Source organism: Eschrichtius robustus, chromosome 6 (assembly GCF_028021215.1).
Source record: "Eschrichtius robustus isolate mEscRob2 chromosome 6, mEscRob2.pri, whole genome shotgun sequence".
Classification (NCBI taxonomy): Eukaryota; Metazoa; Chordata; class Mammalia; order Artiodactyla; family Eschrichtiidae; genus Eschrichtius; species Eschrichtius robustus.
This window is the reverse complement of record NC_090829.1, coordinates 100560025-100632113: the sequence shown is the minus strand read 5'-3', so window position 1 is coordinate 100632113 and position 72089 is coordinate 100560025. Positions and strand designations below refer to the sequence as shown.

At 37.8% G+C, this 72089-nt stretch overlaps 5 pseudogenes; 4 read left to right on the top strand and 1 right to left on the bottom strand.

Moving 5' to 3' along the window:
• Positions 1 to 6396: 6396 nt before the first annotated feature.
• Positions 6397 to 7345, top strand: LOC137765796 (olfactory receptor 5H2-like; annotated as a pseudogene).
• Positions 7346 to 13785: 6440 nt separating this feature from the next.
• On the top strand, positions 13786 to 22198 carry LOC137765941 (olfactory receptor 5H8-like; annotated as a pseudogene).
• A 3502-nt stretch (positions 22199 to 25700) lies between these two features.
• LOC137765795 (olfactory receptor 5K1-like) lies at positions 25701 to 26625 on the top strand (annotated as a pseudogene).
• A 6203-nt stretch (positions 26626 to 32828) lies between these two features.
• On the top strand, positions 32829 to 33900 carry LOC137765940 (olfactory receptor 5H2-like; annotated as a pseudogene).
• Positions 33901 to 51442: 17542 nt separating this feature from the next.
• Positions 51443 to 53311, bottom strand: LOC137765939 (EF-hand calcium-binding domain-containing protein 4A-like; annotated as a pseudogene).
• Between the last annotated feature and the right edge of the window lie 18778 nt (positions 53312 to 72089).

The following is a 72089-nucleotide window of genomic DNA, read 5'->3' as shown; positions in this document are numbered from 1 at the left end:
GAGGGACAATATAGGGGTAGAGGACTAAGAGGTACAAACTACTATGAATAAAATAAATAAGGTACAATGATATATTGTAAAGGATAGTCTTTTCAACAAATAATGCTGCAACATCTGGATACCTATATGAAGAAAAATGAACTATAATCCAGATCATATACAAAAATTAACTCAAGATGGATCATAAACCTAAATGAACAACCAAGAAATATGACAACAAAAGCACAACCTATAAAAGAAAAAATATTGATAAATTAACTTCATTAAATAAAGAATTAAATTAAATATATTGCTGTTTAAAATTGCTAAAATGAAATGACAAACCATAGAATTTCAGGAAATATGTTTAAATCATATATCTGATAAAACACTCATACGTAGGATATGTGAAGAACTCTCAAAGCTCAAAAATTAGAAAACAAATTTTAACTACTGAAACAGCTAAAAATGGGCAAAAACATTTGAAGAGACACTTCACTAAAGATGGCCTACAGATGTCAAATAAGGGCAGAAAAATACTTAATCATCATTAGCCATCAGAGAAATGCAAATTAAAACCTCCAGGAGATACCACAACCCACCTATTAAAATAACTGAAATTGAAAGGACAATCCATTCCAGAAGCAGCAATACAGACCTTTGTACTCATAGAAAGGCAACACGAATTAGAAGATAATTACACAAAATTGAAGGGGGCAGTAAATTTATGTCAAATTTCCGTTATGTTGAAAGTTCCCTTGGCACATTCTAGTTATCTCTGCACATCCTACTGCTTACTCAGCCCTTCTGCAGAGTTTTCGCAGTGAATCCTCTTTAATCTATGTTATTTTTTCTCCACTTTTTTGCCTTTCATTAGCAAAATTCTAAGGAAGCAGGAAAAGGATTAATGCATCTATCAAACAATATGCCCTTTTCCCCCAGTATGTTGCCAGACAAGTTTCAATTGGAAGTTATTTTTTAAAAACTTTTTAGATATAAAATCAAAATGTCACAAGTAAGTAAATTAAGGTTTATTTTATGAATGTTCATGGATAATTTTCTCTGTTAATGCACAAAAAGCAAATCTGAACACATTACCACCATGTTCAAAATCATGTTAATAATTTTCCTTTAAGTTGGGGTAAAGAGCAAAGTCCCTGACCTGGCCTCCAAAGCCCTGTGTTACCTAAATGTGCTGGCCTCTCCGACGCCATCAGGCTCCTCCCTGCTTCTCTTTTTGCAAGCCACATTTACCATGCTGTGCTTCTCCAATTACCTAGGTTCTCTGATAATCTGATAGTCCCTCCAATGATGAAGGCCCTGTGGATGGGACCTGTCCACAGGCAACAATCACTTTGTAATAGTTGAAGACCCCTGGGCCCCACACAGACCTACTGAAACAAAATCTGCATTTTAACAAGATTTCCAGGAGATTCACAGGCAATAAAGTTTGAGGAGCACTGATCTAGATCACCTCTCACTGTGAGCTTTTGTTTTGTTTTTCCTTTGCTCCTCCCCAGATCTTTGCTTAGTAAGATTTCTCATCAGATTTCAACTTAAAGTTGGGAGTTAGGTGTGAGTCTGGAATGTGAGCTACAGTTTGCAAGAGGAGGACAACTTTACTTGGGATTCGCTTCTGAAGGGAATCTAGAACTTTGACCTCATTAAAATCATGTATGATTAGCTCAGACAATAGGATACTAAGCAGAGCATCAAAATTTATAGATAAATTGAAGTTGTCATAAACATATGAGATGTGTCATCTGTGGTGAAAAGTAATGGCATAAAGTGTGGTTTCTACTGTTAAAACTGGAACTATCTACAATGACTGATGTTTATAATTTTAGAGCCTATGATGCCCCATGGGACAACCTGCCTTTCTCATACATGTCCAAGTCCACAGTGCCCAGTAAATGCTTAGCTTTGCCCTAAAGGGAATCCTTGGCAGGGGGTATCAAGGAATTTTAGTTCTTCATTCCTCCTTCTTCTGGCAAAAGCACACAGTTGTATAATTGGTTGACTCTTCTGTTCAAAGCAAATTAATATAAACTATAATTTCCTGAGCTTGGGAAGTCTCCAAAATGAATCAGTGTGCAAAGAATTGCTACCTATGTTATTGTCATTTCCGTGCTGTTGTAGAGAAAGCCTAATGTATTGACAGGATATCCACAATTTCTCATAAGATATGGGTAAGAGAGAAATGATTTGTATAATATTCATTATTCTTTATATAAAAATTAAAATACTGTTTATAATAATTTTAGATTGGGTTCATAAGATGTCAAAATACCCACGTAGAGATGAGAAAAAGTGAATTAATTTTGTATTTTATTTTTGTGATTAAAATTTAGACATGTAAAATAGCTGTAAGACAGAATTGTTCCCTTTAATTTAATGATGTTTTATTATTTTGTTAACTTAACTGTAAAGATTTATAAGATAAATTCTGGTGAACCAGAAAGTTAAATAATTTAAAATTGGGTTTAATGTTTCAGGTCATATGATTCTTATATAAGAAATCATTTAGAGCTTTCTGACAAAAAGACCCACTCTGATTAGTTAACTGATTAAAACTTTTAAGGTAAATCACTTAAATATTAATTCCTCTATTCCTTCACATACTTATGAGAATAATTTTATTGAATATTTTGTACATATAGCATAGAAATATATACATGTATTAGAATACAAATAAAAAAGTATATAAATCATATATATATGTTAGGAAATATATAGACAATGTTTCTCCACTATGTTTTCCAGCATTTATGAATTAATAAGTACCCACACACAAATTAGAGAACTTTCAATTACTTAGTGATTGGGATTGAAGAGAAGGAAGGAAATTTCATATAAAAATCACTTAACAACTGAAATTATTGATGTTCATTATTTATATCGCCTATATTCAAGATCCAGTTTGGGCTCAGTTTTTGATTCCCCCCCCAAAACTAAAAAGCCCACAATTGGTGGAGAGTAAAGTGTTCTCGAGTTAAATGAGCAGGATTTCTAGATAAGGTGAGTTCTCATTACTCTAATAACAAAGAGAAAGTATTTTTAAATATGGAAAGAACTTTCTCTCAGTGCCAATATATTTATTAACAACACACAATTTGTAAGATACAATTTAAAATAGAAGTCTCTTTTTCATACACAAATTCTAGAGGAAAATAAACTTTGCATAAAAAAAAAGATTCAGGACAGACAACCTTAGGGAACACCAGAGTTAAAACAAACACTCACCCCCAAGTCTCTGAGCCTTTCCCTTTATAGGTTTCCTCTGCTCTCTGAAAGTAGAACATTCCTATGAAACCTTTTAAAAGCTAAAATGGCATAAAGAGAAGAAGCTATTACCTTAAGACACATCTTCCTAACAGACGGACAAAATAAATCAAGATAAAGCACAGATACAGACACAGTTCAAAGATATGATGGCTTGATGCTGATAATGATAAATGTAGTTCCCAGGGAAGGAGCTTGGTGGGGCCATTCTGGCTGCTGGGGGTGTGTGTTGTCTCTATAACTGCTTGCTGCAAAAGAAATGCTGAACACTGTTTTTGCCTTCTATTGGTAATAGCAAAAATCCTTTTCGGATCTCTTTCGGTTAGTGAAAACAGTTATTAACATAGTTCTTTCATAAAAGAGAAGTGGTGGTAAAGCAAACTTTTGAAAAGTGGGGCATACCTATATTTCCTCTTCAGCTTTTCTTGGATACTTCCTCTCTCAGATACTTCCTTCTCAGCTACTTTGGCTTGTCTTTCCTATACTTATCCATCTATGTCTCTGATATTTTCCGTCTGTTACCTCCCCACTGTTTTCTTTTCACCAACACATATTATCTTCCCACTTTTCCTGTTCCCTTTCTCCTCTCAACTCCTTACTCTCCTCTCTTTTGAAAACTTTCATTAAAATGTTCTAGAGGAAAAAAAACCCCATATGTGTCTAGGAGAAGTAGAAAAATGCCAATGGTTCTCCACCTTTTGTGGAGTACTCCAAATCCTTCCACCCACTTGTTTCCCTTTCACTTCTCATTATTCTCTGGCCTCAACTCAATCCAAAATGCAAACTGCTCTCACTAAAGCCACTAAAATTCCCTTAATTTCCACACTCAGTGAAATCTGATCACCCTTTGTCCTACAAGACCATTTATTTTGGCATTTGACATGTCATTCTCTTCGTTCATTTTGAATATCTTTTCTCTAAGTTCACAACACTCAGCTTTCCAGTCTCCCTCCTGCTTCTCTGCTCAGTATCCTTTTCTGGTCTCTCCCTAGTCTTTCTCTGTTGTGAACCAGGCCTCTTGGTTGCCACAGGAAATGAGTTAATTGAATGGAAATGGCTCTAACATAGAAATGCAAGAGACAACGGAGAAATCAGGTGAAAAAATGATCAGGAAGAGAAGGAAGCAAAGGAGCTAATCAACAGCCCAAATCATGTCCCAACACCAGCTCAATGAGACCTGCTGCCACTGCTGTTGAAGTTGGAATGCCACCTCACACTCACAGTGCCATGGTTGTGGATGCAGGATGCATTTGCTGGAGTCTTGATATTGCTGTCTTTGCAACTAATATTCTCTTTTGTCCCGGTACCTTTCTTTCCTCTCTCTCTTCATATTCTAAATGTAGGTTTTGTGGATTTGATTTGCCAAATCTAGGTCAAGTTCCCTCACTCTATGTGCAAGGGGAATGGGAAAGTCAGTGTCTAGTTCTTTGGTTTCTTTTTTTTTTTTAATTAATTTTTTATTGGAGTATAGTTGGTTTACAATGTTGTGTTAGTTTCTGCTGCACAGAAAAGTGAATCAGTTATACATATACATATATCCATTCTTTTTAGATTCTATTCCCATATAGGTCATTATGGCTATCATCTTTTGGCTTCTTGAATGGGTGATAACCTCTACCAGCCACCACGACTATGTGGGAGAAAAGGGGATCAGATGTTGGCTATCTAATATATGCTGTGTATCCACTGTGTAACCTCTTTAATATAAGTTCCTCAAGTTTCTTTCTGTGCCCTTCTTCTTTTTATGCATACTCTTCAATGGATAGGTTATCAATAAATATGCCTTCAGCTACCTCCAAAACTCCTAAGACATTATTTCTATTAAGCAATTTGTAGACTCATATTACTAAGTATATCTCATCTTGATGTTCAGAGGATGCTCTCTCCACAAACTGGCCACTGCAGCTGAGATCTTGATCTCAACTTTTGATGTCCATCTAGCCAGTCACCAAGTGACTCTTCTCTCCTTCACTGACCACCCCTTTCACATCTAATGTCACAAGGTCCTAGTGACTCTGCATTTTGAATTCTTTTGCATTTATCTCTCTGTCCTCCTCATGACAACTGAAGTTATATCACCAACGGACTAGGCACTACACATGCATTTGTGGAGCATTTTTTAAAGTACAGATTCCTAGAACTCAATCTTGACCCACTGAATTAATTTCTATAGTAATGTCTCACAATGTATATTCTGCATAAAAAGCTCCACGATCAATTCTGATGTGTAATCTGGTTAGAAAACCACTGGACAATAAATAGCAATATCTCCTGAATAGTATCCCTGACTCCGGCTTTCCCTCCATGACACCTATTTTCTGCGCTGATAAAAAATTAATTTAAAATATTTTCTGAGGCCTCTCCCTGTCTTGAAAATTTTCAGTACATACATATTACCTGAGGCAAAGAGTTCATGATCCTTCACGTGGCATTCAATTCATTTTATAATCCAGATCCCTTAAACATCTATTCCCTTGACTAATAATCCATGTCCCAGACTCAGAATTTCCCTACCACACTCTATCAGGTCCCCACAAATTTAGCAAATGGTTAGAATGTCTCTTTTATATAAATCTATTAATTTCTGCACATTATTTGAACTGAAATTATCGTATTGATTGGCATTTCTTCAAATCCCCCAAACAGTTTATATAGTAATATTTTATGAAATTAAAAGGGCATTCTGGGCTTCCCTGGTGGCGCAGTGGTTAAGAATCCACCTGCCGATGCAGGGGACATAGGTTTGAGCCCTGGTACCGGAAGATCCCACATGCTGCGGACCAACTAAGCCCGTGTGCCACAACTACTGAGCCTGCGCTCTAGAGCCCTCGAGCCACAACTACTGAGCCCACGTGCCACAACTATTGAAGTCCGCACACTTAGAGCCCGTGCTCCGCAACAAGAGAAGCCACCGCAATGAGAAGCCTGCGCACCGCAACGAAGAGTAGCTCCCGCTCACCGCAACTCAGAGAAAGCCCACGCTCAGCAATGAAGACCCAATGCAGCCAAAAATTAATAAAAAATTTAGAAAAAAAAAGGGCATTCTGATAGGAGTATGATTTCGACTCCACTTTACAAGTTTTCAATTCATAAATCCATAGTGAATGTTATTTTTATATTTATTGCATTTTATTTCAGGGGACATCCAGTGAAGATATGGAAAAGGAAAATGCAACATTGCTGACAGAGTTTGTTCTCTCAGGATTTTCGTATCAATAGGAGTGGCAAATCCCCTTGTTCCTGGTATTCCTGGTATATACCTCATCACCATTGTGGGAAACCTTGGTCTTATTGCTCTCATCTGGAATGACTCTCAACTTCACACCCACATGTACTTATTCCTTGGGAGTTTGGCTTTTGTGGATACTTCAGTATCATCCATAGTGACCCCCAAGATGCTGGTCAACTTCTTCACCAAGAGTAAGATGATATTTCTCTCTGAATGCATGGTACAATTTTTTCCCTTTACAGTCAGTGCAACCACGGAATGTTTTCTCTTGGCAAGTATGGCATATGATCGCTATGTGGCCATATGCAACCCTTTATTTATCCAGTGATTATGACCAATAGACTATGTATGTGACTGTTAGTCTCATCATTTGTAGGTGGTGTCCTACATGCCTTTATTCATATAGGTTTTTTATTCAGATTAACCTTCTGTAATTACAACATGATATATAACTTTTACTGTGACATCATGCCATTGTTTAAAATTTCTTGTACTGACCCTTCTATTAATATTCTGATGGTTTTTATTTTCTCTGGTTCAATTCAGGTGTTTACCATTCTGATGGTTCTTATTTCTTATACACTAGTTCTCTTTACAATTTTAAAAAAGAAGTCTGTCCAAGGCATAAGGAAGGCCTTCTCCACCTGTGGGGCCCACCTCCTATCTGTTTCTTTATACTATGGACCTCTTCTCTTCATGTATATTCGTCCTGGATCCACACAAGCAGATGATCAAGATATGATGGACTCTCTATTTTATACTGTCATAATCCCTTTGTTAAATCCAATTATCTACAGCCTGAGAAATATGAAAGTCATAGATTCACTGACAAAAATGATAAAGATAAATGTTTAGATCTCATAGTAATGTCTGTTCTCTTTCCATTAAAACAGTCATAAAATTGTGCAGATTAGATATTGCTATGTGTTGACTAGTGTTCAAAGTTTTTTGTATTTATAACTGCCCTATTATTTTGAGTTAAAATGTTAGTTTCTAATAAATTCCTTAAAATATGTGTATATATTTTTCAAAAACACAAAGGAATTTTAATCAAGTGTTCATATCATACTAAAATAACTAAAGCAGAAAATAAATGAAAACATTTTACATGCTTGTATATTCTTCAGTATGGCTTTATATGTGAATTTATTAAGCATTTATTAAGCACTAAAATAGTGTTGTACTTCTGAAAATTACTTGAGTGTGATGTCTTTGGCAGTAATATAGCTGTATTGCTTGGAGACATATATCACATTTAACTCCACAGTGGACGTGGGTTTGTGTTTGAGTGAACAGAGGCAAATCCCAGGAATTCTGCGTGCCATCAAAGGTCTTTTATTCCACTTTATTTGCAATATGTTGAATCTCACTTCTTGTGGGGACTCAACTCTCATGTCACACAGAGAAAGAAATGCAATGGTAAAGCAATGAGGAAAAACATGAAAAGGGAGTTAAGAGAGCGAAGGTCAGGCCAAACCATAAGAGGATGCTCTTAATTCAGTGTGCTTCTATGAGGAACTAGAAGGAGTGAGTTACCACCCACATTCTATGATGTTTTCTAAGACCCTTTCTACCTGTTTATTTGTTGTTGGGTAATCTAAAAAGTTTCACTAAGAGTTCAGATTGAATAACTAAACTGGGATGGGTGTGGGAAGAAGAGAAGTGGCAGAATAGGAAAGAAATGGTCTCAATGTTCCTAAAATTAAAAAAAGAAAGAAGTTTGTAAGACAAAAAAATCAGTAGTATGTAAAAGTTATTCAAATGTGTTGTTGACAACAAGGGGCTTTAAATGCATATTATCAAAGCTCAAATAATGTTAAGATGATATGATGCCATAGTTCCCAGTGGGTAGCTGAAAAATACTTGAAAATGAGCAAGAATTTGGCTGTTTCATGCTCTAAAAGTCCTTGAAAGGTTGCTCTCCTCACATGCCATACAATTTAAGTATAATAGCGATCGATTTTCAGAGCCATTTTGCCTTTCCTCTCCCGACACTTAAATTCCATACACATTCCATATCACTCAGGTCCTAACCCTCAAAACTACCGACCTCTGTTATTTACCCCTTTCATCCTGCTGATATTCTTTTCCTTTCCAAACATACCTGCAGGATTAACCTTCATAAACAGGACTCTGATTACATGATATCTTTCTTCTATAACTTTTAATAGATTGTCATTGCTACCAGATTTTTCACATATATGGGAAATGTATCTAGAGCTGTATACGTATGTATGCATTATGATTATTTCTTCATTTATATGTTAAGATTATATGGTATATAAATACAAGTACATATATATGCATATATATCTATATATACAGACTTCTTCCTTCCTTCCTTCTTTCCTCCCTCCCTCCTTTCTTTCTTTCTTTCTCTCTCTCCTTCCCTCCCTCCCTTCCTCCTTCCTTCCTCCCTCCCTCCTCCCTCCTTCCTCCTTCCTTCCTTCCTTCCTTCTTTCCTTTCTTCCTTCCTTTCTTTCTTTTCTTTCTTTCTTTCCTTCCTTCCTTCTTTTTTCTTTCTTTCCTTCCTTCCATCCTTCCTTCTTTCTTCTATCTTTCTTTCTTTCTCCTTTCTTTCTTTCCTTCTTCTTTCTTTTCTTTCTTTTCTTTCTTTCTTTCTGTCTGTCTGTCTGTCTGTCTTTCTTTCTTTCTTTTTCTTCCTTCCCTCCTTCATTCCTTCCTTTCTCCCTTTCTTTCTTTCTTTCTTCCTTCCTTTCTTTCTTTCTTTTTCTTTTCTTTCTTTCTTTTTTTCTTTCTTTCTTTCTCTCTCTCTCCCTCTCTCTCTCTCTCTCTCCCTCTCTCTCTCTCTCTCTCTCTCTTTTCTTCATATTTAACCCTGCATTTGTTCATCCCTCTTGCTTTAACTCTGAAGGCTCTTCCTCCACAATTCTCCTGTGGACTCTACATTATACCCAAACTGAGTTACTGAAAGCTTTCTGGACAAACCTCTCTCTCTCAGGTTCATGCTTTTGCTCACACAGGTCTCTCCACAGAGAATCCTCCCCACCCAACTTCTCTATCTTCATTTAAAATTGAAAAGGTATCATTTCCTCAAGGTCTTTCTCAAATTTTACAAATTCTGATATGCTTTTCCAGTGTACCTCAAAGGTAATAGGAATGCTCACTCATCTCAAATGTTTAGCAGTTTATTTATTCTTCTTGGTCACACTTGGCCTCATATAATAATATTTTTGGCCTACAAACTCTTTTAAATTACAATTTAGAAATCCTTCTGTCTTTTGTAGTAGATAGCACAGTGGCTTACTCACATGAGCTCCTAAATAAGTATTCACAAAATATTTATAAACTTAAAATGATCTGACAGCACACATACATGGAATACAGTAAGAGTGCATCAGTCTTTTTCAACCCGGTAATGAGCCCAGGTAAATGACTGGGCCTGGCATGGCTGCTGCATGTCAGCTCACCTTCTTAAATTTCTTTCATGACAATTGAAAATATTATCAGTAGGATTGGTTCCTGGGATAGAGTATGACAAAATATCAGGGAGAAGCCCTTAATTAGAGGTTTGGTTTAAAGATACAAGACATATAATTATTTAAAACAACAATCATTACTCTATATTCCTGGAGGTGCAAGTCACAAGATTAGACCAGGTCATCTGCCTTCTTTTTACGCCTCTGAGACATCCCCCTATGTCCCAAAAAGGGAATGCATTCATCACATTCCAGTTGCTTTTACTGTTTCTCCCTAAAGAGTCTTTTTTTTTTTTTTAAGGAAACTCCATACCGTTCTCCATAGTGGTTGTATCAATTTACATTCCCACCAACATTGCAGGAAGGTTCATTTTTTTCCACACCCTCTCCAGCATTTATTATTTGTAGACATTTTGATGATGGCCATTCTGACTGGTGTGAGGTGATACCTCGTTGTAGTTTTGATTTGCATTTCTCTAATAATTGGCTATGCTGAGCATCTTTTCATGTGCCTTTTGGTTATCTGTATATCTTCTTTGGAGAAATGTCTATTTAGGTCTGATGCCCACTTTTTGATTGTGTTGTTTGTTTGTTTGATATTTTGCTATATGAGCTGTTTGTATATTTTGGAGATTAATCCCTTGCCAGTCTCATTGTTTGCAAATATTTTCTCCCATACTGTAGGTTGTCTTTTTGGTTTGTTTATAGTTTCCTTTGCTGTGCAAAAGCTTTTAAGTTTAATTAGGTCCCATTTGTTTATTTTTTATTTCAATTTCTCTAGGAGGTGGATCCAAAAAAATATTGCTGTGATTTATGTCAAATAGTGTTCTGCCTATGTTTTCCTTTAAAACTACTGTTTTCCTTTCCTTTAAAGGTAATAGGTAATTCCTATTACCTTTGAGGTACACTGGAAAAGCATATCAGAGTTTTATAGTAACTGGTTTTACATTTAGGTCTTTAATCTATTTTGAGTCTATTTTTGTGTATGGTGTTAGAGAATGTTCTAATTTAATTGTTTTACATGTAGCTGACCAGTTTTCCCTGCACCACTTATTGAAGAGACTGTCTTTTCTCCATTGTATATTATTGCCTCCTTTGTCATAGATTAATTGACCATAGGTGTGTGGATTTATTTCTGGTCTTTTTATCCTGTTCCATAAAAATAGAGCTACCATACGATCCTGCAATCCCACTCCTGGGCATATATCTGGAGAAAACCATGACTCAAAATGATACATGCACCCCAATGTTCATTGCAGTAATAGCCAAGACATGGAAGCAACTTAAATGTCCATCAATGGATGAATGGATAAAGAAGATGTGGTATAATATATGCAGTGGAATATTACTCAGCCATACAAAAGAATGAAATAATGCCATTTGCAGAACATGAATGAACCTAGAGATTACCATACGAAGTGAAGTAAGCCAGACAGAGAAAAACAAATATCATATGATATCGCTTATATGTGGAATCTTTTAAAAAACGATACAAATGAACTTATATACAAAACAGAAATAGGCCCAAAGACATAGAGAATGAACTTATGGTTACCAAAGGGGAAGGTGGTGGAGGGATAAATTAGGAGTTTGGGATCAACATATACACACTACTATGTATAACATAGATAACCAACAGGGACCTACTGTATAGCACAGAGAACTTTACTTAATATTTTGTAATAGCATATAGGGGAAAAGAATCTGAAAAAGAATAGATACATATATATGTATAACTGAATCACTTTGCTGTACATCTGAAACTAACATGACATTGTAAATCACCTATGCTTCAATGTAAAAAAATAAAAATAATAAAAATGAATCATTGTTATTGCATATGTACATAGTTCAATGATTTTTATTACTGTATAAGCTTTCCATTGTTTAGATGGATTCCTTCAATTATTTAGATTTTTGCTTCTTCATACATTGTAATAACCCAAAGGCTAACTGAAAGTATAGGCAGCGGTATGTATTTCTTCTGCCATCATTAGCACTGTTTCCTAACGAATTTTTCTTTGAATGAGAAGTCTGGTGTCAAGCTATGAGTATATGAGTGGGTGTATAACCCATCGCATCTTAATTTAGGTTGCTGGGTACAGAACAGACAGTTGGAGCCCTCTCAGAAATGCAGACTTCCTTGAAGCCTTCTCTTGTAGACATCTAGTCTACAGATTCCTCTGCTCTGTATTGATCTTCAGTACAATCTCAACTACTTTATGCCTTCCAGAAATTACCAAAATCCCTACTCAAATGATGTGATCCCATTCACTTCTGTTATAGATTTATTCATTTGTACATTTTTTTGTCATTTCAATTGTATGTTGGTAAAGAGGTAAAAGATACACCTGTGAAAAATCCACATTTTTGGGCAAGATATTCTGCTGATTCCTTTAAAAAGGAACTATGAAATGAAATCTGTATTGTTTAATGGTTATTTAGATTTAAAGGATGATATAATTTTGCTAAGTTCATCCAGTTGTCTGGACACTGCTGATGCTAGATTAGATCATTTGTTGGAAATACAAATAATATACTTGAGATATTCTTTATTATGAAGTTGTATTCATTTTCTTAACCTGGAGATTGAAAAGAATACATAATAAATTATCTCTCTTTATGTATATGTGCATATGTTTTTTTCTCTTTGCCTTCCAATACCTTCTACTAAGTAAGACTTCTACTGTTCAGGAGATTGTTAATAATTTTATCCTAGACTGTGTTCAAAGAAATAACTAGGATTTGGCAAAAACAAACAAATATAAATCAAAATTAGAACTGTATAACTAAAGTCTGTTTTGTTGACTAATTATGGCATGTAGTCTTAGTACATGTAGTATTAGGAAAGTGTCAAAACCTCTCTGGTACAGGCTTTCATTTTAGCTCTTTTTGTTGGTCTTTTAAAACAAAGGTTTGAAAAATTTAGTGGGCATCAGAATGACCTGGAGAGCTTATGAAAACACAGACTGATGGGCATTATCATTAGAGTTTCTAATTCAGTCATGCTAATGCTGTTGTTTTGGGACTATACATAGCAAACTACTGTTGTGGACTGAGTGTTGATTTCCCCCCAAATTCATACATTGAAGCACTAATCCTCTAATGTGGTGGTATTTGGAATGAGGACTTTAGGAGGTAATTAGGGTAGGAATAGATCGTAAGGGTCAGGTTTTCATGATGGTATTAGTGCCCTTATAAGAAGAGAAAGAGGCAAGAGAACTAACTCCTCCCCACCACCCCCAGGAATACTCAACCTGCAAAGGCCAAGTGAGAAAGCTGCTGCCTACTAGGCCATGAAGCAATCTCTCACCATGTACAATAAATATCTGCTGGCCCCTTGTTCTTGAACATCCCATCTTCCAGAATGTAAGAAATAAATGTTGGTGGTATAAGAAACACAGTCTATGATATTCTGTTACAGTAGCCTGAGCTAAGGTAATCACTGTTTTAAAATAATCAGTGAAGCAAAATTGTTATAGTATTAGGATATTTAGATATCAGATGAAATGGAGTTTCCATATACTCTATTCCCTACTTAAACAGCACTCTGAAAATATTTTGACAGTTTGCACCCTCTATTTATACTTTCCTTTCAGTTTTGGACAGAAAGATGCAAATAGGGCATCTATTTCAAAGGATGAAGTATTGTGGATTCTTTAAATAATTTTTTCTCGGGAACCATGATTGATAGTGATGATAGCCAATAAAAACCACACTGTCTAATTTCAGTATGGTTAATGGGAGGGTTCTCTGTCCCTTTTGAAAAATTAATTACCAAGCCAGATCAGCATTTAGATCACCCCTTTCAAGTACAACTTCATATACACAATATTCCTTATGCTGTAGTACGTGATGTTTACCTCTTCTGAAAAGGTACCTTCATAGTGAGACTTATTTAGAGCAATAGCTAACAGTTACATCATGGTATTTCCCTCACTTTGCAAGATAAAACAAGATGTTCACTAAACATACAATGAGTTTTAGTTATAGTCTTGGTTGTCCAGATTAACAGAACCAGGAGAATCTATCTATCTCACTACCTCCCTATATATCTATCTATCTATCATCTATCTATCTATCTATCTATCTATCTATCTATCTATCTATCTATCATCTATCTATCTATCTATATATCTATACCAGGACATTTATTATAAGATATTGGCTGACATGATATGGAGTCTGAGAGGTTCCATGATCTTCCCTCTGCAAGCTGGAGAGTGAGGACAGCAGTGTCCTACTTCAAAGGTCTCAGGCAGTAGGACCAATTGTATAGATTCCTTTCTGAGTATGAAGTCCTGAGAATCAGATCATCAAGGGCAGGAGAATATCACTGCTAACCAGTCAAACAGAAAGTGAATTCCACCTTCCTCTGCCTCTTTGTTCCATCCAAGCCCACGCCAGACTGGCTAATGCCCAGCTACACTGCGGAGAGTCATCAGCTTTACTGAGTCCACCAATTCCACACTAATTTGGAACTTCCTCACAGAAACATCCCCAAATAATGTTTAATTAGATATCTAGACAGTCCACGGACCAGTTGACACATAAAATTAACCATTACAGGTTCACCTTTTGTCAACTTAGCACCCATACACATATCTTAAAACTATTCTATTTCTAAATAATGATAATAGCAAGGTCACCTAACATGATACAACTATGCTGTATACAACCAAAAATGTATTACTTCTTCCCTGGAGTGGAGGTAAAATATTTGAGTGATGTTTACTATTGATTCTCCTTGATATCTGGTAATACAAATACTAAGATGTCAAATTAACAACACTCAATTATTATACTATAAAGTCAGTACGTCTTATGTCTCATGATAAGGGAGTAAGAGTGGAAAGAAAACAAAGCTGTTTGCTATACACACACACAAATGTATTCATATCAAACTAAGAAGGAAATCTCTTGGCAAATTACACCTCATATCTGTAACTGGACATGTGATTGTTGCTGGTATGTTAACTAACTTCTTTCACTACCCATTCTGCATTCTCTTCGCCTCCAGCAAACACCTCACTCAGGTGGTCATTGTTCTTCACCTTGTGGAATAACCCAAACATTCACTGCTGAAGAGTCTGAGCCATTAGAACTACTATGTGGTTTGGCCTGTTAAAGTTTTCCATTGATCTTAATCATGGGAATGATAATGCTAAGAGATAGCCTAGGGTATCTTCTGTATTCCAGACATACTCTTCCTTACCCTCTTTGTGGAATAGTCCAGTTTCCCCTTGGTAGCTGCCATCAATCACCTCAGCCAGCACAGTAACTCACTTCTGTGTCTGATGAGTCAAAGGAATGTAAAGTCAAAGGGACCAAGGGGCAGTCTACTTTCAGCTCAATGGAAGCATTGTTGTGTGTCCTGGTGGAAGCAGGACTGCCCACTGTAAGGTTTTCCCTTCACTACCGTCCTTCCTGAATGTCACAGAGAGGCGTTGTCATGCAACAGCTGTCCACTTTATGATGGTGCCTGCATACCATGCAGAACCATCTGTAAATCAGGCCCCAGTCTTCTCTTCTCTGTCAACTAATCATAGAGAATTCCCTATAGGACCACAGGTCCAGGCTGGGAGACAGAAGCCATTGCAGCAGGAGTAGAGGCCAATAGCATCTGAACCACTTCTTCATGTAACTTACTTGTGCCTTGAGGGCCTGTTCCTGCTTGATCAAGTGTCTACTACTTCCATTCGATGAAGGAATGCTGCTGTGCACACTGAACTTTATGGTTAGTGGGTCAGATAACATTCAGTTTGTCAAGGGCAGCTCTGGTATCATGGCAAATTGGTGGCCCATTGTTAAACGTTCGTTTTTTTACCAAGGCTCACTAGCAGTCCAACAGCTGTTTCTCTAAAGTAGAGTAATTATCCACAGAGGATGGCAGTGCTTTGCTCAAAACGCTAAAGGCCTGCACTGTGATCAACCTCTAGAGGCTTATTAAAGGCTCCAAGCATCTGCCACTGCCATTTCAGGCTCCACTGGATCTGCTGGATATGGTTCAAGGAGCAGAACAGCTTGCACAGAAGCCGAGACATGTTGCAAAGCCTTCTTTTGCTCTGAGACCCACTCAAAACTAGCAGTTGGTAAATGGGCTGGAGTAACACACCCAAATAATGCTAATACTGCTCCCAAAACTCCATAGGGGCACATTATGTGTTGTGCCTCTCTTTCGGTTTCAGGAAGGGCCAGGTGTAGCAACTTATCCTTCGCCTTAGAAGGGTTTTCTTGACATGCCCTATATCACTGGACACCTAGAAATTTCACTGAAGTAGAAGGCCCCTGAAATTTTGTCAGATTTGTTTTCCACCTCTGTCCTACAAATGGCTAACTAATAAATATGATTTCTTGCTCACTAAGACCAATCAGCACAATGTCATCCATGCAACAGACTAGTGTGATATAATATTTACAAATCATATGTGTGATAAAAGGCTTGTTTCCAGGATATATGAAGCACTCTCAAAATTCATAATAAAAGACAACTAAACCAATTAAAAATGGGTAAAATATTTGAACACTTTACCAAAAGAGATATACAGACATCAAAGAAGGATGCGAAAAGATGCTTTATAAAATTAGTTACTAGGGAAATGCAAATGAAAGTGCAATGAGATACTACCTATTAAAATGACCAAATTGAAAAGACTACCCGGAGTGGAAGCAGTAATACAGGCCTTTGTGCTCAGAGAGAGGCAACCAAATAAGTTAGGAGATAGTTACACAAAATTGAAGTGGGCAGTAAATTTTAGTCAAGTGTTGGTTATGTTGAAGCTACCTCTGCACGTCACACTGCCCACTCCACTCTTCTGTGCACTTTTCACAGGACTCCTCTCTTCTATGTTATTTTCTCCTCTACTTTGGCTTTCATCAGCAAAATTGTAAGGAAGCAGATTAATTGATCAATCAATCTACTAAAATGATGCTGTTTACTTTCCCCCATCTAGCCATCCAAGTCCCAAGTGGAGGCTAAGCATTTTCTTTTGTTACTCAGATATCATACCAAAATACCACAAATAAGTAAGTTGAGTTTTATTTTTCTGAATGAATGTACACTGACAACTTTCTCTGTTAATGCAAAAAAGGCAAATCTGATCATGGTACCACCATTTCAAAACCCCTCAATAGCTTTCCTTTAAATTAAGGTATAGAACAAAATCCCCGATCTGGCCTCCAAGGCCCTGTGTTACCCCCGTATGCTGGCCTCCCTGGCCCATCTGACTCCTCCCTGCATCCCTCTTTGCAAGCCAGCTACATTTACCATGCTGTGCTTCTCCAATTATCTAGGCTCTCTGATAATCTAGGCTCTCCATGATAAAGGCCCTGTGGATGGCACCTGTTCACAGGCATCACCTCTTAGAAATGAAGATGCTCAGGCCCCACCACTGATCTACTGGAACAGAATTCACGTTTTAACAAGATCTCCAGGAGACTCACAGGCATTAAAGTTTGAGAAGCACTGCTATAGGTTACCTCCCACTGCGGTCCTTTGTTTTGTTTTTCCTTTACTCCTTCCCCAGACCTTTGCTTGCTAAGATTTCTCACCAGATTTCTGCTTAAAGTTGGGAGTTAGGTATGGGTCTGGAATGTGAGCTACAGTTTGCGTGAGGAGGACAAATTTACTTGGGGTTGGGTCTTGACAGGAATCTAGAAATTAGGCCTCATTAAAATCATGTGTGATTAGCTCAGATAAGACCATACTGATCAAAGCACTCAGAGCATCAACATTTATTGATAAACTGGAGTTTGCAAAAACATGTCAGAAGTGTCCTCTGTGGTTGAAAATAGTGCCATAAAGTGTAATTTCTATTGTTAAAACCAGAACTGTCTGCAATGACTGACGTTTATGATTTCAGAGACTGTGGTGCCCCGTGCAGCAACCTGGATTTCTCATACATGTCCAAATCCACAATGCCCAAAAGAACAGCCTAGCTTTGTCCAAAAGGTAATCAATGGGTGTTATCAGGGGAATTTTAGTTCTTCACTCCTTCCTCTTCTGGCAAAAGCACACAGTTGTACAATTGGTTAACTCTTGTGTTCAACACAAATTTATATAAACTTATGTAAACAACATTTTCCTGAGCTTGGATAATGAAGCCTCCAAAGTGAATCACTGTGCAAAGAACTGTCACCTGTTTTATTGTCATTGCAGTGCTCTTATATTAGTTTCTACTTCAGAAAGCCAAACACAGAAAGGAGCTCAACAATTTCTAACAGATATAGGTAAGAGAGAATGCTTTTTGTAATATTCATTATTTTTTCATAGAAAGTTAAAATACTGTTAAATTTATAATAATTTTGATTTGATTTACAATATACCAAAATAGCCAGTTGAAGATGGAAAACAAATAGCGAATAATCTGCATGCTTTATTATTGTGAGTAAAATCTGGATGAGTAAAATAGCTCTAAGAACACACTGTACTCTTTAAATATTTAATCATCTGGTTAGCATACTTATAATGACTCTATAGGATAAGTTTTGGTGAATTAGAACTTTAAACAAATGAACAGTAGTTTAAGGATTTAGGTCAATGTTTTCTACATAAGAAATCTTTCTGATAATTGTGTTCAAAATATTTATTTGATTTAATTAACCATATTCTCTGATTAAATTTTAAGTTAAATCACTTAAATAGTAACCTCTCTATTCTTTCACCCACTTCTGACAATAATTTCATTATACATACATGTATATATACATATATATACAGAAAAATGAAGAAAATGTTTCTCCAGTGCTTTTCTCAGATTTATGACTTAATAAGTACCCACACATCAAATTGAGAATTTTTGAAATGTTTAGTGATTTGAGATTGCATGGAAGGATGTTCACTCGAAATAAATGTTTAAATAAATAATTTAACAACTGCAGTTATTGGCACTGGTTATTTATATTGCCTGTATTAAGTTCCAGTCTTTGGATCAATTTTATTCCACTAATAAAACTTGTGGAGAAGCAAATGCTTTAATCGCAAACCAGGAGGATTTCTAAAGAAAGTCAGCTCTAATCATAGTAATAACAAAGATAAAGCATCTTTTATATATGAAAAGAACTTTGAGGCCATGCTAGTATATTTATGAGCAAAAAGTAAAATTAAGATGAAAGTTTTTAACACACCATTGTAAAGGAATTATACTCCAATAAAGATGTTTAAAAAAAAATTCTTAATTAAAAAACTTAAAAAAAAATGAAAGTTTCTAATTCATACACAAATTCCATAGGAAAATAAACATGGAGTTTTTAATAAAAGAAAAAGAAAGGTGACCCTGTGTTGACAACTTTTGCTGAAGCCAGAGTTGACAGATATTTATCCTCCAAACGCTGAGACTTTCCCCTTATTTCATCTTCAGCCTTCCTCTGATACTTCCTCTCTCTCTTTATTTGCTTGTCTTTCCTACACTTATTCATCTATGTTCGTTTGTCTCTTCCAGTTTTTTGTTGTTCCTTGTTTTCACCCACACAAATTTTCCATTCCACTTCTCTACCCACTCTCATCTCAATGCCCTCTTCTCTCTCTTTTGAAAACTTTCATGACACTGTTCTATAAGGGAAAATATAGCATCTGTCTATGGGCGGTGGTAAACAAATGTCAACTGTTGTCCACAACTTAGATACTTTATTTCATTCTCCTCACTGCTGTGCCACTTGCTTCCCTTTCATTTCTCATTATTCTCCGACCTCAACTCTGTCTCCAAATGGAAATTGCTCTCACTAAAAAATCTCTTAATTCCCACACACAATGATCTCTATTCACTCCTTATCCTACCAGAGCAATTATTTCATTTTAGGCACTGTATTTTCCTTTGTCCTTCTTGAGTATTTTCCTCTGATTAAGTTCCCAACACTCAGCTTTCCAATTCCCTCCTGCTTCTCTGACACTCTGCTCTGTAACCTTTTCTGGTCTTTCCTTTTCTCCTTTTGTGTGAGCCAGAGCTCTTGGCTGCAAGATGAAATGAGTTAATTGAATGAAAATTGGCTTGGACATAGAAATGTTAGGGAGGTTGGGGAAATCCACTAGAGAAATTGGCAGGACACAAAGAAAGAAGTCAGACAGTCAACAGCCAAAATCATGTCCCATCTCTAGCTCAATAAGACCTGTTGTCATTGCTGCTGAACTTGAATGCCACAATTCACACTCTCAATGCCATTGCTATGGGTACAGGATTTTCTGGGGTCATGATATTGTTTCCTTGGTTGACTTTACAACCAAAATTCTCTTTGTCCACATTTGACCTCTTTCTCCCCTCTCCATATCTCAAATACAGTGTAAATGAGTTTTTGGGGCTAACCCTATATCAAGCCCCCTCACTCTAGGTACCAGGGGGATGGGAAAGTTAGTTTCCAGAAACTTTGGCTTCTAGAGAGGATGAGAGCTTTAGTCTGCCACCAAGACTCATTTGGTAGAAAAGAGGATCAGATGCGAACCATCTAATAAATGATGTACATCCATTTTTAATCTCTTTAATATAACTTCTTCAAGTTTATTTTCATTCCTTCCTCTTTTTTTTTACCTTATGCAGACTGTCCAATGTATAAGCCATATATAAGTATGTTTTCAGCCACCTCAATGATACCCAAGTCATTATTTCTATTAAGCACTTGTAGAATCATACTGCTAAGTTTATCTCACCTGGATGTTCAGAGGATGCTCCTTGCAAAAACTGGCTACTGCATCTGAGTCTTCAATCTCAATTTTTAATGACTACCTATCCAGTCATTAAAGAGAGTGACTCTCTCTCCTGTACTAACTACTCCTTCACATTTAATCTGTCACCAAGTCTTAGTGACTCTACATTCTGATTTATTTTGATCTATCTCTTTGTCTCCCTCATCATCCTAATCATATCACACATGAACTAAGAACCTCACATACATTTTAATCAACTGGGGAGCATTTAAAAATGCATATTACTTGACCACATTCATGATCTACTGAATCAGTTTCTACAGTAGTACCTCAGACTCAATGTTTTGCATGAAAAACTACCTTAAACAATTCGGATGTGTAATCCGATTTGGGAATTACTGGACAAGAGTCGTAACTTCCTGAAGAGTATTCATGACACAAGATTCTTCTTCCGGCAGACTATTTCTACGACCAAATATTTAATTTCAAAACTAACTGATGATGACACTCCACATCTTAAAAGTTTTCAGTGCTTGCCTATTACTTGAAGAATAAAATTGAAGATCATTCACATGGCATTCAATTCATTTGATAATCCAGGCCTTTCTAACATTTTTTTGATGTGCATCCATGTCAAACACACAGAATTTCCCTACCTCATTCAATAGTTTCCCCATAAGTTGGCTCATGTTCAGAATTTCTTTCTTTTCTTCTAAATCTGTTTATTCCTATACATATTTTGAACTGAAATAATCACATTTTCCCAATATAGCAATTTCCCAAAATACTTTTCATGTATTAAAGAGTAAATAAAATAAATGGCATTCAGTCTAGTGTATGGTTTTATTTATATTAGCTTAACCAAATCTTCTTTTTAAACTTCTGATAAATGTTACTTTATATTTACTGCATTGTGTTTTAGAGGGCATCTATTAAGGATACGGAAACAAAAAATGCAACAGAGCTGACAGAGTTTGCTCTCACAGGACTTACATATCAACCAGAGTGGCAGATCCTCTTGTTCCTGCTCTTCTTAATGCTATACCTCATCACCATTGTGGGAAACCCTGGTCTGATTGCTCTCATCTGTAATGACCCTCACCTTCACATTCCCATGTACTTATTCCTTGGGAGCTTGGCTTTTGTAGATACTTGGTTATCACCCACAGTGGCCTCTAAGATGCTGGTCAACTTCTTTGCCAAGAGCAAAATGATCTCTCTCTTTGATTGCAAGGTACAAGTTTTTTCCCTTGCAATCTGTAACCATGGAATGTTTTTTGCTGACAACATTGGTGTATGATCACTATGTGGCCATATGCAAACCATTACATTATCCAGTGATTATGATGACTAGGCTATGCATCTGGCTATTAGTTTTGTCATTTTTAGGTGGCCTTTTCCATGCCATATTTCATAATGCTTTTTTATTCAGATTAACTTTTTGCAATTCCATCATAATACATCACTTTTACTGTGACATTATACCATTGTTTAAGATTTCCTGTACTGATCCTTTCCTGTACTGATCCTTCCATTAATTTTCTGATGATTTTTATTTTCTCTGGGTCAGTTCAGGTGTTTACCATTTTGATGGCTGGGGGAGGAGAAGGGATCCCATGCCCAAAGGGGTAAATTGGGGGACCATTGGGAGGGCAGAGGATCAAAAGGGAGCATGACCAGGTTTCCCCTGCCCAGTTGGGGCCCCAGGAACCTGCTGAGATCCCGGGCCTGATCCTCTGCCCACCGAGGCTCCCTCCAGCTGTGCAGGTCCTGAGCGAGTGGGAGGGAGGGAAGGCAGAGCAAGAGTAAAGGATGGACCTACAGGCCGGCACCTCTGAGGGGCGGCTGGGGGAGGGGAGGAGTTTCTACACCCAGCGGGCTCCACCCATGGTTAGGGGTCCAGGGGGGATGGGGGAGACCCTGTGGGAGACCCTGAGGGGGGAACGGAGGAACGGAAGGGAATATGGCCAGCACTTTCCCTGTCCACTTAGGCACTGGGGAGCCTGTTGAGCTCTCAGGCTGAATCCTCTGCCCGCGGAGCCTCCCTCTTACCGCACAGAGCCCAAGCCCTGTCCCTACACCCCCACCCAGGGCCCTACCTCTACACTCAGAGACCCCCTCCAACGTGCTGGGCCTAAACCCCACCCACACACCCTCCCCCAGGGCCCTACCTCCAAACTCCGGAACCCCACACTCCACTCATGCTGCCTCTCCCCTTGCACGCAGGTCCTAAGCAGAGGCCCTGCACCCCGCTTGAACATCGCCCTGCCTAGGCCCCGCCCCAAAGGACTTTGCTGACTGTGGGCGTCTGGAGCCTAAGCCCTGCCTAGGCCCCACCCCTGCTTAAGTTCCACCCCCCCATAGCCAAGGACTTTTTTTTTTTCTTCTTCTTCTTTTAGGTTGGGGTTCTGTTTTACCTTGTTGTTGTTGACACATTTATATTTTTATTTTTTCTAATAAATCTTTTATTTTTCAAAATTTATTTTATTCTTTATACTTTGTTATTGTTCTGCTCCTTTTGGCTTGTTTCCCCCCCCCCTTTTTTTTTCTGTTGTGGTTTTGTTTCACCTTGTTGCAGTTGTTTCAATTATATGTTTATTTTTCATAATACATTTTTTACCTTTCTAATTTTATTTTATTTTTTATTCTTTGTTATTGTACTGCTCCTTTTTTTCTTTTTTTTTTTTTTCCACTGAGCCACACGGCTTCTGGGATCTTGGTTCCCAGGCTGGAGGTTGGGCCTCCAAACAAACAAAAAACAAAAGCCCAAACAATATTTGTCCTCAAAAATTATATTAAGATTTAAAGGGTTTTCTCTTCTAAATGTTAGAAAAACTAAAGTATAAAAGCAAGCTTTTAATCTACTCTGATATACTTTGGAAAATTTTACACAATTTTCTTAGAATCAGAAAAATTGTAGATGAGTCAATTCAGATGAAAGGATTCTTATACATACTGTATTATTTATCATAAAACATTGTTTAAGTTTAATGTATATAACATGTTGATTTGATACATTTGTATATGGTAATTTGATTGCCATTGTAACATTAGCTAGCACTCTATCATATCATATAATTGTCATTTCTTTTTTGTGGTGGGAATAATTAAGACCTAGCCTCTTAGTACTTTTGATGATTATAATAAACTATTTTTGTCTTCATTTACTATACTGTACATTAGATTCCAGCACTTATTTATCTATTAGTTGCAAGTTTGTACCTTAAACAACATAACTCCTACTCTCTCACTCCCTATCTCCTGGTAACTATCATTTTACTCTGTTTTTATGAGTTTGGCTTTTTTATATCCACATGTAGGTTATATCATACAGTATTTGTCTTTCTCAGTCTGATTTATCTCACTTAGCATAATGTCCTCAAGGTCCATCCGTGTTTTCACAAATGGTAGGATATCATTCTTTCTGATGGCTGAATAATATTCAATTGTGTGTGTGTATATATATACATACATACATATATACACCACACTATATACCACACCTTATTTATCCATCCATGCTATGATGGGCACTTAGGTGTCTCTGTATCTTGTCTATTGTCGATAATGCTGCAATAAACATTGGAGTGCAGATATCCCTTTTATAACTTGTTTTCATTTCCTTTGAGTATATACCCAGAAGTGGAACTTAGAGAACATATGGCAGTTTTATTTTTAATTTTTTGAGGAAAATACATATTATGCATAATGGCTAAACCAATTTACATTCACACCAACAGTGTATAAGAGTTCCCTTTCCTCCACATCTTTGCCAATACTTGTTATTTCTTGCCTTCTTGATGACAGGCATTCTGAGAGGTGTGAGGTGATATCTCATTGTGGTTTTGATTTGCATTATCCTAATGATTAGTGATGTTGAACATCCTTTCATGTGCTGTTGACCATTTGAATGTCTTTTGGAAAAATATCTTTTCAGTTCCTCTGTACATTTTTAAATCAGATTGTACTTTTACTATTGCGTTGTATGAGTTCCTTACATATTTTGAATATTAACCCTTAATTTTTTAAATGATGAGTTGTGAATAATTTTCTTTGTAGACTCTTCTTCAAAATTGATAGAGTCAATTTTCAGAAGAGGTCACTAAGGATCATTGATAGGACACTGAAAACAAGTTCACCCCTTCCAGGTCACTGGGATAGAGGTAGGACTGGAATCAATATCACTTTTTCCCCATAACACTGTACAGCTGTCATAAGAAGTACAAGTCACAGTTAACTTCAAAATGCCTATAATTTAATGAGGAAGTTATACATTCACATATAAAAAAGGTAGATTATACATAAGGCATTCTAGATTGTGTTGAGTATATAAGACATGTTTGAGTGCAGAGAAAATGGAGATCAGTGTGGTCTGGGGCATTTAGTTAAAACTTTATTAAGTAGCCTTATATATAAATTATGTTTTATATAAAGGAGTAAATGATTTAGATATATGGGCAAAATCAACAGAAATAATCATGGACAGAGTCAGTGTTAATGGAAATGGGTATGACATTGGGAAAAGGAATAAAAGAGGTGATAATCAATGGATATTTAATTCCTTAGCTAGCCAAGATTACTGTTTTTACAATTGAATAGTCGTCCCCTTAACCTTAGTGATCTTCATGCAGTTCCTAAGATACAATTTTAACATGTTTATTGTATGCTTTTTTCAGACAGGCTCTCCACTGGGAGATTATATGAAAACTTTTGCTCAATGAAAAAGAATAAGTATGTAAAGAAAAACTGATTTTAAATTTATTTTTAAAATCTTTAATATAAATACTGACACTGAACTTATCTGAGAACACTGAACCAAATATGGATACCCTAAATTTGTACACTGTACTTGTGCAAATTCATAAAGACAAACCTTTTCCACTGTAAGCATCCTCCCTGGAGTTATCAAAATAGTCTCGTGAATCTGAGTTTCAGATTTGAGGTCATAGAGGCTGACATGTTAGGGGAATGAAAGTCCCCTAAGAGTTTGTGTGCCTGTATCACAGAGACAGTAGGAGAAGCTGAAGAAGCTCCTCTCCTTGTTGTAAAAAGAAAAATTTGAAGATAAAATTATACATTTTCTAAATTAGAATCTTATATCTTCATAATTCTTATCTCAACAGACAATATAGAGATGACTGAGGATAACTGCTCCTTGACAACTGAATTTATCCTCATAGGACTTACAGATCACCCAGAGCTAAAGACCCTTCTGTTTCTGATGTTCCTTACCATCTATATGATCAGGGAAACCTTGGTCTGGTGACATTGATATTTACAGAGCATGGTCTTTACACATGAATGTACATCTTTCTTGGTAACCTCGCTCTGATGGATTCCTGTTGTTCCTGTGCCATTACCCACAAAATGCTGGAGATATTGTCCTTTTCTAAGGACAGAATGATTTCGCTCTATGAATGCATGGAACAATTTTATTTTATTTTCTCTGCCTTGCTGAAAGAGCAGATTCCTTTCTCCTGGCAGCAATGGCCTACAATCGCTTTGTGGCCATATGTAACCCACCTCGGTACCACACCATGATGTCAAAGAAACTCTGCATTCAGATGACCACAGGGGCTTACATAGCTGGAAACCTGCATTCCATGATTCATACAGGGTTTCTGTTTAGGTTCACTCTCCATGGGTCTCATCAAATCATTCACTTTTTTTTTGTGATGTTCTTCCATTATACAGATTCTCCTGTGTTGACCCTTATACCAATGAATTAATGATATTTATCTCTGGAGGATCAGTTCAAACCTTTACTATTACCATAGTAATAATCTCTTACCAGTACATCATTTTCACAATTTTCAAAAAGGAAATCTAAAGAAGGAAGAAGGAAAGCTTCATCTACTTGTGCATCACACTTTGTCTCAATAGTCTATGGTTCTCTTCTCTTCATGTACATTCGACCAAATTCAGTTAATGAAGAAGATAAAGATATACCCATTGCTATTTTTTATACTCTAGTGATTCGTTTATTAAACCCTTTTATTTATAGTCTAAGAAATAAGGAAGTAATAAATGTTGTGAAAAAAATTATGAAGATATCATAACATTCTGAAACAATTATCATGCTATGTGGACAATGGATTTTAACTTGATAAAACTTTTTCAAAATCAAGGAATACTGAGAAAGTGGGAAATGACAACTTTATATATAAAATGTTAAATTATTAACATATGATTGGTGTATGAGTCAAATAAACAAGTTCAGAAAAGAGACTTTCTGCTAAAATGTATTCCAAAATATAAGCTACTAGGTTTCATCAGGGGTAAACTAAATAATTACTCTTGAGGTCAAAATTATGTTCCAGTATAATTAGTTCCAACAGTTACTCTTAGTTTCAGAGTATAATGAGTTACAATTTTCAAAAAACCCAACAAACCCTAGAAGTAGAAGTCATTATATACAAAGGTTGCCTCCATTTGATATTGCTGGCAAATTTCTCCAATCTGAAGGCATAATCTAACAAACTCCCCATGTCTCAAGTTCTTAAAAATTAATCCCTTCTTAAGCTATACTGTGTGACAGAAGTAAACTATATATTTCCATTTGAATCTCAATTTTGAGTTTAACAGATTATATTTGAATATGAATTCATGTACAATATTTATTCACTAATCAACAACATTTTCCTCTTAATTGTTAGTCAATTTTCTATCAAGTTCTCTGAAATAGAATATCTGAACAAATTGGTGATTTATCAATCTGTAGTTGAACACGTTGCTACTTACATTGACATCCCTTATGTACTTGATATTATCATGTTGTTTGCTTTTGATTGGCAGTCCATCATATATGACAGTGTAATTCCTGAATATATTAATTAAATAAAAGTTTTTTTCTCTCTGATATTATGTCACTTGCTTGTTATTAGGAATATCACTAACCTGGACTGATTCCAATTATAAGTATTGATGTATGCATAGCATTAACAAAAACCAGGAGATGCTGATTAAGCATACTGAGATATAAAATGTTAAAAATTCTACATTTATAAACAAAAACACTTATTGATCCTTACATGTACAATTATGAAAGAAAAAAAAATTTACTGAGAACCTACTATCTGCTAGGCACTAAGCTAGAACTCATATATGTTACCTACTAAAGAGTTAGACATGATTTTTCATGATTTTCCTCAGTAAAAAATTTCATACTTTGAAATATCAAGGAAAGGATTTATTACCAAAAGACCAAATCTAGAAATAATAAGCAGATTAATTGATGTATGTGATTCTCTGATCATTTGCCTTTTGGCCTCAATCCATTTTCCAACTTCCTCTCCTGTGTTTTGTTTTATAATTAAGAACCACTGTAAACTCTATTTCCCAGACTCCCTCCCTTTCAAATGTCTTCTGGCTACATTCAGACAGTGAGGAGCACTGTAACTAAAGAGTGGGGGGAAACACACAATATTTCTCCCCTGTTCCACTGCTGTAGGGAGTGTCTCAAGCACAAGCTGCATCTTATCACTGAGTCCACCTCCTGCAGAGAAAATGCTCATGTGGGTCAAATCATGGGTTCTGTTAACTAACCACTCATCCTCATGGGAGCTTCCTACCATTAGTAATCTCTGGGCTCCCTTACTATTCCTTGTTTGACTTTTTGATTTTACAACACTTTCAAACCGTTTGCTAAATTAAATTTTCTCATCTTAACTAGTGGGCAAGGTCTTTGTTTTCTTGAATTGTTCCTCCTACAATGACTACATAAAATTTAAAAACTTTTATATAATAGTAAAATAGAAGAGTTAACAGCCACATAAAAATACAAGAAAAAATATTTAAGACATTTATGAGGGAACGAAAAAGTTTAACACCTTTAATATATAAGGAACTCTTACAATTCATTAAAACATGCAAACATCTGAATGGAAGGAAGGGCCAGTGAACATTCAACAGAAGAATTAAAAATATCCAATAAGTTTAAGAAATATATTTAACTTATTTCAATTTAAATAAATGAAATTAAAACTTGTTTGTTTTATTTATTTTACTTCTATGGGGTGAGGGGAAAGAAGAGCTATCAGTTTGGAAAACATTTAAAAGGATAATGATAGCCAATTTGTGGGAATATAATGGAGCAGTTGTAATTCTAAGATTGATACAGTCTTTCTGGAGGACAGTAAACAAAATAGATTAGATTTGGGGTGGCCACAACTGGGGAAGAATCTTGATCATGGGACTTAGAGGTCATCCAGGACCAGGGTAGAGCCTGGGTGGGACAGTGGTGGCCATTGATGGCACTTACTAAAGTGGCACCTCAGAAGCCACCCAGATCTCTTAGCAGAGCAATGGACACCTACACAGGCAGCACACTGAAACTCTGTGCATGTGACCCACTCATTTAACATTCCCCTCTGCTGGGGCAAAGGTTCCAGCACAGGGAGAGGGAAAAAGACACACTTAAAGGGAACAGGGCCCCCTCAAAGCCCAATCCTCATGGCTTCTGAAAAAATAAATAATAAAACATAAATAAACAATTTACCAGATAAAAAATTCAAACATTGGTAGTAAAAATGTGAACTGAACTAGGGAAAATAATTGATCTAAACACTGAACAATTTAACAAGGAACTAGAATATAAAAAAGACCCAGTCAAAAATGAATAATTCAATAGCTGAAATAAAAAACACACTAGAAGAAATGAATAGTAGACCAACTGATACAGAAGAATACAAAAGTGATTTGGAAGACAGAATAATGAAAATCAACCAATCAGAACAATAGGAAGAAAAACAAGTTTAAAAAATAAAAGCACTCTGGAATAACATGAAGTGTTTCTGTATTCACATTATAGGGGTTCCAGAAGGAGAAAATAGAGAAAATGGTGAACAAAAATGTATTTGAGGAAATTGTAGTTAAAAATCTCCCAAACCTGAAGAAGGAATAGATATCCAGGTACATGAAGCACAGAGGGTCCCAAAGAAGATGAGCCCAAATAGACCCATACCAAGACATATCCTAACAAAAGTTAAAGAGAAAACTCTAAGGCAGCGAGAAAAAGGAGAGCTATATTCAAATGAATCCCCATAAGACTATCAGCTGATTTCTTTGCAGAAACTTTGCAGGCTAGAAGAGAGTAGCATAATGTATTCAAAGTCCTGAAAGGGAAAAACTTGAAACCTAGGACACTCTACCCCTCAAGATTATGATTTAGAATAGAATGAGATAAAGAAATTCTCAAACAAGCAAAAACTAAAGAAATTCATCAATACTAAAATGGTGAAGGGTCTTCTCCAAATGGAAAAGAAATAAGAATCTGTAAGAAAGGGAAAAAATCTCACTAGGAAAGGCAAATATATAGTAAGGAGGGAGGACCAATCAATTAAATAAGCCAGTGTGTAGATTAAAAGACAAAAAATTGTAAGAGCAACTTTAACTATAGTAAATAGTCAAGGGATAAGCATGAAGATATAAAATATGACATCAAATACACAAAATGTTAGGTAGAGGAGTAAAAATGTAGATCTTTTAGATTGTGTTTGAGTGTAAACAACTACCAGTTTAAAGCAAGTAGATATAATTACAGGTCAACATTTAGGAACCCTACAGTAACCACAAATCAAAAATGTACAATAGATACACACACACACACACACACACAAAGAACGCAAGCATAATCTTAAAGAAAATAATAAAACCAAAAAGGAAGAAAAAAGAAGAAAGAAAGAACAGAGAAGAACTACAAAAACAACCAGAAAACAAGTAATAAAATATCAATAATTACTGTAAATGACAATGGACCAAATGCTCCAGTCAAAAGACAAAGAATGGCTCATTGGACCCTTCAGTAGGCTGCTTTCAAGAGACTGCTTTCAGGGATAAAGACAAACAGACTGAAAAGGAAGGGTTAGAAAAAGATATTTCATGTAAACAGAAATGACCAGTAAGTGGGGGTTAGCAATATTCACATCAGACAAAATAGACTTTAAAACAAAGGCTATAATGAAAGACAAAGAAGGGCATTATATTATGATCAAAGTATTAATACAAGAAGATATTATATTCATTAACATATATGCACCCAATACAAGAGCACCTAAATATATCAAACAAATACTAGCAGACATAAAGGGAGAAATTGAAAATAATACAATAATAGTAGGATACTTTAACAGCCCACTTACATCAATGGACAGATCACCCAGACAGAAAAGCAATAAGGCAACAGTGGTCTTAAATGACATGTAAGTCCAGTAGAACTTAATAGATATATACAGGACACTACAGCTAAAAATAGCAGAATATACATTCTTTTCAAGTGCATATGGAATGTTCCCCACAACAGATTACAGGCTAGGCCACAAAACAAGTCTCAACAAAATTAAGAGAATAGAAATTATATAAAGCATTTTTTCCAACCACAACATTATGAAACTAGAAGTCAATTACAAGAAGAAAAATGAGAAAAGAACAAACAAGAGGAGATGACACAATATGCTACTAAAAAACCAATGGGTCAATGATGAAATCAAAGCAGAAATTAGAAAATACCTTGAGACAAATGAAAACGGAAGCACAACACTCCAAAATCTATATGATTCAGCGAAAGCATTTCTAAGAGGAGGCTTTATAGCCATTCAGGCCATTTTCAATAACAAACAAACAAACAAAAAGCAAAAAAACAACCTAACCTACCAACTAAAAGATTTAGAAAAAGAAGAACAAAGCCCAAAGTTAGCAGAAGGAAGGAAATAATAAAGGTCAGAGAGGAAATAAACAAAATAGAGATCAAAATGACAATAGAAAAGATCAAAGAAACCTAGAACTAGTTCTTTGATATGATAAAAAATTGATAAACCATTAACTAAGCTAACCAATAGGAAAAGAATAAATAAATAAAATAAGAAATGAAAGAGGAGAAATAACAGCTGATAACACAGAGATACAAAAAATCTTAAGAGAATACTACAAATGGTCATGTGTCAACATATTGGACAACCTAGAAAAAATGGGCAAATTTCTTGAAACATACAGCCTGCCAAAACTGAATCAAGAAAAAACAAGCAATTTGAACAGACTGGTCACCAACAGTGAAATAGAATCTGTAATTTTAAAAAGTCCCTGCAAACAAAATACAGGACCAATGGTCCTGCATCTTCTTGATTCAGTTTTGGCAGGGTGTATATTTCAAGAAATTTGCCCCCTGACAAAACTGAATCAAGAAGAAACAGGCAATTTAAAGATGTAGACATAGAGAATGGACTTGAGGACACAGAGTGGGAGGAGGAAGCTGGGGTGAAGTGAGGGTAGCATTGACATATATACACTACTGAATGTAAAATAGTTAGCTAGTGGGAAGCAGCAGCATAGCAGAGATATCAGCTCAGTACTTTGCAATGACCTAGAGGGGTGGGATAGGGAGGATGGGAGGGAGGCTCAAGAGGGAGGGGATATGGGGACATATGTATGCATATGGCTGATTCACTTTGGCGTACAACAGAAACTAACAGTATTGTGAAGCAATTATACTCCAATAAAGATCTATTTTAAAAAAATAATGAAGTACAGGACCAGACAGCTTCACTGGGGAATTGTACTAAACATATAAAGAAGAGCTAATACCTAAACTTCTCAACCCAGTTCAAAAACTGAAGTGGAGGGAACACTCCCAAATTCATCCTATGAGGTCACCACTATCCTGATACCAAAACCAGACAAAGACACTAAAGAAAGAAAATAATAGGCCAATATCTTTGATGAAAATAGATACAAAAATCCTCAACAAAATATTAGCAAACCATATCCAACAAATATAAAAAGGATCATATACCATGATCAAGTTGGATTTATTCCAGGGATGAAAAGATGGTTCAGAATTCACAAATAATGTGATACACCATATTAATAAAAGGAATGATAAAAATCATATGATCATCTCAATAGGTGCAGAAAAAGCATTTGCCAAGATTCAACATTTATTCATGATAAAAACTCTCCTCAAAGTGGGTATAGAGGGAACATATCTCAACATAATAAAGTCCATAAATTTAGCACATACTTAGCATGTCTTTCATTTTTCTAAGTCTGTCCATTGATTCACATTTTTTGAATTTAAATGATTGCATTTATTTCTATCCCCCCCCCCCCAAAAAAAACAGATCCCATCTATTAAGGAGGTATAATAAACAAAATTAAGAGGAAATTCTGAAGTGCATGTTTCATTTCAACTCTCTTCCTCCATAGTTTCACTTTATAATTTCTTACTGACTATTCCTTTCATTTACTCCATGTGTTTCACACACTGCCCAGTGAGGAGATGGAAAAAGAAAATGCAATATTACTGTTAGAGTTTATATTCATAGGACTTACACATCAACAAAAATGGCAAATCCCCTTGTTACTGGTGTTCTTGGTGATATATCTCATCACTGTCATGGGGAACCTTGGTCTGATTGCTTTTTTATGTAATGACCTTCATCTTCACATCCCCATGTACTTATTCCTTGGGAATTTGGCTTTTGTGGATGCCTGGATATCATCCACAGTGACCTCCTCCTGGCCCCAGCCAGATGTTGGTGAATTTCTTTGCCAAGAGCAAAATGATATCTCTCACTGAATGGAAGATACAATTTTTTCCCTTTGTAATCAGTGTAACCACAAAATGGTTTTTGTTGGCAACGATGGCATATGATCGCTATGTGACCGTGTGCAAACCGTTACCTTATCCAGTAATTATGACCAATAGACTAAGCATCCAGCTGTTGGTTTTGTCATTTTTAGGTGGCCTTGTTCATGCCATACTTCATAATGTTTTTAAATTCAGATTAACCTTCTATAATTCTATCATAATAGAGAACACATACTGTGACATTGTACCATTGTTTAAAATTCCCTGTACTGACCCTTCCATTAATTTTCTGATTGTATTTATTTTCTCTGGATCAATACAGTTGTGCATAATTCTGACTGTTCTTGTCCCTTATAAAGTTGCCCTCTTTACAATATTAAAAAAGAAGTCTGTACAAGGCATAAGGAAAGCCTTCTACACATGTGGAGCCCATCTCTTAACTATCTCTTTATACTATGACCCTCTATCCTCCATGTATGTGCTCCCTGGATCTGCAGAAGCAGATGCTCAAGATACAGTGGACTCTCTATTTTGAACTGTCATAATTCCTTTGTTAAATCCAGTCATCTATAGTCTGGGAAATATGAAAATCATAGGTTCTCCGGAAAAAATGCCAAAGAAAATGCTTAGATCTCACACTAATATCTGTTCTCCATTCATTAAAAGTCACATAAGTGGGCAGATTAGATATGTGTTGATTAGTGTTCAAAGTTTTTGCACTTACAATTGCCCTAGAGATTTTACGACTTAAGGTAGGAGTACTAATAAATATATTAAAATATGTGCATATATTAGTTAAAAGCATAAAAACCATAGAAAAATTTAATCACGTGTTCAAGTCAAATTAATTAAAGAGGAAAATAAATTAATATATTTTACACATATGTTCTCAATGTGGCTCCATAAATGCACGATGCACTATAATAGCACAATTGCTCTGAAAAAAAACTGAATATGATTTTTTGATAGTAAAACAGCTGTGCAGCCTGGAAGCTCATATCATGTTTACCTCCACAGTGGAGGCAGGTTTGTGTTTAAGGAAACAGGCCAATTACAGGAATTTTGCTAGCCACCAAAAGGACTTTCATTACGTTCTATTTGGGACATGGTGAAATTTATTTCTTATGGGGACTTAATTCTCATATTACACAGAGAAATCAGCAGAAATGAGAAGGCAATAAGAAAAAATGAGAAAGGAGTTAAAAAAGTGAAAGTCAGAACAAATTGTAAGAGGATGCTTTTAGCTCAGCGTGTGTCTATAAATAATAAGAGGGAAGCTGCCTCTCACTGTCTATGATGCCTTGAAAGGCACTGTCCAGTTTTCTTGTATGTTGTATGGTAATCTGAAAAGCTTTACTAATTCAGAAAGCTAAGAGATGAGATTTCAGATTTAATTGGGATGGGCATAGAGAAGAAAAGAGAAATGACAGAATAGGAAGGAAATGGATTAATCCTTCCTACAATTTAAAAATAAAGAAACTGATAAGAAAAAAAGAAGTAATATGTAAAGGTTATTAGAATATACTGTTGAGTAAAAGAGGCTTCAAATACATATTACCAAAGTTCAAATAGTTTTAAGATGATATGATATTGGAGAGTCCAGTGAGTAGCTAGAAAAGACATAAAAATGAACAAGAGTTTACATGATTTGTGCCCCCAAAGTCCTTAAATATTAGCTTTTGTCCCACTCCATACTCTATGAATAATAAGTGATTCATCTTCAGGTCCATCTCTGACCTTCCAATCTCACCACTGATTCCGTATACATTCCTACTGACACCACTGAGGCCCTCACCCTAAAATTACTCATATTTGTCATTTGCAATAGTCTTGTTACTTCCTTTATATTGTGTTGATATTCTCTTACTTCCCAAACATTAGTGTAAGATTATTCTTCATAAACAAAACTCTGATTAAATAATATTCCTCTTCAATAAATTTTAGTGGATTGCCATTGCTACAGATTATGTGTATATATGGTACATGTATGCAGAACTTCATATATGAATAAACATATGTTTAATTTTCAGATCTATGTATAGATAACATGATATATAAATACATCTACATCTAAATATACTACCTTGCATTTGCTTATACTGGCATTATTTGAGGACTTTCCCCCCAGATTTGATTTAATTCTGAAATCTCTGCCTCCACAATTTTCCTAATGGACCATACGTTATACCCAAAATGAATTACTGACAGCCTCTGGACAAACCTTCCTCTCACGTACATGGTTTTGTTCATACAGGTCTGTCCACTGAGAATGCTCTCTACAGGTGCATCTGTCTTCGTTTACAATTGAAATGGTCCTTTCTTCAAAGTCTATCTTAAATGTTACAGTTTCCATGATGCATTTCCAGATTACCTCAGAGAGAATAGGAATGCTTCTTCGTTTGAAACACTGAGTAGTTTATTTGTTCTTTTAGACCACAAATGACCTTGTGTAATACTTATTTTTGGCCTACAAGCAGTTTTTTTTCAGATTATGACTTACAAGTCTGATTATTCTTCAATCTTTTGTGGTGCTTAGCACAGCTATTTACACACATGAGGTCCTAAATAAGTATTTATGAAATATACAAACAATTGAAATAAATATGACTTCAAAAATGCTTCAGATGGGGTTTCCCTGGTGGCGCAGTGGTTGAGAATCTGCCTGCCAATGCAGGGGACGCGGGTTCGAGCCCTGGTCTGGGAAGATCCCACATGCCGCAGAACGACTAGGCCCGTGAGCCACAACTACTGGGCCTGCGCGTCTGGAGCCTGTGCTCCGCAACAAGAGAGGCCGCGATAGTGAGAGGCCCGTGCACCGCGATGAAGAGTGGCCCCCACTTGCCGCAACTAGAGAAAGCCTTCGCACAGAAATGAAGACCCAACGCAGCCATAAATAAATTTTTTAAAAAAATGCTTCAGATGAAGTAAGAGTGCATCACTTGTTTTCAATCTTGTAATGAGTTCAGGGAGATCACTTTGCCTGGGATGGCTACTGCATGTCAGTTCACTACCCTTTTTCTTTAAAGATAATCACAAGTATGATACACATAAAGTGAATTAATCTTATTCTTTTTATCATGAAGATTAGCTCCTGGGATATATCAAGAGAAGCCCTTTAGTTAGATCTTTGGATTAAAGTATTTCCAACAATGTCATTATTACATATTTCAGGAGGTGGGCACAAGATTAGACCAGGTCAACTTCCAGGAGAGGTACATTGATTTCACTAGAAAAAATTAGTTGTCAGGCTGGATCAAATTTTGGACCATCATTCTCAAAGAAGTTTCATATACAAGTTATTCCTTGTGCTATAAAAATATGATGATACCTTGTTTGAGAAGGTACCTTCTAAGTCAGCTTCATTTGGGGGTAACAGTTAACAACTGCATATTTCCATTTATTTTTCAATATAAAGAATGTGGTTCACTAAATATTCAGTGTTTGTATTAGTCAGGATTGTCCAGGATAGTACCAATAGGAGATATATATCTATATCTATATCTATCTCCACAATATATATACACACATACATACACATACATGTAGACAGATATAGAGATCAACCTATATCACTCTCTATATAAATCTACATCTACATGTACCTCCATAACCATATCTACACCTATATCTAAAGACTTGTATTATTAGATGTGACTCACCTTATAATGGAGGCTTAGAAGACCCATGATCTGCTATCGGCAAGGTGGAGATCCAGGAAAGCTGATGGTAGTTTTAGGCTTGAAATTGGAGAGCCAATGGTATATATTCCACTACATGTATGAAATCCTGAGAAACAAGAGCATGGAGGGCAAAATAAGATTCATGTTCCTGATCAATCAGCCTTCCTCTGCCTTTCTGTTCCATTCAAGCCCAGAATGGATGAGATGACACCCACCCACAAAGGGTGCTGCAATCAACTTTACTTAGTCCACTAGTTCAATACTAATCTGTTCTAGAAACACCCTCACAGACACACACAAAAATAATGTTAACTGGATATCTGGGCATCCCTAGGCCATGTCAACTTGGCACAAAAAATTAACCATCACAAGTCCACCTGTTGTCAACTTGGCTACCACACATAATTTCTTAAAGTATATTTAAACTTCAAACAGAGACAATAGGTTACCTGCGCCAACATGGCAGAGTACAAAAACCCTGAACTCACCTCTTCTCACAGACACATCAAAATTACATCTATTTACAGAACATGATGAGAAAGACCAGAATCTACCAGAAAATATCTACTACAACTAAAGATATAAAGAAGGAACCACATAGAGGTAGGTAACAGGGGCAGAGTTGTGGTATAATCAAGACCTATACCCCTATATAGATTGCTACATATAAACCTCATGGTAACCACAAACCAAGAATCATAATAGATACAACACACAAAAATAGAAAGGAATCCAAACATAACACTAAAAACAGTCATCAAATCATAAGGGAAGAAAACAAAAGAAGAAAGGAACAAAAATGAAGTACAAAAACAACCCTGAAACAATTAACAAAACAGCAGTAAGTACATACTATCAAGAATTACTTTAAATGTTAAAGGACCAAATGCTCTGATCCAAAGATGTAAAATGGCTGAAGGGATACAAAAACAACACCCATATTTATACTGCCTACAAGACACTCCCTTCAGATCTAAAGACACACAGTGACTGAAAATGAAAGGATGAAAAAGTTATTCCATGCAAATGGAAATCAAAATTAAGTTAGGGTAGCAATACTTATATCAGACAAAATAGACTTTAAAACAAGGACTGTAATAGGAGACAAAGAAGTGCATAACATAATGATCAAGGGATCAATCCAAGAAGATACAACAATTGTAAATATGTATGCACCCAAAATAGGAGCACCTCAAAACATAAAGCAAATATTGGTGAACATAAAGGGAGATATTGGTAATAACACAATAATAGTAGGGGACATTAACACTCCACTTACATCAATGGACGGATCATCCAGACAGAAAATCAGTAAGGAAACACTGGCCTTAAAGGACACATTAGACTGAATGAACTTAATAGATATGTATATAGAACATTCCATCCCATAACAGAAGAAAACACATTGTTTCAAGTACACTTAGAACATTCTCCAGGATACATCATACATGGTAGGGCACAAAACAAGCCTCAGGAAATTTAAGAAAGTTGAAATCATATCAAGCATTCTGACCACAATGCTATGAGACTAGAAATCAATAATGAGAAAAAAATCCCTCCAGAAAACGCAAACATGCGGAAGCTAAACAACATGTTACTAAACAATCAATGGATCAATGATGAAATCAAAGAAGAAATTTTAAAAAACAGGAGAAAATGAAAATGAAAACACAGTGATCCAAAATCTATGGGATGCAGCAAAAGCAGTTATTAGAGGAAAGTTTATGGTGAAACAAGCTTACCTCAGGAAGTAAGAAAAATCCCAGATAAACAACCCATCCTTACACCTAAAGGAACTAGAAAAAAGGAACAAACAAAAACCAAAGTTACTAGAAGGAATGAAATCATACAGATCAGAGCAGAAATAAATGAAATAGAGACTAAAAGAAAAAAAATAGAAAAGATCAATGAAACTAAAAACTGGTTCTTTGAAAAGATAAACAAAACTGTTAAACCTTTAGCTAGACTCATCAAGAGAAAAAGAGAGAGGGCCTGAATCAATGAACCAGAAATGAAAAAGAAGAAGTGACAATCAACACCACAGAATTACAAAAGATCATAAGAGATTATTATGAACAACTATATGCCAATAAAATGGAAAACCTAGAAGAAAAGGATAAATGCCTAGAAATGTACAATCTCCCAAGACAGAGCCAGGAAGAAACAGAAAATATGAACAGACCAATTACCAGTACAGAAATTGAATCAGTTAAAAAAAGAAAAAGAAACTCCCAACAAAGTCCAGGACCAGATAGCTTCACAGGTGAATTAGACCAAACATTTAGAGAAGAGTTAACACCCATTCTTCTCAAATTATTCTAAAAAATTACAGAGGAAGGAAAGCTTCCAAACTCATTTTACATTGCCAGGATTACCCTGATATCAAAACCAGAAAAATATATCACAAAAAAGAAAATTACAGGTCAATATCAATGATGAACATACAGGCAGAAAAATCTTCAAAGAAATATTAGCAAACCAAATTCAACAATACATTAAAAGAATCATACACCATGATCAAGTGGGATTTATCCCAAGTATGCAAGGATGGTTCAATATCTGCAAGTCAATCAATGTGATACACCACAGCAAAAAAATTGAAGAATAAAAATCATATGATCATCTCAATACATTCAGAAAAACCTTCTGAAAAAATTCAACATCAATTTATAAAAAAAACTCTCCAGAAAGTGGGTATAGCGGTTACATAACTCAACATAATAAAAGCCATAAATGCTAAGCCCACAGCTTACATCATATTCAATGGTGAAAAGCTAAAAGCATTTCCACTAAGATCAGGAACAAGAGATACTATGCTCTATCGCCTGGAAGGAGGAGAATCAAAAAATCTATGAAAATATGTTAACACCACCTCAGGAATTAATAAATATTTGGTAGAGGTATTTTCAGACTATAAAATATCTTGTTTCTCCTTTAAGTTTTGCATTAGTGGATCTTGCCTATAGCAATTATTACATTGTACTTTCATAGCAATTTTCTATTTCCCTGATTTTTTCTACACATATTAATTGGAAAATATAGCTTAAATAGATATAAAATCCTCTTTTCCTTGAATTTATTGAAAATAGTGATCCACTGTTATCTATTTTTTTAACATCTTTATTAGAGTATAATTGCTTTACAATGGTGTGTCAGTTTCTGCTATATAACAAAGTGAATCAGTTATAAATATACATATGTCTCCATATCTCTTCCCTCTTGCATCTCCCACCCTCTTACATCTCCCTCCCTCCCACCCTCCCTATCCCATCCCTCTAGGTGGTCACAAAGCACAGAGCTGATCTCCCTGTGCTATGCGGCTGTTTCCCACTAGCTATCTATTTTATGTTTGGTAGTGTATATATGTCCATGCCACTCTCTCACTTTGTCCCAGCTTACCCTTCCCCCTCCCCATATCCTCACGTCCATTCTCTAGTAGGTCTGCATCTTTATTCCCGTCTTGCCCCTAGGTTCTTCTGACCATTATCTTTCTTTTTTTTTAGATTCCACATATATGTGTTAGCATACGGTATTTGTTTTTCTCTTTCTGACTTACTTCACTCTGTATGACAGTCTCTAGGTCCATCCACCTCACTACAAATAACTCAGTTTCGTTCCTTTTTATGGTTGAGTAATATTCCATTGTATATATGTGCCACATCTTCTTTATCCATTCATCTGTTGATGGACACTTAGGTTGCTTCCATGTCCTGGCTATTGTTAATAGAGCTGCAATGAACAGTTTGGTACATGACTCTTTTTGAATTATGGTTTTCTCAGGGTGTATGCCCAGTAGTGGGATGGCTGGGTCATATGGTAGTTCTATTTTTAGTTTTTTAAGGAACCTCCATACTGTTCACCATAGTGGCTGTATCAATTTACATTCCCATCAACAGTGCAAGAGGGTTCCCTTTTCTCCACACTCTCTCCAGCACTTATTGCTTGTAGATTTTTTGATGATGGCCATTCTGACCGGTGTGAGATGATATCTCATTGTAATTTTGATTTGCATTTCTCTAATGATTAATGATGTTGAGCATTCTTTCATGTGTTTGTTGGAAATCTGTATATTTTCTTTGGAGAAATGTCTATTTAGGTCTCCTGCCCATTTTTTGATTGGGTTGTTTGTTTTTTTGATATTGAGCTGCATGTATGTTTTGTTTTTTTTGATATTGAGCTGCATGTATGTTTTGTTTTTTTGATATTGAGCTGCATGTATGTATGTTGCTTGTATGTTTTGGAGATTAATCCTTTGTCAGTTGCTTCATTTGCAAATATTTTCTCCTATTCTGAGGGTTGTCTTTTCGTCTTCTTTATGGTTTCCTTTGCTGTGCAAAGGCTTTTAAGTTTCATTAGGTCCCATTTGTTTATTTTCGTTTTTATTTCCATTTCTCTAGGAGGTGGGTCAAAAAGGATCTTGCTGTGATTTATGTCATAGAGTGTTCTGCCTATGTTTTCCTCTAAGAGTTTGATGGTGTCTGGCCTTACATTTAGATCTTTAATCCATTTTGAGTTTATTTTTGTGTATGGTGTTAGGGAGTGTTCTAATTTCATTCTTTTACATGTAGCTGTCCAGTTTTCCCAGCACCACTTATTGAAGAGGCTGCCTTTTCTCCACTGTATATGTTTGCCTCCTTTATCAAAGATAAGGTGACCATATGTGCGTGGGTTTATCTCTGGGCTTTCTATCCTGTTCCATTGACCTATATTTCTGTTTTTGTGCCAGTACCATACTGTCTTGATTACTGTAGCTTTGTAGTATAGTCTGCAGTCAGGGAGCCTGATTCCACCAGCTCCGTTTTTCTTTCTCAAGATTGCTTTGGCTATTCGGGGTCTTTTGTGTTTCCATACAAATTGTGAAATTTTTTGTTCTAGTTCTGTGAAAAATGCCAGTGGTAGGTTGATAGGGATTGCATTGAATCTGTAGATTGCTTTGGGTAGTATGGTCATTTTCACAATGTTGATTCTTCCAATCCAAGAACGTGGTAAATCTCTCCATCTATTTGTATCATCTTTAATTTCTTTCATCAGTGTCATAATTTTCTGCATACAGGTCTTTTGTCTCCTTAGGTAGGTTTATTCCTAGATATTTTATTCTTTTTGTTGCAATGGTAAATGGGAGTGTTTTCTTAATTTCACTTTCAGATTCTTCATCATTAGTGTATAGGAATGCAAGAGATTTCTGTGCATTAATTTTGTATCCTGCTACTTTACCAAATTCATTGATTAGCTCTAGTAGTTTTCTGGTGGAATCTTTAGGATTCTCTATGTATAGTATCATGTCATCTGCAAACAGTGACAGTTTTACTTCTTCTTTTCCAATTTGTATTCTTTTTATTAATTTTTCTTCTCTGATTACCGTGGCTAGGACTTCCAAAACTATGTTGAATAATAATGGTGAGAGTAGACATCCTTGTATTGTTCTTGATCTTAGTGGAAATGGTTTCAATTTTTCACCATTGAGGATGATGTTTTCTGTAGGTTGGTCATATATGGCCTTTATTATGTTGAGGAAAGTTCCCTCTATGCCTACTTTCTGCAGGGTTTTTATCATAAATGGGTGTTGAATTTTGTCGAAAGCTTTCTCTGCATCTATTGAGATGATCATATGGTTTCTCTCTTTCAATTTGTTAATATGGTGTATCACGTTGATTGATTTGCATATATCGAAGAATCCTTGCATTCCTGGGATAAACCCCACTTGATCATGGTGTATTATCCTTTAATGTGCTGTTGGATTCTGTTTGTTAGTATTTTGTTGAGGATTTTTGCATCTATGTTCATCAGTGATATTGGCCTGTAGTTTTCTTTCTTTGTGACATCTTTGTCTGGTTTTGGTATCAGAGCAATGGTGGCCTTGCAGAATGAGTTTGGGAGTGTTCCACCCTCTGCTATATTTTGGAAGAGTTTGAGAAGGATAGGTGTTAGCTCTTCTCTAAATGTTTGATAGAATTTGCCTGTGAAGCCATCTGGTCCTGGGCTTTTGTTTGTTGGAAGATTTTTAATCACAGTTTCAATTTCAGTGCTTGTGATTGGTCTGTTCATATTTTCTATTTCTTCCTGGTTCAGTCTCAGAATGTTGTGCATTTCTAAGAATGTGTCCATTTCTTCCAGGTTGTCCATTTTATTCGCATATAGTTGCTTGTAGTAATCTCTCATGATCCTTTGTATTTCTGCAGTGTCAGTTGTTACTTCTCCTTTTTCATTTCTAATTCTATTGATTTGAGTCTTCTCTCTTTTTTTCTTGATAAGTCTGGCTAATGGTTTATCAATTTTGTTTATCTTCTCAAAGAACCACCTTTTAGTTTTATTGATCTTTGCTATCCTTTCCTTCATTTCTTTTTCATTTATTTCTGATCTGATCTTTATTTCTTTCCTTCTGCTTACTTTTGGGGTTTTTTGTTCTTCTTTCTATAATTGCTTTAGGTGTAAGGTTAGGTTGTTTACTTGAGATGTTTCTTTCTTTTTTTTTAAATTTTTTTTTTTAAACTTTGGGTTTATTTATTTTTATGGCTGTGTTGGGTCTTCGTTTCTGTGTGAGGGCTTTCTCTAGTTGCGGCAAGTGGGGGCCATTCTTCATCGTGGTGCACGGGCCTCTCATTAGCGTGGCCTCTCTTGTTGTGGAGCACAGGCTCCAGACACGCAGGCTCAGTAATTGTGGCTCACGGGCCCAGCTGCTCCGCGGCATGTGGGATCTTCCCAGACCAGGGCTCGAACCCGTATCCTCTGCATTGGCAGGCAGATTCTCAACCACTGCGCCACCAGGGAAGCCCGAGATGTTTCTTATTTCTTAAGGTAGGCTTGTATAGCTATAAACTTCCCTCTTAGAACTGCTTTTGCTGCATCCCATAGGTTTTCGGTCATTGTGTTTTCATTGTCACTTGTTTCTAGGTATTTTTTGATTTCCTCTTTGATTTCTTCAGTCATCTCTTGGTTATTAAGTAGTGTGTTGTTTAGCCTCCATGTGTTTGTATTTCTTACACATTTTTTCCTGTAATTGATATCTAGTCTCATAGCATTGTGGTCAGAAAAGATACTTGATACGGTTTCAATTTTCTTAAATTTACCAAGGCTTGATTTGTGACCCAAGGTATGATCTATCCTGGAGAATGTTCCATGAGCACTTGAGAAGAATGTGTATTCTGTTGTTTTTGGATGAAATGTCCTATAAATATCAATTAAGTCCATCTTGTTTAATGTATCATTTAAAGCTTGTGTTTCCTTATTTATTTTCATTTTGGATGAAATGTCCATTGGTGAAAGTGGGGTGTTAAAGTCCCCTACTATGATTGTGTTACTGTTGATTTCCCCTTTTATGGCTGTTAGTATTTGCCTTATGTATTGAGGTGCTCCTATGTTGGGTGCATAAATATTTACAATTGTTATATCTTCTTCTTGGATTGATCCCTTGATCATTATGTAGTGTCCTTCTTTGTCTCTTGTAATAGTCTTTGTTTTAAAGTCTGTGTTGTCTGACATGAGAATTGCTACTCCAGCTTTCTTTTGATTTCCATTTGCATGGAATATCTTTTTCCATCCCCTCACTTTCAGTCTGTATGTGTCCCTAGGTCTGAAATGGGTCTCTTGTAGACAGCATGTATACGGGTCTTGTTTTTGTATCCATTCAGCCAGTCTGTGTCTTTTGGTTGGAGCATTTAATCCATTTACATTTAAGGTAATTATTGATATGTATGTTCCTATTACCATTTTCTTAATTGTTTTGGGTTTATTATTGTAGGTCTTTTCCTTCTCTTGTGTTTCCTGCCTAGAAAAGTTCCTTTAGCATTTGTTGTAAAGCTGGTTTGGTGGTGCTGAATTCTCTTAGCTTTTGCCTGTCTGTAAAGCTTTTACTTTCTCCGTCAAATCTGAATGAGATCTTTGCTGGGTAGAGTAATTTTGGTTGTAGGTTTTTCTCCTTCATCACTTTAAATATGTCCTGCCACTCCCTTCTGGCTTGCAGAGTTTCTGTTGAAAGATCAGCTGTTAACCTTATGGGGATTCCCTTATGTGTTACTTGTTGTTTCTCCCTTGCTGATTTTAATATTTGTTCTTTGTATTTAATTTTTGATAGTTTGATTAATATGTGTCCTTGTCTGTTTCTCCTTGGATTTATCCTGTATGGGACTCTCTGCATTTCCTGGACTTGATTAACTATTTCCTTTCCCATATTAGGGAAGTTTTCAACTCTAATCTCTTCAAATATTTTCTCAGTCCCTTTCTTTTTCTCTTCTTCTTCTGGGACCCCTATAATTCGAATGTTGGTGCGTTTAATGTTGTCCCAGAGGTCTCTGAGACTGTCCTCAATTCTTTTCATTTTTTTTCTTTATTCTGCTCTGCAGTAGTTATTTCCACTCTTTTATCTTCCAGGTCACTTATCCGTTCTTCTGCCTCAGTTATTCTGCTATTGATCCCTCCTAGAGAATTTTAAATTTCATTTATTGTGTTGTTCATCTCTGTTTGTTCGCTCTTTAGTTCTTCTAGGTCCTTGTTAAACGTTTCTTGTATTTTCTCCATTCTATTTCTAAGACTTTGGATCATCTTTTCTATCATTATTCTGAATTCTTTTTCAGGTAGACTGCCTATTTCCTCTTCATTTGTTAGGACTGGTGGGTTTTTACCTCCTCCTTCATCTGCTGTGTGTTTCTCTGTCTTCTCATTTTGCTTAACTTACTGTGTTTGGGGTCTCCTTTTTGCAGGCTGCAGGTTCGTAGTTTCCATTGTTTTCGGTGTCTCTCCCCAGTGGCTAAGGTTGGTTCAGCAGGTTGTGTAGGCTTCCTGGTGGAGGGGACTAGTGCCTGTGTTCTGGTGGATGAGGCTGGATCTTGTCTTTCTGGTGGGCAGGTCCACGTCTGGTGGTGTGTTTTGGGGTGTCTGTGGCCTTATTATGATTTTAGGCAGCCTCTCTGCTAATGGATGGGGTTGTGTTCCTGTCTTGCTAGTTGTTTGGCATAGGGTGTCCTGCACTGTAGCTTGTTGGTCATTGAGTGGAGCTGGGTCTTGGCGTTGAGATGGAGATCTCTGGGAGATTTTTGCCGTTTGATATTACGTGGAGCTGGGAGGTCTCTTGTGGACCAGTGTCCTGAACTTGGCTCTCCCACCTCAGTGGCACAGCCCTGATGCCTGGCTGGAGCACCAAGAGCCTGTCCTCCACACAGCTCAAAATAAAAGGGAGACAAAAAAGAAAGAAAATAGAAGAGAAGATAAAATAAAATAAAATAAAGTAAAAAAAAATAAAGTTATTATGTGCTGAATTGGGCGATTGGGATTGAAATGTATACACTGATGTGTATAAAATTGATGACTAATAAGAACCTGCAGTATAAAAAACCCAACAAACAGCAAATAAACAACTAATACTAAACTTTCTTTGGGTTATTTGTATGGAAATATGTTAATATAAATGTTTCAGACATTACATGAAATTTCTAAAAATCTTATATGTTCTGGTATAATGTTATGTCATAATTCTAGTTATTACTTTAAAATGTATATCTCAGAAATAACTAAATTTCCTTGTCAATTGCATTATTATGAACTTTCATCAAATCTTTAACTGTGGTCATTTTTAAGTGTTTTGTCATTTACAGACAGTTCTGGGTGTACTCTGATGCTTTTGCAAAAAGTTCCTATAAAAGGGTTTCATCTTCAAGAATTTCATGGAAAAGACTCTGACACGTACAGGTTTCTGGTAACTGACTATACTGCTGAACTGAATGAATAAGCATTTTCAGAACTCTAATGGAAAACTGATGAATTCATAAAAGTGCTAACAAAAGATCAAGATGAAAAAAATTAATTAAATGGGACTGAGTGAACTGATGAGGATGATTATAATTTTTGTGGCTTTCTGTTTGAATAAAAAAAAAAATCCCACAAGGACTCAGAGGCAAAGAATATACAAATCAATTTTCACTGCAAAGTAAAGGAGCTGTTACAGTGGAGGATTACTGGACTGAATGTCAATATTATGACATAGTATGAGTGTGTTTTGTGTTTGGTAATTGCAACCATTGTTGCTTTTGTTGTGGTCATCCAAAAAAAAAAAAAAAGGAATGTTAGATAAAAAAAAAAGAAATTAGGGAAAAAAATTTTTTTTAAGTAATAAAAAAAAAAAAAATGGACAGACAGAACCCTAGGACAAATGGTAAAAGCAAAGCTATACAGACAAAATCACACACAGAAGCATACACATACACACTCACAAAAAGAGAAAAAGGGGAAAAAAAATATATATCATTGCTCCCAAAGTCCACCTCCTCAATTTGGGATGATTCGTTGTCTATTCAGGTATTCCACAGATACAGGGTACATCAAGTTGATTGTGGAGATTTAATCCGCTGCTCCTGAACCTGCTGGGAGAGATTTCCCTTTCTCTTCTTTGTTGGCACAGCTCCCGGGGTTCAGCTTTGGATTTGGACCCGCCTCTGCGTGTAGGTCGCCTGAGAGCGTCTGTTCTTCCCTCAGACAGGACGGGGTTAAAGGAGCAGCTGATTCTGGGGCTCTGGCTCACTCAGGCCGGGGGGAGGGAGGAGTACGGATGCGGGGCGAGCCTGCGGCGGCAGAGGCCAGCGTGACGTTGCACCAGCCTGAGGCGCCGTGTGTTCTCCCGGGGAAGTTGTCCCTGGATCACGGGACCCTGGCAGTGGCGGGCTGCACCGGCTCCCGGGAGGGGCGGTGTGGAGAGTGACCTGTGCTTGCACACAGGCTTCTTGGTGGTGGCAGCAGCAGCCTTAGCGTTTCATGCCCGTCTCTGGGGTGCGCGCTGATAGCCGCGGCTCGCGCCCATCTCTGGAGCTCCTTTAAGCGGCGCGTTTAATCCCCTCTCCTCGCGCACCAGGAAGCAAAGAGGCAAGAAAAAGTCTCTTGCCTCTTCGGCAGGTCCAGACTTTTTCCCGGACTCCCTCCCGGCTAGCGCACTAGCCCCCTTCAGGCTGTGTTCACGCCGCCAACCCCAGTCCTCTCCCTGCAATCCGACCGAAGCCCGAGCCTCAGCTCCCAGCCCCGCCCGCCCCGGCGGGTGAGCAGAGAAGCCTCTCAGGCTGGTGAGTGCTGGTCGGCGCCGCTCCTCTGTGCGGGAATCTCTCCGCTTTGCCCTCCGCACCCCTGTTGCTGCGCTCTCCTCCGTGGCTCCGAAGCTTCCCCCCTCCGCCACCCGCAGTCTCTGCCCCCGAAGGGGCTTCCTGGTGTGTGGAAACCTTTCCTCCTTCACAGCTCCCTCCCACTGGTGCAGGTCCCGTCCCTATTCTTTGTCTCTGTTTTTTCTTTTGCCCTACCCAGGTACGTGGGGAGTTTCTTGCCTTTTGGGAGGTCTGAGGTCTTCTGCCAGCGTTCAGTAGGTGTTCTGTAGGAGTTGTTCCACGTGTAGATGTATTTCTGATGTATTTGTGGGGAGGAAGGTGATCTCCGCGTCTTACTCTTCCGCCATCTTGAAGTTCCTCCTGTATAATCCCATCCCCCACTCAGAAGATATCGATCCACTGTTATCTTGCTTTATACGTGCTGTTGAGATGCCTATATGATTTCCTTTCTTTGTAAGTGAGGCTGTCTTTCTACATGGAGGTATCAATAGTTTTCTTCAACTTGAAATCTAATACTTTTACTAAGATATATCTTGAAGTTCACTTTTCTGGGACAATTATCACAAGAATGTTTCAAATTGTATGTTAAAGTCTTCTGTTTTTCTGCAAATTTTTCTTGAATTATTTTAAATACTATTTCTGTTCCATTATTTTTTTTTTCTTTTTCAAGGATTCCAGTTTTGTGTTTGTGTATAACCCTTGCTTATTTTCCATACCATCATCCTCTGATTCTTTTTACACATTCATTCTCTTAGTCATTTCCTTTCCTCTCTTCAATTACCCTTTTAAAGATAACAGTATCTCTTACCTTTGAGGATCTTGTAATTTAATCTTAATTTCCAAAATGATTATGTCATTTTCTCCAAATCATTTCCACCTTTAGTCAGTTTTCATCTTATGTATTTTGTTTTCTCCATCTCTGATTTGGCTTTGGAATTTTTGATAAAAGGTGTTTTTCCATGATCTTCAAATGCTTATTTAAAGGTAAAGAAACAGACTCTGAGATGGAGATGTGCGTGAAAGAAGTCTGTTGGGGAATGCCCTCAGGCACAATGCTTATTAACTGAATGAAGAAAGTAAGATCAGACAGAAAGATAATTTGAATGTAGTTACAAAAAAAAAAAGACCTTAGCCAATCCTGTGGAGAAGTGGGGTTTGTGATGTCCCTTCAAAGTTCCCAAGCCCTAAGTCGGGGGCCTGGAATTTATACCTTACATGAATAGTCATTGGATACAGGCTGCCCCCAAGGAAGTAATATGACCTTCATAAGACACTTATCTTCAGATAAGGGTATTTCCTAGAGAGGGACTTAGTTGAGAGCTGTCAGCTACTAGCACTCTTACTGCTAGGGAAATAGGTGGGATCTGGGCTGTGAACAGTAGATCTGTTACTGGCTACCTCTTATACTGCTCAGAACTACTTATTTTTATAATAAGTTCTGAGGAAAGCCCCGCCAGAATTTGGATTTTTCTCTTTTCCTGGAGAATTTTTAAAAATGAAGGTTAATGGGACACCTGCACTTCCAACGGATACAGCTAGTCTCAAAGCCACACTAATATCCGTCTTCCTCCTCTTGGTTCCCTTCACATTTGCCTCATACCTCTGCTGCTCTAGGTGATAATACGGGAGGATAATCCAGAAGTCATATCCCTGGGGAATATGAACCTTACATCACCATGCCCTTTTCAGTCCTCATTGCTGCATTTGTCTATTTACTATCAAACTTGAGCAAGGGAATACCAGCCGATACCTATGGATCACCTGAATGCCAAACATAATTTTTCCTGCTCCCATTGCACAATAGCAACCCTGTCTCTTCCTGAAAACAGGGTCAATTACCCCCTTCAATTCTCATGGACTCCTTTTCTTTCCTGGTGGTCTCTTGGACAAGGAATCCAAAGTGACTGGGTAGCTGCTGAGGCTTTATGTATAATAGAATTCTTGCTGCATTCCCTGGTAAGAGCATTTCCCCTCTGAGAACCAGGACTTCTAAACCCATAGAGTGCAGGTATGTGGGGACATAGAGTACAGATTCCCCAAGTGGGTCATTTAGGGAAGTCCTGGATTCAGGTATTGAGCCTATTGAGGACACAGCCCCATATAATGGTCACTGATTTCTGGTGGAAGATACACTCTGGAGGTCATAGTACTGACACCTCAATTATACTTTCAACAGGCCGTTTCATCTGTTTATTAAGCTAGTAGTTTCCCATTGATGTGAAATAGGATAGAGCCAGTGTACCAGTCACTGCCCAATATGACACTTCTTTTACTGAAAAGTGGAGTTCTGGCCCAATGCCATGTTATACACCACTCTATCAGCCTCAGATACTGGTGCTACCTGAGGCCTTGCAGATAGGAAAGATAACACATACCTGAATTATGCTGATATTAGGCAAGATGCATTTCTGCCACTTTCAGAGTATAAGAGGTTCATAGCAGCAAACATGACACCAGCGGCTGGCTGATCTTCTTGAGGGGTGTTGCTATATTGGGGGCCACAATGGTTTCTGGTAAGTTAGGCATTTGGAAGGAACCGTACCTAGATCAGCATGGAAATGTTGGAGCCTATGCATATGCATTCCTCCATCCCAGCCAACACAGCACTTTTTTCATGTGCCCATTGTGCCAGCACTGGCATGGCAGATGAACAAAGCAGGATGACCTCAACTGGCTGAGTAATTCTGTCTGTTTGGTTGTTTAACAGCTCTTCCATGGTAGATGCTCTCTGGTGGACATTTATATGGAATATGAGGATCACCAAACACTGTATCCACTCTAGTAACTCCATGCATATGCCTCTTCCTCAGATTTCCTGGTCCCTGGCCTTCTCATGTTTCTCCCCACAGGACACTGACCAATATCCAAACTTTCCACCTCTACCCTGAGTCTATATATTCTTAGCGTGGACCACTTCTCTTTCTATACAATGGAAATAGATGATCATTCCACTGCTCTCAGGGAGAATTTCCCCTGAGTGATGCCTTTCACGGTCACCTTGGGTGGAGCTGTAGTTCAACCGCTGTACATTATGACATCAACACACCAAGATGGCCATCCAAGAACCTACTTGGCTTTCTGAGGCCAGATGTGTGAGCTGAGGGAAAGACGTCAGCGCAATGGTGGTAGATGACAAGAAGGTCTGGGTCACCTGCCGGTGAGCCTTATGGGATTCTCTGCCCTGCTTAGGCCAGATCCTTGACTTTGCCACCTTCAGCTTCTAATGAATTGCTCCTGGTTCTGCTCAACCTTATACTTGTTAGTGTGACAAATTCCAGCTCATGAAGGCAATTCTGCTTTTGGTCACTTAATGTCCCAAAGGCAGGAGCACTTTCTCTAGCATGTTTCATAGTCCACCAGGGAGTTTTTGGTTTTCGGGGTTTTTTTGTTCGTTTTGTTTTGTTTCTGAATGGTTTATAATTCTCTGCTAAGAGAGCAAATCCTTGATCCAAAACCTTAAGGGTACATGAGTCTCCTGTTAGAGTTTTTCATAAACTTTCCATTAACTCCACACCTTTTCCTACCTCTGAAATCTCTAGCGTGGGTGGGTCCGCTTCGCAGACGGCGGGGCCGGGGACCCCCGCGCGTCCGCGCTTGGGCCGGGCGCGGGGCGGCGCTGCGGGCCCACCTGACTCCGCAGGCGCTGGCGCTCGCGAAGCTGCTGCTCCCACTCCTGGTACAGACACCGCACCTCCCTCTCTTGCTCGCTCTCCCGCCTTCGGGAAACCCGGGGTGAGGCAGCTGCTTAGAACCTGCCAGCACTACAGCCCCCGGCCCCGCCTCTACCACCTCGCGGAGCCCCTCCACCTGGCCCTCAGGCCGCCCCCAGCGCCCCAGCCCTCACCGCCGCAGCGCCTGCTCCAGGCCCTCCCGCTCTCGGGCCGCTTCCTCCAGGCAGGCCGACGCTCGCATCAGAACGTCCTCGAAGGAGCCCAGCAGTTCGGGTCGCTCACGCTGCAGCCGGGTCCAGAGCGTCTGAGTTGCCCGCTGCCTGCAGGGGCGGGGCGGGGGAGGGCAGAGGCTGAAGCTGAAGCGGGGACTCCCCACCCCACCCTGCAGGGTAAGAAGCCCCCAGAGGGCCCTGTAGTCTTGCACAAGCAGGGCATGCCTCTCCTGGGGCCTTTCACCCCTGCGGGGGTCTGTGCCTGTGCTGGGCTTGTGTGGCCAGCAGGTGTGTGTACATGGGGTTGTGTCCTTGTGTACACACGGCTGTGCCTGTGATGGGGGCAGCCCTGACTGCTGCCTCCTGAAATGCAAATTCTGTGGGAAATCCTGCCCGGCACGCAGTAGTTGCAGCTGAGAAGGAAGGACTGGGCCAGACCCGGCCTAGGGACCCTGCCTGGGAACAAACATGCAGGCGACACGGACAGGCAGCATGCAGGCGGACAGAGAGCAGATGGGGACGCTGGGAGCCGGGCCAGCACCGACTCACTCGCCCAGGACCCGGGCCGCCCCCAGATGCTCCAGCGCAGAGCAGAATCTCTACTCCTCCTCGTCCTCCTCCTCCAGGGAGCCCCCGGTGCCTTGCACATTCGACCAGCCCGCCTCGAAGGTTTCCTCTGGGGCCGGGGAGGGCAGGGTACCCGAGACGGACTCCACACCCACCAACTTCTCTGCGGGCATGGGAGGGAGAGATTACTGGGCTGTGGGTTACCACCGCAGCCCCCCCCCCCTTCCCCCCACCCCCTCCACACACATATCCTGCCCTTTCTCTGGGCCCAGTTTCCTGTTTTTCTTCCTTATTCTGGTCCGATTCTTGTCCTAGGAATGGGAGGTGACAGCTGGGCTCAGGCCAAAATGAGGCATGCCTGGCTCCCAGCCCCACCTGGGTTTGGCTCAGGGAGCAGGTCATCTCCACATATGCCACAGCATCTGGGGGGCTTCCCGTGGTGCCTGGGTGTACAGACACCGGCCTGTGCTCCGGAGGGAGGCCAGGGAGAAGCACGGGCTGCCACCCACGTGGGCTGTGGGCCCCAGAGAGTCCCACATGTGCCAGCGGAGAGTGTCTGAGCAGCGGGGTAGGGGGTGGGGCTCAGGGGCCGGGCTCACCCAGGCCAAGGCAGAACTCCCAAGCCGTGAGGAAGCCGATGTGCGCCTGGTCCAGACTTTTGAACACAGCCTCCAGCTGTTCGGGCGTGAGGGGCAGGTCGCTCTGCAGGCCTTGGCCGGGCAAGGATGGCAAGGCTGTGTAGCCAAGGTCAGCCCTGGGGCGGGCGGCCTCTTGGGGCTGGGGGCTCAGCTGCAGGTCATGCCGGGTGATGAAGCCCTTGGCCTCCTTGTCGCACAGCAGAAACAGCTCCTGGGCCTGCTCCAGCATCGCTGCCGGTGGCCCTGGGGCGTGGCCCTCGTCCCACCCCTCCTCCTCTTGGGCCTCCCCAGCCCCAGGCTTCCCGGGGCTGGCCATGGCGGGGGTCTCAGCCTTGGGTGCTGTGAAGCCAAAGGGAAGTCAGGGCCTGAGCAGAGCTGAGAAATGAGGGGGGAGGAGAAGGGAAGGCAGAGAGGGTGAGGGGCAAGGGTAGCTGAGGGCTAAGCTGGAGCGGTGAGGAGCAGAAGAGTCTCCCTGCCCCCATGAGAAGGTGGGAGAGGGCCTGGCGGAGGCCCAGAGAGGAGGGGCAGCTGGGGGGGGTGTGGCCCAATTGCAGGTGGTGGAGCTGGCGAGAGGTGGCATGGGTGGAGCCATGCAGGCTCAGGGCCACCCAGGGAGCCAGCTGGTGCAGGAGAGGATGTGCTGGGGGGAGGGGGCAGAGGCTTGGGTGAGAGAACGGTCAGCCACAGAGAAGCTGAACAGGTCCTGGAGTCAGGGCCTGGGGACGGGGCTGACCAGGCTGGGCCAGTGGGAGTATCAGCCAATCCTGGCTAAGTCCTTAGCCTCTGAGTCTGGGCCCCTGGGCCCTGCCTCCAGCCAGCTGGCAGGCGGGTGAGCTCCTCCCTCCCTGACTGCAGCCCCTCCCACCAGCACCAAGCCCCAAGTGGTGCAGGTGCAGGGTTCACCCTGGGACACGATGCCTTCTGTGGCCCTTGTCAGGAACAACCCCAGAGTCTAGCTTAACAGCCCCTCCTGCTGGCACTATGCCCTCCACCAGACTGGCCTCCCTCCCCCCCAGGGGTGCCCCACCCCCTAATCAGACCACCTGTCGTCCCCACAACACCCAGACCCCAGACTTCCCAAAGCTAACCCCCAGCGTGGCAACACCCCCCCCACACACGTAGGACCCTGGGGTCCTCGCCCCTCAGTCCAGGACTGTGATTCTCTCTCCCCACCCATATTCCTGGGGGATGGGGGAGGCGATCTCCAAAGAGGGAAGGTCTGAGGAAGGGCGAGAGGAAGGGACACAGGGGCGGAGACACCTCCCCCTCACACCGTCGCCTTCCCCGGGCGGGCGCTCCGCCCCACCAGCAACTTGCAGGCTCCACCGGACCAGGGGGCCATCCCAGCTGGAAGCTGCACTGTGGCCGGGCCGGGGAGCAGGGGGAAGGGCTGCCTGAGCCCCCAGGCACTCGGACTTGGCCCCATACACCAGTGTGCAAGAATTAGACCAGGGACCCCCAGAGCCATGCAGCCAGAGACCCCAGGACCCAGCTCTACCCACATGTGGGTAGGCACCAGCCCCAGAATTCCTGGCCCCAACTTCCAGTGTGCATGCTCTAGACTCGCGACCAGCCTCACACACCAGTGGGCAGACAATAGCCACAGGACAATCACATCCCTGCAACCTGCAGACCTAGCCCTCCCACCAGTGGGCCAGCAGTAGCTCAGGACCAGCTGGGCCCTGGCCCTGCCAACTAGCAGGCCAACACAAGCTTTGAGACAGCCCTGACCCCACAGCCAGCTGTGTCAGGAATCGTCCCCACCCAACAGTTGTCTGACACCGACTCTGGGATACCTGGGCCCCTACAGCCAGACCCCAGGACTTGGCTCTTCCTGACAGTGGGCCAGGACTAGTCTCAGGAACTGGATTTATCCACCAGTGGGATGTCACCAGCCCTGGGGTCTCCTGGACCCCGCCCCTGCCCACCAGTGAACCAGAACCAGCTATGGGGCTCACTGGAGTTCTGCAGCAAGCAGCCCTGTGACCCAGTCCCACCAGCCAGCCACAGCAGCCTCCACACAAGGCAGGGCCTGGCAACCAACATGGACCAGGAGACAAGCAAGCCTACAAGACTGCCCACAGTAGTCAGCCTACCACAACAGAAAGAATGATGCAGCCCACATAGGGGCACCCCTACAACATACAGCCCTGGTGATGAGAGGGGAGTACACTGCTGCGATGCATAGGATATCTCCTATAAAAGGCCAATTCCCCAAGGCTGGGAAACGTGACCAACCTACAAGACACATAGAAATAAAAAAACAACTTAGGCAAAATGAGATGACAGAGGAACATGTTCTAAATGAAGGAACAAGATAAAGCCCCAAAAGAAAAACTAAGTGAAGTGGAGAGAGACAATGAACCTGAGAAAGAGTTCAGGGTAGTGATCATAATAATGATGAAAGAACTCAGGAGGAGAATGGACGCACAAAGCAAGAAGTTAAAAAAGTTTCTAACAAGAGTTAGAAAATATAAAGAACAGCCAGAAAGAGATGAAGAATATGATAACTGAAATGAAAAATACACTAGAAAGAATCAACAGTATATTAAATGATAGAAATAAATGGATCAGTGACACAGAGTAGTAGAAATTACTAACACTGAACAGAAAAAAGAAAAAAGAATGAAAAGAAATTTAAGAGACCTCTAGGACAACATCAAGCACACTAATATTCACATTATAGGGGTCCAGAAGGAGAAGAGGGAGAAAAAGGGGCTGAGAATATATTCGAATCATAACAACTTAAAACATCCCTAACCTGGGAAAGGAAACAGACATCCAAGTCCAGGAAGCAAGAGACTCCCATACAGGATTAACCCAAGAGAAATATGCCAAGACACATTGTACCTAAGATGATAAAGAGAGAATATTAAAAGTAACAAGGGAAAAGCAACAAGGAACAAATGAGAGAATTCCCATAGGGCTATTAGCTGCCTTTTCAGCAGAAACTTGCAGGCCAGAAGAGTGTGGCACAATATATATAAAGTGATGACAGGGAAATACCTACAACCAATAATAGTCTACCTAGCAAGGCTCTCATTCAGATTTGATGGCAAGATCAGCCAAGTAGCTTTACAAGAAATATTAAAGGAACTTCTCTAAGTGAATAAGAAAAGACCACAAGTACAAACATGGAAGTTATGGAAGGAAAAAACTCATCCATAAAGGCAAATATGCAATAAAGGTAGTAAATCATCCATGCACAAAGCTAGTACAAAGGTTGAAAAACAAAAGTAATAAAATCATCTATATCAAAAATAAACAGTTAGAAGATACACAAAACAGTTAGATATAAAACAAGATGTTAAAAACAGTAACTGTGAGGGGAGGAGATTACAAATACAGGGGTTTTAAAATGCACTTGAAATTAAGTGCATTTTATATATATATATATATATATATATATATATATGCATATATACATATATATGTATACACATACACACACACATACATATAAAGGAACTGCAAAAAGACGGACTAAAAAACCCAAAGCTAGTAGATAAAAAGGAATCATAAAACTGAGAGCAGATATACATATAATAGAGACTAAAAAAAATAGAAAGGATAAAAAAACCAAAATATGGTTTTTTGAAAAGATAAATAAAATTGATAAACCTATAGTCAGACACATCAAGAAAAAAAAGTGTAAATCAATAAAATTAGAAATGTAATATGAGAAGTTACAAACAACACCATAGAAATACAAAGGATCATAACAGATTACTAAGAACAACTATAAGCCAATAAAATATATAACCTAGAAGGAAATGGACAAATTCTTAGAAATGTACCCTCTCCCAAGACTGAACCTGGAAAAAAATACAAAATATGACCACACCAATTACCAGATAAGAAATTGAATCAATAGTAAAAACAAAATTCCCTGCAAACAAATGTCCAGGACAAGATGGCTTCACAGGCAAATTCTACCAAATATTTAGAGAAAAGTAAACACCTATCATTTTCAAACTTATCCAAAAATTTGCAGAGGCAGGAATGCTGCTGAACACATTACATGAGGCCAGTATAAGCCTGAAAGCAAAACCAGACAAAGATATCACTAAAAAAGAAAATTATAGGCCAATAGTACAGATGAACATAGATGCAAAAATCCTTAACAAAATATTAGCAAACTGAATCCAACAACACATTAAAAGATCACACACAATGATCAAGTAGGATTTAACCAAGTGATGCTAGGATGGTTCAATATCTGCAAATCAATCAATGTGATACACCACATTAACAAATTAAGAATAAAAACCATATGTTCATCTCAATAGATGAAGAAAAAACTTTTCACAAAATTCAACATCCGTTTTCCATTTATGATAAAAACTCTCCACAAAATGGGTATAGAGGGAACTTATCTCAAGATAATAAAAGCCATATATGAGAAGCCCAAGGCTAACATTATATTCAATGGTGAAAAGCTGAATGCATTTCCTCTGAGATCAGGAACAGTATAAGGATGCCCACTCGCCACTTTTTTCAGCATAATATTGGAAGTTCTAGCAACAGCAAGCAGACAAGAAAAAGAAATAAAAGGAATCAAAATTGGAAACAAAGAAGTAAAACTGTCACTGTTTGCAAATGACATGATCCTATACATAGAAAATCCTAAAGATGACACCAAAAAATTACTAGAGCTCGTCAATGAATTCAGTAAATTTGCAGGATACAAAGTTAATATAGAGAAATCTGTTGCATTTCTATACATTAAAAACAAACCATCAGAAAGAGAAATAAAGAAAACAATTCCATTTATAATCTCATCAAAAAGACTTAAATGCCTAGCAATAAACCCACCTAAGGAGGCAAAAGATCTGTATTCAGAAAAATACAAGACACTGATAAAAGAGATTGAAGATGACACAAACAGATGGAAAGATATACTATGATTTGAGATTGGAAGAATTAGTATTGTTAATATTACCATACTATCCAAGACAATGTACAGAGTCAATGCAATCCATATCAAAAAACCAATGGCATTTTCCACAGAACTAGAACAAATAATTTTAAGATCTGCATGGAAACACAAAAGACTCTAAATAGCCTAAACTATCTTGACAAAAAAGAACAGAGCAGGAGGTGCAACGCTCCCTGAATTCAGACTATACTACAAAGCTACAGTCATCAAAACAGTATATTACCAACTCAAAAAACAGACACATAGATCAATGGAACAGAATAGAAAACTCGGAAATAAACCCATGCACTTATGACCAATTAATTGATGACAAAGGAGGCAAGAATATACAATGGAGAAAAAACATTTCTCCACTGATATTTCTCAGCACCACTTATTGGAGAAAAGACTCCAATAAATGGTGCTGAGAAAACTGGACAGCTACATGTAAAAGAATGAAATTAGGACATTTTCTCATACCATATACAAAAATAAATTCAAAATGGATTAGAGACATAAATGTAAGACCAGAAACCATAAAATTCCTAGAAGAAAACAAAGGAAGAGAATGCTCTTTGACACAAATCATAGCAATATTTTTTGGCACTTTCTCATAAGGTAAAGGAAGTAAAAGTAAAAAATAAAGAAATGGGATGTAATTAAACTTAAGAGTTTTACACAAAAGGAAACCATCCACAAAATGAAAAGACAAACTACTGACAAGGAGAAAATATTTGTAAATAATATGACTGATAAAGAGTTAATATCCAAAATATATAAATAGCTCATACAATTCCACATCATAAAAACAAACAACCCAATTAAAAAATGGGCAGAAGAACTGAATATACATTTTTCCAAAGAAGATATACAGATGATGAACAAGCACATGAAGAGATGCTCAATATGGATAATTATCAGAGAAATGCAAATCAAAGCCACAATGAGATATCACCTCACACCCGTCAAAATGGCTATAATCCAAGAGACCCCAAATAACAAACGTGAGGTGAGGATGTGGAGAAAAGGGAATCCTCATACACTGTTGTTTGGAATGTAAATTGGTACAACCATTGTGGAAAGCAGTATGGAGATTCCTCAAAATCTAAAAACAGAACTACCATATGATCCAGCAATTCCACTGGGGTACTTAACCAAAGAAAATTAAAACTCTAATTTGAAAAGATACATGCACCCCAATGTTCATAGCAGCATTGTTTAAATATCCAAGATAAGGAAGCAAATTAAGTATCCATCAACAGATGAACGGGTAAAGAAGACATGATATGTATATACAAAGGAATACTACTCAGCCATTAAAAAGAATGAAATTTTGCCATTTGCACCAACATGGATGTACCTAGAGGATGTTATGCTTAGTGAAATAAGTTCAACAGAGAAAGACAAATGCTGTATGATAGCACTTATATGTGTAATCTAAAAAAATAAACCGAACTAGCAAATGTAACAAAACAGAAACAGAATCACACATATAGAGAATAAACTAGAGGTTACCAGTGGAGAGAGGGAAGGGGAAGGGGCAAGATAGGGTCAGGTGATTAAGAGGTACAAACTACTATGCACAAAATAAATAACCTACAAGGATATATTGTACAGCACTGCAAAAATAGGCAATATTTTATAAAAATAAAGGAGTATTACCTATAAAAATTGTGAAACATTATATTGTACAACTGAAACATATAATATTATTCTTCAACTCCACCTCAATAAGGAAAAAAATTAAGTACACAGCAATAAAAAAAATTCTAATGGCGTTTTCCACAAACAATTTTAAAATTTGAATGGAACTGCAAAATACCCCAAGTATCCAAAGCAATCCTGATAAAGAATGAAGGTGGATGCATCATGCTTTCTGACTACAAATTATATTACAAATCTACAGTAATCAGAAAGTATGGTAATGGCATATAAGCAGACAGAAAAATCAACAGTATAGAATACAGAGTCCAGAAACAAACCCATGCAAATATAATCAATTAATTTACAAGATGGGGAAAGGAGAGTATCTTCAATAAATGGTGCTGGAGAAACTGGACAGCCACATGCAAAAGAATACAAGTAGATCACTATCTTTCACCTTACAGAACATTTAACTCAAAATGGATTAAAGAATCGAACATAAGACCTGAAATCATAAACTCCTGGAGAAAATATAGGCAGTAAGCTCCTGACAGTAGACTTGATGATAATTTTTTGGATTTAACAAGAAAGCAAAGGCAACAAAAGCAAAAATAAACAAGTGGGACTACATTAAACAACAAAACTTCTGAACAACAAAGGAAACTGTCAACAAAATGAAAAGGCAACCAACCAAATGAGAGAAAATATTTGCAAGTCATATATCTGATAAGGGTTTAATATGCAAAATATATAAAGAATTCATACAACTCAATAGGGAAAAACAAAATAATCTGATTAAAAATGGGAAGAGGACTTAATAGATGTTTTACCAAAGGCATAACATATGGCTAAAGAAGACATACGTGAAATGGTACTCAACATCGCTAATCACCAGGGAAATGCATATCAAAACTACAATAAGATATCATTTCACACCTATTAGAATGGATATTATCAAAAACCCAAGAGAAGTATTGGTGAAACTGAGAGAACAGGGAACAATTGTAACATGCTGGTGGGACCATAAATTGGTACAGCCACTATGGAAAAATTACGGAGATTCCTCAAAGACTTAAAAAGAAAATTACCATATGATCCAGCAATCCCACTTCTAGGTCAATTTGTTAATTTTTTATCTCTTCCATTTGTGTTAAAATTCACAAGACAGCCCCCTTCATTCAGAGATACTATATAAACATAATTTGTATTTTTTCTTTTCCCATAGCTTAAATTGTTTTACATAGCACTTTTACTCAACTGGGATTCTTTTTAGAATGTTGTGAAGTGAGAATCATAACATTATTATATATTATAGCAAAAGCATGTATTAACTAACTCTTCTCTTATTCACTGATTTCTTATGCCTCCTTTTTATTCATGCACAATCAAACACTCACATGCACACACATATACAGAGAGGCCTATTCCAAGCCTTTCTAACTTGCACAACAAAAACACAACAGTCCCAATCTGTACACTTATATTCTAGTAGGGAAGAAAGAAAATTTTAAATGTTGTTAAACTAAATAGTAATAAGTACTATAATTGGGGAAAACTCTTCTGCCCCTACCCAGTCTAAATATTAGGATTCTATGAACTTCAACTTTAAAAGTCTCTATTCTTTTCTCCCAATTCTTTCTTTTTAGATGACTCCATCTATTTTTATGACTTTTAATGGCATCAATATGAAGATGACCCTGAACGTATATTTCCAGTACTGGCAACTTCCCTAATTTCCAGATTCATGGATCCAACTGCCAAGAAGGACATGGTTATTTGAATGCCTCAAAGACATCTCAAATTTAACATGATCAAAAAGCAATTCTCAAATTTTCCAAACAAAAATGGTTTTCCCGGGTCTTCTCAATCTTGGTGGTAGTCTCCTCCAACCAGTTTAGCAAGGAAGAAGTTAGAGGTCATCCCTCATCTCCTTCTGCTATTCTTTCCAAACTTTCACAGGAATTGTCAACTGTCTCTGTGCCCAAATTTCTCCATTTACACTAATTCACAGTCCCCATGCTGCCATCATCTTTCACCTGAACAATATCAACAGCTAAGACTGGTCCCCCTTTCTGTTGTCCTTTTATTTATTTTTAATTTTTATTTAGAAAATAATTTTTTAAATAGTACTAAAATATACATTCTAAAATGGGTAGTATTCTGCCCATAATAACATATGCATTTCAGGTAAATAACTTTCTAATTTTTTATCTCTTTCCATGAATATTTACCTTGCTATTTCTTTGTATCAGTTACAGACATATGCATCAACTTCCTGTTATGGTTAATAAATATTTATCTATTTATTTAAATACCTCCCCATTTCTCTCATTTTGGATGATTATCATTATTTTTGACAATTTGATACCAGTTTTCATTAGGGACCTGCAAATACTTTCCACTCCCATGCTTATGACTGTGTAATTTTTTTAAGTTAATAAAAATTTTATTTCCAATTTGCTCAATTAAATCCCTCATTAATCCTCAATTAAATCCTTTGATGTCATCAAATATACTCCTTAAAACTCAACTCTTAAATAATCTTCTGTTCTTTTCTTATCCTAGAGACTTTTTACTTGTGCCCTCCATCCTCCTGCTCCAGACCGGAGAGTTTGCTCAGTGGGCCCTGACACGTTCCTTTGTTGATTTCCTATGTTCAATACTCTATTTCCAAACTCTCCATATTGCTCTTCAAGGTTCATTCTCTCATTCTGTTGGGAAATCTTTTTTTTTTTTTTTTAAAGATTTATTGATTTATTGATTGATTGAGTGATTGCTATGTTGGGTCTTCGTTTCTGTGCTAGGGCCTTCTCTAGTTGCGGCAAGCGGGGGCCACTCTTCATCGCGGTGCGCGGGCCTCTCACTACCGCGGCCTCTTTTGTTGCGGAGCACAGGCTCCAGACACGCAGGCTCAGTAATTGTGGCTAACGGGCCTAGTTGCTCCGCGGCATGTGGGATCTTCCCAGACCAGGGCTCGAACCCGTGTCCCCTGCATTGGCAGGCAGACTCTCAACCACTGCGCCACCAGGGAAGCCCTGTTGGGAAATCTTGATTTTCTCTTTGGCAGTCAAGATTTGCAGTCTAGATGTGTTGTAAATGATCTTTGTTCTTTCCTCACACATGATTAATAGTTTGGTTTCCATAGAGTTCTAGATTAAATAAATTTCTTTGGAATGTTGAAGGCATTCTCCATACTACAGCAAGGTATGTTGCTTTTGGAAAATTATACATAATTTTGGTTCCCAATGCCTTGTTTTCTTTCTGAAACTTTTAGAATTTTTATTTATCAGTGGCTTTATAAAATTTCAGAGTGAGTATCTTTGGCATGTTTTCTTTGTTCATTCATTTTTCTACATAAGGATGGATTCTTTATTTCTTTCCCCCTTGCCTGCTTGCCTCACTCTTCTTTCTTTTAAAAAAATTTTTATTTCTTTTTCTTTTCCTCTTCTAGCCCTTCCCTTTTCTATCCTTTTCCTTGTCCACTCCTTTCCATCTCTTCCCCCCCCCTTTTTTTATCCTTCCCTCCCTTCTAGTCTACTCCTCTCCCAACTCTCCCTCCCCTTTCTCCCCAGTTTCCTACCTCATTCCCCCTCTCTTTTCTCTTTCTTTCTTTCACTCTAAAGAGTCAAAGTTTTACTTCCTAAAAAAAGTCAAACCTGAGAGTAAAAAACAGATACAATTCGCATAGAAAAAGCAGAATAAATAAACCTAATTATCCGTTTTCAGAATAAGTTGTTTTCCTAATATCCTATAGAGATCATTATCATACTGAAAATTATCATTATGAATTCATAGATTTTAACATGTTTTATCAGCTTAAATCCATTATATTTACTATTCATTTTGATGCCAAATTTGTCTCATCTTTGGCTAGTAGCAACTCAACTCAAAAACTTCAAGATGGTGCCTGACTCCTTCTGATATGACCACAGTTGTCTCTGATAGATTTCTTGCTCTCTTTTACAAGATGCCTAAGCTAATCTTGTGCATTTCCTGCATTATAATGAGAATCAGATGTTTTTCCATAGGGGCCCTATAAGCCTAGTTCGCTACATTCTGGTCTATATTCCTTCTGATTCTTTGCAAATATAAGAAAATATTTCTTACTCGAATGGCAGCATAGAGACAAAACATTATGCATACACACATACACAGACATACATACACTTTGTGCCTTGATTTTCTCTCTCTGGAAGTGAAATTGCCTTTCTACGTGGAGGTGCAGGTCATTTTTCTTTAAATTGAAGACAAATAGTTTCACTTTTATTAGGACATACCTTAGAGTGCCTTTTTCTGGATCAAGTCTCAAAATGTATATTAAAGTTCTTCTGTTTTTCTCAAGTGTGTTTCAAAATGTATATTAAATTTCTTCTGTTTTTCTCCAAATATCCTTGGATTATAATTTAAATATAATTTCCGTTGCATTGTTATTTTCCTTTAGGGAATCCAATGTTTCATGTGATGTATCACCCTTGCAAATTTTCCATACCATCATACTCTCTCTAATTCATTTTTTTAATGGAAGTATAGTTGATGTACAGTGTTATATTAGTTTAGGTGTACAACATAGTGATTCATTACTTTTACAGATTATACTCCTTTTAAAGTTAGTATAAAATATTGGCTATATTCCCTGTGTTGTACAACATATCATTGTAGCTTTTTTATTTTATACATAGTACTTTGTACCTCTCAATCCTGTAACCCTATCTTAAGCATGCCCATTTCCTCTCCCACTGTTAACTAACTGCTAGTTTGTTCTCTGTATCAGTGGGTCTGTTTCTGTTTGTTATATTCATTCATTTGTTTTATTATTTAGATTCCATGTGTAATTTGCTTTAACCTCACTGTCTCACAGGGCATCTTTATATGTGTTGACTATGAATCTCCCTACAGTAGTGCAGTGATGCAGGGAAATCCCTCAGGATTTGATAGAGAATTTTAAAGTAGCATTGTAAGGAACATAATTATTGGCTCTAACCTATTTGTAGTCACCCGTATTTTCATTCTTTTAATCCCAAATGTTTTATAGACCAAGGTTTATATTCTGAAATTCTATGAGATCTAACACCATAAACCAAACAAGGCTTTTTTCAGTAAAATCTAGGTGAGGGATGTATTCTAATTTATTTTTAATTTTAGTATTAGTATCCATTGATATTTATTTATCTGAGGTATTAAGCATTTTTGTTGTTGTTGTTAGATTTCAACGACTCAGTTATTTTCCCAGCTCTTCTCAAAACTGAAGGGTATGGAAAAACTAGGATGAAATTGACACTGCAATTCACTCTGACTTTTCTGATTAAGGTAGAACCTTAAAATATACAATAAGGAAACAAAGTAACTCTGTTCAACAATTCAGGCACTTAGGTGGAATGGTTTTTTTTAGCTAGGATGAATAATTAAGTAGCTTATATTTAATATTTTAAAACAAATAAATAAAATGTTCAGCTAAAGCCTTTATTTTGATGTTTTGATTAAGGAAAAATACACCTATTTTGATCACAGAATTAATATTAGACACATCAGTCAATATTCCTAATGGATCACTAAATATTGCTAGGAGATAGCCATTTAAAGGAAAACAAAATGTGTTCCCAAAAATTGTATTACAATTTAAAGGGTTTTCTCTTTTTCTAATTGTTAGAAAACTAAAGTATAAAGTCAAGATTACTTTTATTTATTAGCTTTGAATCTACTGTAATATACTTCAGAAAGTCTTATATAATTTTCTTAGAAACAGAAAAATAATAGATGAGTCAACTCAGATAAAAGAAAGATATCTAAATTTTTGTTAAAAATATAGATCTTTATTAAACTATATTTGACATATAATGTGTAAGTTTAAGGTATAACACCCGTTGACTTGATACAATGGTAAATAGTAATACGAATGTCATTGTAACATGAGTTAGCACTCTTATCACATCATATAATTATCATTTCTTTTTTGTGGTGGGAATAAAGATCTGGTCTCTTAGCAATTTTAATGATTATAATAAAATATTGTTGTCTATATCCAGTATAGTGTGCATTAGATCTACAGAATTATTTATCTATTAGTTTCAAGTTTACACACTCAAACATCTCTCCAATTCTCCCACCCCCCCTGCCCCTAGTAACCACCATTTTACCCTATTTTTATGAGTTTGGCTTTTTTAGATGCACATGTAAGTTATATCTTACAGTATTTGTCTTTCTCTGACTTTGCACACTTAGCATAATGTCCTCAAGTTCTATCCATGTTGTCACAAATGGAAGCATATCCTTCTTTCTCATGGCTGAATACATCACACTTTTATCCTTTTATCCTCTGATGACCACTTAGGTGTTTATGTATCTTGGCTATTGCGAATAATGCTCCAATAAACACAGGAGTGCAAATATCCTTTTGATAATCTGTTTTCATTTCCTTTTAGTATTTACCCAGAAGCGGAATTGTGAGATCATATGGTAGTTCTATTTTTAATTATTTAAGGAACCTCCATATTGTTATCCTTACTGGCTGAACCAACTTCCATTCCCACCAACAGAGTTTTCTCCACATTCTCAGCAACATGTGCAATATCTTGTCTTCTTAATGACAGGCATTCTGACAGGTGTGAGGTGATATCCCCTGGTTTTAATTTGTATTTCCCTAATTATTACTAATGTGAATATCTTTTCATCTGTCTCTTGGCCATTTGGATGTTTTTTGGTCTTCTTAGTTCCTCAGCCCATTTTGTGATCACATTGTTTGTACATTTACTATTGCATTGTATGAGTTCCTTATATATTTTGGATATTAACACTTAATTTTTAGAAATGATATATTATGAATAATTTCCTTTGTAGACACTTATTCAAAGTTAACAGACTCAATTTTCAGAAGAGGTCACTAAGGGTCACTGTTAGGACAATCAAACAAGTCACTAATGATCATTGGTAGGATACTGAAAACAAGTTCATATATCACAAGTCACTGTGGTGAAGGTAGGACTGGAATCAATACTTATTTTTCCCCATAGCTGTTGTAAGAAATATAAGTCACATTAAACCTCAAAATGCCTATAGTATAATAAAGAAATCGTGTGTGTACATATAAAAAAAAAAAGCGCGGTAGACTGCACAAGAGCCATTGTAAACTGCAGTGGGTATATAAGACATGGTTGGGAGTATAGATATAGGAAGTCAGAAGGGTCTAGGTCATTTAGTTAATGCTTTATTAAGTAAACTAAACTTTACATATAGGAAGAAAGGGTTTATACATAAGGGCAAAAATCGACAGGAATAATGGCATGGACAGAGTCAGTGTTTATAGAAATGGGTATGACACTTGGAAAAGGGATGAAAGATGTGATAATACATATTTTATTCCTTAGCTATTTGAATTTACTTTCTTTAAAACTGAATAGTTCTCTCATTAATCCTTAGTGACCTTCATGTAATTCTAAGGTGTAAATTTAGCATATCTGATGTATGCTATTTTCAAACATTCACAACACTTGGAGAGTATATAAAAACTTTCTGATCAATGAAAAATATATACATATACAGGAAAATTGATTTTAAATTCATTTGAAGGATTTTTAATGTAAAAACTAACACTGACCTTATTTGGGAACACTAGAACAAATATGAGTACCCTAGATTTATACACTATACTTTCATAAATTTTTAAAGACAAACCTCTTCCAATGAAAGCATCCTCCCTGTAATTATCAAAATAGTCTTAATGAATTCTGAGTTACAGATTTGAGGTCATAGAATCTGATAGGTTATGGGAACAAATGTCCCCTAGAGTTTGTGTGCTGGTATATCGCAGGAGAAAAGAGAAGACTAAAGAAGAAGTTCTTCTCCTTGTTACAAAAAGAAAAATTTAGGGGCTTCCCTGGTGGCGCCGTGGTTAAGAATCCGCCTACCAATGCAGGGGACAGGGGTTCGAGCCCTGGTCCAAGAAGATCCCACATGCCGTGGAGGAACTAAGCCCGTGCGCCACAACTACTGAGCCTGTGCTCTAGAGCCCATGAGGCACAACTACTGAGCCCACGTGCCACAACTACTGAAGGAGGTATGCCTAGAGCCCGTGCTCTGCAGCAAGAGAAGCCACCGCAATGAGAAGCCCACGCACCGCAATGAAGAGTAGCCCCTGCTTGCCACAACTAGAGAAAGCCCGCATGCAGCAATGAAGACCCAACACAGTCAAAAATAAATAAATTTTTTAAAAAAGAAAAATTTTAAGGGAAAATTATACACATTTTAAATTAGATATTATATCTCCATAATTCCTATCTCAACAGACAACGTAGAGATGAATTAGAGAGGATAACTGAATTTATCCTCATAGGATTTACAGATCACCCAGAGCTGAAGACCCTTTTGTTTCTGGTGTTCCTTACCATCTACCTGACCACCATGGTTGGAAACCTTGGTGTGGTGGCATTGATATTTACAGAGCATCATCTTCACACACCAATGTACGTCATTCTGGGTAACCTCGCTCTGACAGATTCCTGTTGTTCATGAGCCATTACCCCTAAGATGCTGGAGAATTTCTTTTCTAAAGACAGAATGATTTCCCTCTACAAATGCATGACACAATTTTATTTTCTCTGTCTTGCTGACTGCAGATTGCTTTCTCCTGGCAGCAATGGCTTATGATCGCTGTGTGGCCATATGTAACCCACTGCAGTACCACAACAATGTAGGGGACACAGGTTCGAGCCCTGGTCCGGGAAGATCCCACATGCCACAGAGCAACTAAGCCTATGCGCCACAACTACTGAAGCCTGCATGCCTAGAGCCTGTGCTCCACAACAAAGACAAGCCACCGCAATGAGAAGTCCGTGCACCACAAAGAAGAGTAGCCCCGGCTCGCTGCGAATAGAGAAAGCCTGTGCGCAGCAAAGAAGACCCAACGCAGCCAAAAATAAATTAATTAATTAATTTTAAAAAAATACACAATGGAGGGTATAGCTGTGTGAATCACAGAGAAACAAACCCAGAGAAATTAGAATAAACAATTCTCCTGGCTGTATAATCCAACAGATCTTCTTAACGTTTAAGCCTGTTTGGAAAAGATGCTTTATTTGTAAATGAATAGTAACTGAAATATTTATGTCTCTTCCTTTATCTCTCATTTTTATAGTCTATTTTAAATTAATCCTCATTCTTTTGTTTATAAATAACTTTTCACCTTGTATCTATTCAAATATTCAGAACATTTATTTGGTTACACATTTACTACACTATTTTAATTTCATACAACTCCACTTAAAAAATTTATGAGGGGCAGAGATGTTCTATAATTTATCCACAGAAATACTAAAGTGGAGCTCAGGAATCAAATTTAGGTTATCAGGCTTCATAATGCATGTTTTTAACCACTAAATCATACTACACATAGCATAAATAAGTAAAAGTAGCATGAGAGGATAATTTTCAAGATTCTCTAACACCAAACACAAAAATAAATGCAAAATTTATTAAAGACCTAAATGTAAGACCGGATACTAAAAAACTCCTAGTGGAAAACATAGGCAGAACACTCTTTGACATAAATTGCAGCAATACTTTTTGGGTCCGTCTCCTAGAGTAACAGAAATAAAAACAAAAATAAACAAGTGGGACCTAATTAAAAGCTTTTCACAGCAAAGGAAACTATGAACAAAACAGAAAGAAAACCTACAGAATGGGAGAAAATATTTGCAAATGATGTGACTGACAAGTGATTAATCTCCAAAATATACAAATGGCTCCTAAAGCTCAAAAAAAAAAAAAAAAACCCAATCAAAAAATGGACAGAAGATCTATATAGACATTTCTCCAAAGAAGACATACAGATGGCCAAAAGGCACATGAAAAGATGCTCAACATCACTAATTATTAGAGAAATGCAAATCAAAATTACAATGAGGTATCACCTCACTCTGATCAGAATGGGCATCATCAAAAAGTCTACAAACAATAAATGTTGGAGAGGGTGTGGAGAAAAAGGAACCCTCTTGCACTATTGGTGGGAAGGTAAATTGGTACAGCCACTGTGGAGAACAGTATGGCGGTTCCTTAAAAAACTAAAAGTAGAACTACCATATGAACCTGCAATCCCACTCCTGGGTGTATATGCCGAGAAAATCATAATTCAAAAAGACACATGTACCCCAGTGTTCACCGCAGCACTATATACAATAGCCAAGACATGGAAGCAACCTAAATGTCAATCAACAGATGAATGGATAAAGAAGATATGGTATATTTATATAATGGAATATTAGTCAGCCATAAAAAGTAATTAAATAATGCCACCTGCAGCAACATGGATGGACCTAGAGATTATCATACTAAGTGAAGTAAACCAGAAGGACAAAGGCAAATATCATATATCTCTTATATGTGAAATCTAAAAAAATGGTATAAATGAACTTATATATAAAACAGAAATAGACCCACAGACACAGAAAACAAATTTATGGTTACCAAAGTGGAAAGGGGGGGAAGGGTAAATTAGGAGTTTGGGATTAACATATACACACTACTGTATATAAAATAGATAACCAACGAGGACCTACTGTATAGCACAGGGAAGTATACTTAATATTTTGTAATAACCTATAAGGGAAAAGAATATGAAAAAAATAGATATATATGTATGCTTTGGGTTGGCCAAAAGTTCGTTCGGGTAACCCAGTATAACTGAATCACTTTGCCATATATCTGAAACTAGCACAACATTGTAAAGCAATTTTAAAAAAAGAAAGAAAGAAACTAATTCAAATATTCTAAGAATTCAAGATCACATAATTTAGGTAAATCTAGCAAATCAGAGTAGTTTAGTATTCTTGATTTAATAAAAACAGCTATGCTTTTTCTGATTAAAAAAAGAAAGCTAAGATGTTAAGTGGGCAGAGAATAGAGCAGAGGTTCAAGAAAGATGTGGATCAAAGACATTTTCCTTCAAATTTATTTATTATTATTTTTGAATTTTATTTTACTTATTTTTTTATACAGCAGGTCCTTATTAGTCATCAATTTCATACACATCAGTGTATACATGTCAATACCAATCACCCAATTCATCACACCACCACCACCACCCCCCCAACGCTTTCCCCTCTTGGTTTTCCTACGTTTGTTCTCTACATCTGTGTCTCAATTTCTGCCCTGCAAACCAGTTCATCTGTACCATTTTTCTACGTTCCACATATGTGCACTAACATATCTGTCTTCCAGGTCACTTATCCATTCTTCTTCCTCAGTTATTCTGCTACTGATTCCTTCTAGTGTAGTTTTCAATTCAGTTATTGTATTGTTCATCTCTGTCTGTTTGTTCTTTAATTCTTCTAGGTCTTTGTTAAACATTTCTTGCATCTTCTCGATCTTTGCCTCCATTCTTTTTCCGAGGTCCTAGATCATCTTCACTATCATTATTATGAATTCTTTTTCTGGAAAGTTGCCTATCTCCACATCATTTAGTTGTTTTTCTTGGGTTTTATCTTGTTCCTTCATCTGGTACATAGCCCTCTGCCTTTTCATCTTGTCTATCTTTCTGTGAATGTCCAAATTTATTTTTAAAAATACTCAAACCTACAGAAATGTTGAGAGAATGTCCACAGATTTTTTTAAACTAAGATTAAACAGATGACATGACAGTTTACCCATAAATACTTCAACATACATCTCAAAAGCACAAAGACAGGGCTTCCCTGGTGGCGCAGTGTTGAGAATCTGCCTGCCAATGCAGGGGACACGGGTTCGAGCCCTGGTCTGGGAGGATCCCACATGCCGCGGAGCAACTGGGCCCGTGAGCCACAACTACTGAGCCTGAGCGTCTGGAGCCTGTGCTCCGCAACAAGAGAGGCCGCGATAGTGAGAGGCCCACGCACCGCGATGAAGAGTGGCCCCTACTCGCTGCAACTGGAGAAAGCCCTCACACAGAAACGAAGACCCAACACAGCCAAAAATAAAAATAATAAATAAATAATAAATTAAAAAATTAAAAAAAAAAAGCACAAAGACATTCCCAACATTATCATATCATTATCCCCAAGAAATTTAACATCATCTAATATAAAATTTATATTCCAATTTTTTTCTATTTTGCCAAAATTAGCCTCTATAGTGATTTAATTTTCCCATCAAGAATTCAATTTAAGGTCATTATTTATATTCAGTTATTATCATTCTTTAGTCTCCTTTCATCTAGAAGAATCTTCCTGCGTTTCCTTCCTTTCATGACACTTAAACTTTCAAATGTTCAGGTCAGATGTCATGAAAAATATCCCACAATCTGTTTTTATGACATTCCCTCATGGTTAGATTACAATTAAACGTTTCAACAATAATAGGTGTAATATGATTTCCTTCTTGCATCACAAGACCCATAACGTCAGTTTGTCTTGTTACTGGTGATGCTGACTTTGGTAATTTGGTTAAGGCAGTGCCTATCAGATATTTACATGGTAAAGATAACTTGTTTCCTTGCTAATTAAAATTTCTTCTGTAGCACGATACATTGATACCATGTGAATTTCCTGTTTCCTAATTATTTTTCGTC